This window comes from Ursus maritimus, unplaced genomic scaffold, assembly GCF_017311325.1.
Source record: "Ursus maritimus isolate PB19 unplaced genomic scaffold, ASM1731132v1 scaffold_9, whole genome shotgun sequence".
NCBI classification, from domain to species: Eukaryota; Metazoa; Chordata; class Mammalia; order Carnivora; family Ursidae; genus Ursus; species Ursus maritimus.
This window is the reverse complement of record NW_024427107.1, coordinates 58,534,441-58,596,238: the sequence shown is the minus strand read 5'-3', so window position 1 is coordinate 58,596,238 and position 61,798 is coordinate 58,534,441. Positions and strand designations below refer to the sequence as shown.

The 61,798-nt window shown below is 42.6% G+C and overlaps 2 long non-coding RNA genes across 4 annotated transcripts; both read left to right on the top strand.

The window, feature by feature from the left end:
* The first annotated feature begins 12,157 nt into the window (after window positions 1-12,157).
* Window positions 12,158-21,604, top strand: LOC121101740. 2 transcript variants are annotated; one of them, XR_005833773.1, is made up of 3 exons: window positions 12,158-12,295; window positions 13,102-13,621; window positions 19,651-21,604. It is a non-coding gene; the product is annotated as an uncharacterized LOC121101740 (long non-coding RNA). The 2 variants fall into 2 exon arrangements; XR_005833774.1 differs by lacking the exon at window positions 19,651-21,604 and adding an exon at window positions 14,019-16,017.
* A 1,112-nt stretch (window positions 21,605-22,716) lies between these two features.
* On the top strand, window positions 22,717-49,835 carry LOC103661572. Of its 2 annotated transcripts, none has more exons than XR_005833796.1 (4): window positions 22,717-23,201; window positions 24,009-24,083; window positions 25,345-25,520; window positions 49,030-49,835. It is a non-coding gene; the product is annotated as an uncharacterized LOC103661572 (long non-coding RNA). The 2 variants fall into 2 exon arrangements; XR_568179.2 differs by lacking the exon at window positions 49,030-49,835 and adding an exon at window positions 28,816-28,899.
* Window positions 49,836-61,798: the final 11,963 nt, after the last annotated feature.

The following is a 61,798-nucleotide window of genomic DNA, read 5'->3' as shown; positions in this document are numbered from 1 at the left end:
TTTGCTGAGAGTAACCTTGAAGAAGCTGCTTACTCTATCTTCTTTCTTTACAAAAGGAACATCATTAATAGTAGCAGGGAGGCCATCTCTAAGTTCTCAGCTCAGTGTCTGACACAGAGGAAACCCCCGTACCTGCCACTTATCCCTCCTTCCCCTCCCTGTTCTCCGTGATTTCTCTGCCTCTTCTTCTCCTTTCCCTCCTCCCCCATCTTTCTTCTCCTTCTCCTTGTGTTCCTCCTCCTCCTCTTCCTCCTCCTTCTCTTCTTCCTCCCTCCTCCCCTTCTTTTTCTCCTTAGTATTATTTATTTGTAGAGTTTGGTAGACATCAACCTATATCAAGTCTCTTTGTGGTTTCCTCTCTGCTCTAAACAGGACATGTATCAGTCAGGGTCTCAGCAAAAAACAGATGATATTATCATATTAGGTAAATTGAAGAGTCTTTAATAAAGGCTCTATTTATAAAGGGTTAGTAAACCAGAGGAATCAGGTGCCAGTAATGCCCCTAGATCTGAAGGGGCACTGAGAACATATCGGTTGATTTTTGCTGTGATAACAGACAACCGCAATATCTCAGTGGCTTATGGCAACAAACATGGGTTTCCTGTGCTTACCGTTACTGAGGGCTCTAGGCTGTGTTTCTGCTTGACTCTGCCAGGCTCAGCTGGGTTCGGTTGGGCTCAAGTAGGCTTAGCTAGGTGTGGCTGACGTAGCCAAGCTGCACATATCTTCTTATTTGAGAGCCCAGGCCCATGGTGGTTTCTTATTGAGACATGCTGTTCCCATTACAGAGGGCAGAAGGAGAGGGGCAGAACCCAACCGCGCAAAAGCACTCCAAATGCTTCTGCTTGGAAGAGAGCGGCCCGCCTGCTTATGTTCCATTGGCCAAAGCAAGTCAAATGGCCAAGTCTCAAATCAGTGGGGTGGGGTAATCTGCCTGGAGAGAGAAAGTGGGAATCTGTGAACAAATGATACAAAAGGAAGGGAGTGGTTACCGGAAACTGGAGACAGCACTGTGAGGCGAGGGCTGCCTGGTGGGAGATGCCACTTTGCGGCCAGGGTGCAGCCAGCCATGGAGCACAGAGGAGGGATTTGGGGGGATAAATGCCTCAAGCCCAAGTCCTCCCTTCTTTCCACATCTGGCCAGTTCTCCTGGGTTCTGCACCCGCCTGGAAGCCAAAGGCAAGAGAGCTGCTTCTGTGTCTTTGCCGGTTAGTTTCCTGGGACAGGGAGCAGGATGGAAAATGTCATAGAGTGAAACTGGAGGGGAAAAGGAGGATGGTTTGGTCCCCGCTCAAGTGCATTATAATCTGATTCATAAGAAGGATACTAACAGCGCAGAAAATGTACCACAAGCATTTCTTAAAAACCAGCAACTCCTCATTCTTAAATAACTTAGGAAGAATTCCAGGCTGACGGTTCACAAAGTTAAAATGGGGTAAAAAATTAAGATGGCAATAAATCTTCCTCGAGACCATGCTATAAATCTAGGGGAAAACCCTTTTGGGTGACATAAGGCATAACCTTTAACAGCTAATAGTCTAGAAACTGTTTGCGACTGACCGTTCTGAGGCCCTAAGTGGTTTCCATTCCAACATTGTCATTTATCTTGTGATATTTACTTTACTGTGGTAAGTTGTGATGTTTTTTTTTTTTCCCTCAGTGAGTCTGTGATAAAATAAACTCACAAGAGTAAGATGAATGCCAACTTGTTAACAAGTGTCGCTTCGAAGGGAATAAGCTAAGCTGGCCCCGCAAAAGGCGTAAGAGTTTTGCATCCCTTCCCATCAGTCTGGAGGAGATGCTCATCTCTGCATTACCGCCATGTTGATGGAAGGGCTCTACATTCTGAAATACTCTTGAGAAGATAGTAAGGAGAGCAAGGGATCTGTGCTGCATCTTTCTGTTAATCTTTTCTCCCCTCAAATTCTTTCCTGCTTCTTCCAGGACATGGTACGCTCATGTTTGCCCCTGCTGGTTAGATACCCTGGATTCTAGGACCTAGACCTCCCCATTAGTCCTACTTTTTTTGTGAGAGAACAAAATCGAGGGTGTTGAAGCTGCTGTTAATTTGGGCTTTCTTCTCACAGGTGGCCATACTGGTCCTAAATGATATCACCTCTCACTGGCACACCGATGATTTTACCTTACAGCTGGCCTACCCCAAGGTCTTCATGAGGTTCATGTGCTAAATGTTTGTAGAAGGGTCTGATGTGGGGTTCTAGGGGCTCAGAAGGGGGCACATCTCATCTCTCCCTGAGGTGGGAAGCATCTCTTAAAGCTGGGTACCATCTCTTCAAGCTGGGTAGCATACCAATGCCCTGGTATTGCACAACAACTTGAACTACAAAATGTAACTTGCACTCACTTGGTTCTCTAGGAGGGCCCAGCCCAACACTACCTGCTGAGGGCTTGGGCACCTCTTAGTTTTCTCTTGGTCAAGGGCGTAGATGGAAATGTGACTCCTCATCTGAGATGTCACCATGCTGGGAGATACTGTCTCCTAGGATGCCAGAAACACTGTAGTCATAAATGGCTGGACGGGAGCTATGGAATCCAGGCCGTTGAAGTCAGGAAAGGATTTAGAGATATCTAAACCAGCGAATTCATTTGGCAGGTGAGGAAATGACACAGCTAGGAAGAGACAGAACCGGGACAATGATCTGAGTCTCCTACTTGCCAGCTTGGTGTTCTTTCTTGAACATGGTACCTGATGTTGCCTGGTATGTTAGTCCAGATTCCCCAAGAAGCGGATGCCAAGACAGGATTAAATGTGCTAGAATTTTCTTAGGAGAAATGTTTGTTAGAGAAAATGGGGAGGGAGCTGGAAAAGCTTGGGAGAGTTGGCAGACCATGATGCAAGTCTGACTCCAAGTGAAGGAGAGAAGAAGGGAAGGTTGGGTCAAATGTCGTGGACTGCCATGCAGCCTAAGGAGTCCCTAGCAAGGCCGTTGGTGAGTCTTTGACAGTTGGCCCTCAGAAATATGTTGACTTTGATGTCCTTGACATGGGAGCAGCCCATGGGAAGCGTGGCCTTAGCACAGATGCAGCAATGGATTTCAGAGCTGTAGCCCTTGGTTAGTTATGATTTCTGTAGTTAGAGGTCTTAGTCTCTTGACTGCTATCCTGGCAACTCTTCATCTTCCAACACTTTCATGTCTGTAATATAATTTACATTCGTGTGCAGCCAATTCAGTGTTTTTATGGACAAGCACAAATAGGTACATTCTTTGTGTGGGGACATGGCTAAGTCTTCCACTTCTTATGACTAAACCGTGGATTTTCAGACATGCAGTTGAAGCGGTTGAGCTGCCTTTTGATGGGGAGAGGTCCAGTGGCTGAACCTTATAAACACAGCCCTAAATGTAAACCATGGGATCAAAGCGATATCTTTCTTTTCCACATTAGTCTGAGAGCATGTCAACAGGATTGCTGGTTAAGTTCACTGACATTTTCTAGAAAATTGTATCGAGACCTTATGCAAATTCCAACTATAGACATGTGGCTTATTTTTCATCATTGGATTTCCATATGTTTCTCTGCTTGCTCCTTTAAGCCAGGGCTGCAAGGCAGATGGGGGGACATAAATATGTGGTGTATACTGAAGACTCTTGACCCTCATATGTAATCCAGAGAGCACTACAGACACCTGGCAAGACCTGGAGGCTCAAGCTTCAAAGGGATTGCAAGCATTTCTTCTGCTTAGTGACTACTCAGCACTCTTCAGTACCAGAAATCCTAAAGGTTGAGCATATGTGCCCTACAGAGTGCTAAGGGTCTTTGGGACTGGTCCAGGTGGGAAAAAGCAAAGTCTGTAACAGCAGGTGCTGCCTACCTAACTCCCTGTTTTCTGTTCTCTCTTGCTGGTGCTCACATTGCCAGAAGGAGACATTCATTTACTTTACATTCAATAAACATTTATAGCATACCACTTATATGGGGCCACAGAGATGAATAGAACATGGTTTTCATCTTCAGGTAGCTCACGATGTGGTGGGTTGTTGGACTCCTAGACAGAATTAAATCCCGTGGGACGGGGCAATGTGAGCATAATTAGAACAAGAGCAAGTGAGAGGGAGAAAAAAAGTGCTCCCAGAAACCAGAGGAAGAGCATCTAACTCAGCCTGGAAGAAGCAATATCTAAATCTTATAAGAAAAGCCAAAGTTCACCAGGCAGGGATGGGGTGGGAAGGGAACTCCCAGCTGTCTGAAGAACAGCATTGTGTGTGCAGTAAATTATAGGCAGTTAGTGTTGCTAGAACAATAACTCTCAAAGTGTGGTCCTGAGATCTTTTCAAGGGGTTCAGGTCTCATTCTCTCATGGTTTTACAACAGAGTTTTCCAAATGCTATATTAAGTGTGATATTACAACAGATTAAATGCAGAAGCAGATATCAGAATCTAGCTTTCCTCTCTTTAGTCAGACAGGTAAGAGATTCATGAAAATGTAAAACAATGTCACTCTTTTCACTATTTTTGTTTTGAAAAACAGCCATTTTCCATAAAATATATGTTATTTATTTAACATGTCATGGGCTCATTACTGTTAGTTTAAATCAATTAATAAAATATTTCAAAGGTTTTTTAGTTTAAAGTTCTAATACATAGATATGAATAGATAGATATAATTTATATAAATAATAGATCTTTGGAATCCTTAACATTTTTTTTTAAGACTGTAGAGAGGTTGCATTACATTGCAAAAAGGACTTTGTGTGATTAAGGACTTTGAGATGGGGAGGTTATCCTCAATTATCTGGGAGGGCCCAAGGCAATCATAGGGTTCTTACTAGAGGGAAGCTAGAGAGTCAAAGTCAGAGAGAAGAAATGGGATGACAGAAACAGAGATCAGAGTGGTGTTCTTTGAAGAAGGAGGAATAGCCACAAGGCAAGGAAATGGATTCTCCCTGGAGACTCCAAAAAGAATGCAGCCCTGTTGCCATCTTGATTTTAGCCCATAAGACTCATCTCCAAACTTCTGACCTCCAGACTGTAAGGTAATAAATTTGTGTGGTTTAAAGGCACTAAATGTGTGGTCATTTGTTACAGCAATGGTAGGGAGCTAATACACCCATATCCTAACTCTGTCAACACCAACACCCTCAAATAGCCCTCTAGAGTCAGCTTAGATCTGAGCTGAGTTTCTCTAGAGGTTGCCTACTAGCCTGTCTCTGCTTATAAATAGTTACCTCTTTGTGAAATCAAGTAGGTGAGAGCTCTTTATGTTGCAAATGTGCATTTGGTGTGGTAACCAAAGACAGGCAGTTTGGAGCCCTGTGTACTCTCAGATTTTACTCTATAACCCAGAGTTGTTTACTTTTCTATTTTGGACTTAGTTCATTTTAATAATAAAGTGATAATTATTGAGAACATTTGTAGATTAATTTATGCATTTATTTAACAGTATTTATTGAGATTCTACTATACCCAAGACGATGAAGACAGGTATGGCTTCTGCCCTCCTGGGGTTTCATTCTACTGGGGAGGAGAGCCAATCAGTCATGAACTGAGATATAAACCACAACATGTCAGATTCTGATTATGTTCTGTGAAAGAAATTAATCTAATGATGTGATGGAGGGTGAACTGGGATGTCATTTTGACTAAGGTGGCCAGGGAAGGCCTCCCTAAGCAAGTAACATTTTGGTCAAGGCCTGATGGCTGAAAAAGAATCAATTACTTGAGCAGCTGAAAAGATTTGGTATCAGTATTCCAGGCAGAGGAGACAGCAAGTGCAAAAAGCCACAAGCGAGAAGGAGCCTGGGGTATTGGAGGGACAGAAAGCAGGCCAAGTAGCCACAGAGGCTAGGGCTACTGAGAAAGCAGAAGAGTGGCTGGAAGAGAGAAGCAGGCAGCAGGTCAGTGCAAGGGCTTAGATGACTCAGAGGCAGAATGAGGAGCTTGAACTGTATTTCAAGTGCAGTGGGAAGCCATTGGGATTTTTTACACGGGGGAGTGAGATGATCTGAGTTTTGTTTTAAAATATTACTCCGGCTGCTCTGTGGAGAGTGGATCATGGGAAGGCAAGAATGGGAGCAGGGAGACCCATTCTGCTAGTTTATCGTAGTCTAGGGAAAAGATAATGGTGGTCTGGATAGAAGAGTAACCAGAGAGGTAGATATAAATTATCCAACTCTTGACATATTTTGGAGAACGTGCCTATAGGTCTAGGTGACAAATTGGATGTGTGTATGGAAAGGGCAGGGAGGGGGAGAGAAAGGGAGTGATTGGGGATGTCTCTTAGGTTTTTGGATGGATGATACTTCCTTTTACTGGGATGGAGGAGGGGCATATTTTGGAAGCAGAGCAGGAAATCATGAGCTTTCTTTTGGAAATGCGGAGGTTGGGGTTGCCTACAAGAAATACAAGCCAAGATCTCGTCAGGTAGGCAATTCCATATATGACTATCTAGCTCAGAGGGGAGGTCAGGGCTAGACAGTAAATTTGGGAGGAATGAAGACATTGGGGTCATTTAGAGCCCAGACCTGGATGAGATCACCAATGAAGAGACAGTGTAGACAAAGAGGTGAGGCTGTAACGAGTTGGGTGTGCTGACATTTGGAGTTCAGACAAGCATGTTGAAAATGTGCCAGGCCATGTGCTGGTGCTTGGCCATGCATCATTTTATTCAACCACTTAGTCTCAATTTGTTCCATAGTATTATTGGTCATCTCTATGCTTTGCTTCTCAAATCTGACCAAAACTGGATAATCTAGTCCTCATGGCTCAAGGACTAATAACTATCAGCTGAATTCAACACAGGATGAATCTCTTATGACTGTGAGTTCTCACACAAGAGAACTGCTTCCTGGAACTTACTGTGAGAAGAAAGAAACAAGACAGGCAGCTGGGGGAGGGGAGCAAGGGAGGCATCCAACTAAGAAGTCTCCTCACCCTACCTGACAGAAATGCTTGCTAATGAACCCAACTCTTGTTAGAAACGAAAGCCAGGAATTGTTGCTGACAGGAATATTAGGGATAGGCTGCCTCGTTCTGAAATTTTGACCAATCCAGTCACTGATCTTATACCAGTGTAGAGACAAAAGATCACAACAGCATGGTATGACAGTTAAAAAGGTGGAGGATTTTTCTTTCCTCATCTCACCTCCACTTTCTGCTCCCCCAATCAATATGGCGCCTATAGATATAAATGGGTAACTTTGCCCTCAAGCTAATTCCATAGATCAGAAATCGTGGAACAAATCACCTTGGAGTCTAAGGGGTGTCTTAGTAGTGAGGTTGACAATTTACCCTGTAAGGAGAACTACATAGTAATCACTCCAGCACATGACATACAGGTGGCATCCTTTTGGTACAGCCAGGGTTGTCATGTGCCGACATCAGTAAAATGTTAGAGAATGGATATTGACACTCAGTTTCTGTCTCTTTTAAGAACACACTTAAATGTAGATGGAGAGCTGCCGGTAATAAATACTGACTTCCCTTCTACCATTCTTTCTTTTCTTATATAGACCCTTAAAATATTTATATTTGTATATATTTAGCCATATTAACAGAAAGATACATGTGTTCTATGTTTTAGATCAAGGGCTCAGTGAATCCTGCATTTTTCCCATTTTTAAATAGATCCCAACAAATTCTAGACTCATAAGTAGATGACTTGGGTTCTAGCCTTTTCTGTCTTGCTGTCTGATGATCTTGGGCAAATCATTTAGCCTTATTGAGTCTCGGTTTCTTAATGAGTAAAAATAGCAGGGGCTGATGAAGCTTGAGGTAAAGGTTAGTGAATAATCCAGAAGCAGAAACCCTGGGAGGGTTCTGTGAAATCTGTATACACAAATGAATAGACAGGAAATATTTATAAGGAATGTACATAAACACCTGGAACATTCAGATATCAGGCTGCTCTGCATCTCATCAGACAAAATATTCCATCAGCAAGTTGGCTTAGGTTGCAAGCTATAATTATCTTTATAAACAACAAATGAGATACCCCCCAAACCAATTATTTTAATTGAAATAACAGAAATAGCAAATTTTGCCAAAGGGCAGGAGTATGAGTTATTTCTGCAGTCAAATCTAGAGTTAGCTAATATTATGTTTCCATGTGTTCTCTGGGATGCCTTACAGAATGACACATTTGGAGCACATATTCAGCAAACATTTATTGAGCACTTACTATGTGCCACTGGGCTCAGCACTAGAGATAAGAGAGCAGACATAAGAAGCTGCACGGTGTCACTGCCCTCATAGAGAAAATAATCTAATGGGAGGTACAGACAAGGCAACAGAGTCCCAGTGCAGTGTGGGAAGTGCTTCCAGAGAAGAAATAGAAGAGAGAACTTAGTACAGATGTGGAGGTGAGCATGTCAAGGAAGGTATCTTAGTCTGCTTGGGCCGCCATAACTAAATACCAGAGCTGGGTGGCTTAAGCAATAGGGATGTATTTTCTCACAGTTCTGGAAGCTTGAATTCCCAGATGAAGGTGCTGGCCACTTAAGTTCTTGGTGAGAGTCTTCTTTCTGGCTTGTGGAAGGCTGTCTTCTCACTGTGTCCTCACATGGCAGAGACAGAGAGAGTGAGCAAGGTCTCTGGTGTCTCTTCTTAGAAGGGCACTAATCCCAATATGAGGGCCCCACCCTCATGATCTCATCTAAACCTTTCTTCTTTCAGAAGAAAGCCCTATCTCAAAAGACCATCACATTGCAGCTTAGGGCTTCAACATATGTCTTTGGGGGGTAGGATGCAATTCAGTCCATAGCAGAGGCTTCCTGGAAGAGGTGAGCTCTAAGCTCAGATCTCCTGAAGGAGTTTATTAGGGAAGGTAGATGGCTTAAGGAGAGATGGAGGCAGGAATGGAGAAATGTTCCAGCTGAGTATCCCAGATTACTTACTATTTTCCTACTTCCTGGGTTTTTAAGCAGGATTTTTTCACCACCTGGAGGCTCCATTACCCCTGCCCCTGCCTGATGACCTTGTACCTGTGTCTCTGCACCCTGAACTCAGGTGCTCCTCCCCGAGCACTTCCCTACTCCAGCCATAGTTAATCTCATCGTCCTCCACACCCTCAAAGCAGACATCAGTGCCTCTCTGCAGAGCTCATTTCTATCCGTCCGATCTCATATTTATATATATCTATATACTCCTATAAGGAAATAGACCTGTACATATGTAAATATGAGATAAGATGGACCCAAGTAAGCAAAGGCAAGGTCTTATTTTTTCTTGCCTCCCTGAAAGTGTCTCACACCGTACCTACATACAAACCATCCCCAAAACTTAGTGGCTTAAAACAATAAACCTCTTATTTAGTTCCTGTTTCTGTGGGTTGTCTGAGCGGTTCCTCTGGTTTAGCAAGGGCAGGTGATCTTTCCTGGGCTCTCTCAAATGTCCATGGACAGCAGGCAGGCAGACTGATGGCTGGTGATCTCAGATGGCATCACTCACACGTTGGCTATTGGCCATCTGTAAACAGGGACACCTTGATTTTCCTCAGTGTGGTCCTCATGATCTGGCCTCTTTACCTTTCAACATTTTGTCCATGAGCCCTATCGGCCAACCGTCCTCATTTGTCCACTCCCTTCAGAAGGCAGGGACCATGTGGGTTTTCCTCAGTGCCACGCAAGTCCTACTGGATGAATGAGTGAAGAAACTTTGTTCGCCTGCCCAGAATAAGCAACCCTTGCTGCTGAGGGTAAGATCAAGGATTCTACCAGGACATTTTACACCTCTGCAGTGAAGAGTCTCTGCAGGCCTACTCCTTCTTCAAAGCTCGTTCGGATGTCATCTCTTTGGAAGCTTTTCATTATTTCCTAGCCAAATTAATCAGACTGTCTTCTGTGTTTTCACGGCACTTTGGATAGACCTTTACTTTAGCATGAGTCATATGATTCTACTTACTACTTGTGGGTCTCTTTTGCAACTAAGCTGGGAGGTTCTTGAGGTGGTGTGATAAGAGGGATCTGCTCATAACATGTCTTCAGTGTGTCTGCATTTTGAATCCTGAGCTCAGTTATTTATTGTCATGTGACTGTATAAAATGGGGTCCATTCAATCACATTAGTTCTACAAATATTTTTAAAGCTTCTCCTGTCTGCCAGGCACTAAGCTGGCATGAGGGATAAAGCAGAGTTCCCATTCTAGAGGATGAATAAATAGGGAAGCACATAACAATGTTCCTATTTATGCAAATGTGATATGTGATGTGAGAGGGAATAACAGGGGGACCCACTTAATAAGGTGGCCTGGAAGGCCTCTCAGAGGAGGTGGTTTCTAACTTGAGACTAAAGACAAAGGGAGGCCAACCATGTCTAAGTTGGATGAAGTGTTCTAAGCAGCAGGAGTGATGAATTTGGAGCCCAAGTGAAGGAAAGAGCTGAAGGAAAACTAATATGGCTAAAAAAGCAGGGAGCCAGAGGGAGCATGGAGGGATGTATTTGGAGACATGGCCATCTTGTAAATAGCTAAACCCTCTTTGTCTGTGTGGGGCATATCATTGGTGCTTAATAAGTACTTGCTGAATGAAGGAATGAATGAATGTATAATTGGAAGATTGGAGTCAGTCCTTGTTCTCAACCAAGAGTTGGGCAATGACAGGGTGAGAATTCCCTGTGGTACTTTGCTTTGTCTTCTTACCTGTGTCCAACAGACTGTGGCACACAAACCTATTCTAATGGGCTGGGCAATGTGGAAAACACCCCACAAATGAGTTTTGTGGGCTCTCATTACTCTACTCCACCCCAGTTCCCTGTGCTGGGTGCTGGCTTCCCCAGGACAGGGCTGCTGTGTCATGGGGTGCCATCACTCTTGCTACCTTCTCTCAGTACCACTGTAACTGCTGGTCTGGGCTGTCTTTTTTGCCAATAACAGGACCAATAAACAGGAGTCTTCAGGGATCCAAATTGCCATCTTCCGCGGGTAGCAATTCAGCACTGTCTGGCCACCACTTAAATAAAGCTGTTCCTGATTTCTCTGTACAACCACTCCTCTGAGGAACAACGTGGAGACAAATCTGAGTGCAGAATCACTGGTACTTCACTCAGAACTGCATCTGTTTCCCAGTAACTAGTGCTTTGTCACTGGTCCAAGCTTCTCTGCTGACCCCCTTCCCAGTTAGGGTGATAGCCCTCCCAGAAGGCTTCTCATTCCCTTATGCAAATGTCCTGCTGGCAGCCCAGCCCCACCAGCTCATTAAATATGTTTAGATAAATGGGAATCCCAGAGGTGACATAGCTTAGCCTCAGGCTGGGATACCTGGTAGGTTTGAGGCTACCTTCTGTTCTCCTCCTCCCTCCTCAAAACCCTTAATCGTCTCTTCCCTCTCTGAGGAAAAGTCTGGTAAAGGCATTTGAGATACGGGTTATTGATGCAACATAATGTTTTACATCTGCCAGAGACGAAGCTGAAATCCGAGAGAGTGACTCCTTACATGGAGGGAGGTGTTCTCGAAGTCACATAACATGGGCATCTCTCCATCTCACCCTTGCTTAAAGCTGCTCTTTCAGGGTATCGTGCTTGGTCCTGCCAGGGTAGGCGGAGCTGAGGTGAACAGCAGCTGCTGTGCCAGCGAGCAAAACGCAGCTAATCACTCTGAAGCTGAAAGGAAGTTGGGTTGCTCTGTGAATTTGTCCATCACAACAAGACTAGGGCTTTGGAGCCAGGCATAGTTGGTGTGGAATCCCATTTGATCACTTACCAGGTTTATGAACGTAGGTCACATTGTCTCCCTGTCCCTTACTTTCCTCATCTGTGAAATGGGTACAGTAATAATTAAGAGCACTGACGTCAGAGTCAGGCTCCAACACTTACAATCTGTGTGAACTTAAGCAAGTTATTTTATCACTCTGCGCCTCAGTTTCCTAACAATTAGCACACCTGCCTTATCAGGTTGTCGTAAGTATTACACTAGAAGCACTTAGAACAGTGCCTGGCACAGAGCAAGCGCTGCGGGACTCCTGGCTATCATTGCGGATATTATTCCTGTTAGCGCTTACCGTGTAGGCTGTGTGAGGATGAGTGAGAGAAAACAGGTAAAGAGCTTGCCGGGCTCCGACCGCATTTCAGCCCGCGCCTTTATTAGGGTAACAACAACACGGCGCCCTGAGCATGCGCGGCGCCTGCGCTCAACTCTGTGAACTTCTTGAGGTGAGGTTTACAAGTTTAGGAGAGGCAGGGCTCTCAAACTTGTTTTTCACTTCCACACACTCACTCCAACGACCCGGTTTTCTCCAGCATCTTCTGTGAGGAATGTCGAAAGCTTTCATGCGTGTAGGAGCTGCCCTTAATCACTGATAAGGGGAATAACGAGAGGAATACAGCCGCGCGATATTAGAGCACGGTGGGTTTACGGTGTCACGTTAGGGGTGTTCTGATTTCTCTGCTCTATAAAACACCCCATATAAACTATAAAATAAAATATTTACATTTTTACATACCTACAAGTACTGGGTGGGTAGACTGAAGGGACTTGGTAGATTTCCAGATCCATGAGGCTTGGGGGATTCTGGTTTTGCTTCACCTGATGCAAACCGATACTCCATGGATTCTATGGAAAGCACATTTTTCTGCTTAAGTTATTCTTGGGGTGGGGGGAGCAGGAGACCATAGCCTGAATCAAGCCTGCTTGTGGCACTTTGAATGAACAGTCACTCAAGTTTTTGATAACTGGAGCAGGGGAAATGTTGATACATATATACACACACACACACACACACACACACACATATCAATCATATATATACACACATATATATAATTAATTTTTCTGTTTATATGCAAAGGAATTTTAAAGACATGCAATCTAAAAATTTCTTCTTGCAGCTGGTTAGTTTTCTGAGCCACCATGAAGACAGAGCTAACACCCTGCCAAAGTTTAATCATAAACTGATAGCTGTAGCTTGGGGTGGGGGTGAGGGAGGACCTGATTTAATAAGACGACAGATAAGACAAACACCCACAAATGGTAATTTATGGCTGCAAAGGGCAGTGTTTTAAAATCACCCTAGTGAATTATACGTTTCTGAAAAAGTAACTATGTATCTGAAAAATTATGTTCTTTGGTAATACTTTAGACAATATTTTTTTGGCCGTGTTGCCTCACTAAGGTTATAAATAACATACTCCTTTCTACTTTTATGTTCCTAGATTAGCTAGTTGCCACCAGCTCCGGTTTCCTGGCTGTAATTGAACTGCATTCCGTTCAGCTGCAAATGCTGTCATTCCTCCTCACTGTCACCTCAAGGAGATGTGTGGGGCACAGATTTCAGCTGCCTCTGTGGGAGCTGAGTGCCTTGGGGATCCTTCCTTCTGATCCAGTTGCCCTTGTTGCTTTTCCATGTCTACTCCAGAGGCCACTCTGTTGAAAAGAAAGCACAGGTATTTCTCGCTCCTTCATTCACTCAGTTATCTGCTTGCCCCTGAAAGTCTCCAGCGGCAGAGCGTTGTGCTAGGAGGAGGGCTGGAGCACCTGAAGATGTGTCCAGACGGGGTGGCCAGCTGTGGCAGCTTGCACCACATTCCCCAGCTGTGTATTGAGGGGGAGCAGAATACACCACCCCAAAATATGCCACTTTGGCATGTGGATTATTTTGAGCTGAAGACAATCAAGGCCCCACAGACTCAGGAGGAGCTGTTCACCTTCATTCCCCTCTAGGACCTGCACATAGTAAGTGCTGTGTGACTATTTGCTATTATTGTTGATATTACTATTGGGCGTGCCCACCTTGTAGGTCATGTGAGAATGAACGAGATAAAAATCGTGTAAAGGGCTCAACTGCTTTGAAAGAATTTAGCTACAGGGCCTGCACCCGGAGAGAGCTAATGCAAAAGTAACTTTTTATCGTAAAGAGTTATCTGCACGGCACAGCAAACATTTGTCTACCAAACATTTGCTCTTCTTATCTTCCTGTGAATGATCTTCCTCCCCTTTGAAGCCTCAAACCCCCAACCCCTTCTCCTTAGCTCAGGATGGCATCTGAGCCTCGATTGCCTGTCTTCGGGTCTCGTGTCTTTGGGGCTCCTGTACGTCTGAAGTTTGTTTTTCTCCTGTTCATCTGTCTTAGGTCAATTTAATTACTAGACCAAAGAAACTAAAAGGGAAAAAGAGAAAAGGTTTCCTCCCCTAGAGCATCCACCTGGAAGAAAGGGCACCTTTGTCACAGGTACGTAAAGGAGCTTCATCAGCTACTGAAGAGCCTGGTTAGGAGCACTGAGAGCCCACGGGAGAGGCTTTGTCTCAAGGAACATCTGCTTCTCGCTGCCATTTAGCCATGAAACCCTGTGCCAGTGGGACCTAGGGCCTGAGGAGTTTTCTGCATTTTCTCACCTTAGTTTGGCTAAGTAGGGATTCGTAAGAATGACGCTAGCAGCCTCAGTGAGGACAACAACAGACAGTGGCCGGTTGTATTTTCCAGACTTGACTGCAGGAATATCTCATTCTGCATGTTCTTCCAAAATGTGAACTTGCCACTCCTTCTCAGAAGATGGAGTCCATTTCTCTACCCCCTTGGGTCCCATGACTGCTTTGGCCAGTAGGATGGGGTGGAAGTGACACCGGCATTTCTGTAGCCCTTCCACGTCCTGGTAGCCCCCATTTTCAGCCTCTCAGAGGCCGGCATCCATGGAGACTGAGAGACTCCCCTGTGATGCCCGGGTTGTGAGAAACCCATGTGGGGAGGCAGGGGAGCAAGGCGCAGACACCCGTGTGAAGGAGACGTCTCAGAGATCCGGTGAGCCCTCAGATGACCCCCATCCCAGCTGTCCTCCGGCTGCAGCCACACGAAAGCCCCCAAACGAGACGTGCCCAGCCATGGCCAGTCAGCCCACAGAATCATGAAAGAGAAAACACTGCTATTTTAAACCACTAAGTTTTGGGGCACCTTGTTGTATAGCAGTGATACCCAAAATACCCTCCCTTGCTCCTGCCACTTCCTTTGAAAACAAAATTCCATGTTTTCAAACTGAATGCTCTTTTGCTTCTTGCAACTTCATTGCCAGGAACTAGAGCCATGGAGGGGATGAAGAACGTAGGATGTGATAGAAATCTCAGTGTAATAGATTCCTGGTCCATGGTGACCCCATTTCTCATGAGCTGGTTTTTGGTTTGTATTTTCTTACTTCTCGTTTTACCTTGTTTCTGCCTGTCCTGCTCTTTGACATAAGATGCATGAGAACCTATGAACTCCATTCGTTCATATATTTATTTTACTTGTTTGGTCATAGAGGAGACAGTTACTGAGAGCCCAGGACTCCTGGCTATGGGGTGTCAAAGAAAAGAAAGCACCTTCCCTGCCCCGTGTGACGCGCTGCTAGTCAGGGAGACGTGCGTAGAAACAATGAATGACACCACACGGTAATGCCACAGGAAAGGTACCTAGGAAGTACTTCAGAGGAAAGGAAACTTCCACCATCCCTCTCCTAAGGCCGCCCACAAGAGAAGACTTCAGGGGATTTAACTGGGCTGAGTCCACACTACCACACTCTGTCCTTGGGATGCTGTTGTCTGTGAGGATGGAGCCTGCTTTGCGGTCTGTGAAGATGGCGAGTGGAGCCATTGTTCACTCGCTTGCGATGCTGCGCTGGTGACTCACTTCCTCTTTGGCCATTTGAAGCCATTCTCTTTCCCACTCCACACAAACACTTCTAGGCTCAAGCTCCAGGGGCACTTAATGGTCTGACTTCCTTGATTTTCCTTGCCTTGTATCATTCACTGTTTCATATGTACCTGTTTGACTTCCTTAAACAGCTGGATGTTTCTTGAGGGTCTTATTCTTCCGTTTTATGCTGGTGTGGGTGGTATGGGGCACTTAGAACTCAATAAGCACGTCACAGTCGATTGGTGAATATGGAACTGGATTGGCCCTATCACAAAAACAAAATAAGGTGTTCAGATACTGAGAGAAAGTCTCAGGGGTATTAAGTCATTTGCAGAACTCTTAGCATGTGTTAGGTGTGGTGTTGAGCACTTTCTAGTCATTGACTTATCAGATTGTTACAACTCAATAAGGTAGGCAACATCATTTTTTTTTTTTAAAGATTTTATTTATTTATTTGACAGAGATTTTTTTTTTTTAAAGATTTTATTTATTTATTCGACAGAGATAGAGACAGCCAGCGAGAGAGGGAACACAAGCAGGGGGAGTGGGAGAGGAAGAAGCAGGCTCATAGCAGAGGAGCCTGATGTGGGGCTCGATCCCAGAACGCCGGGATCACGCCCTGAGCCGAAGGCAGACGCTTAACCGCTGTGCCACCCAGGCACCCCTAACATCATTCTTATTTTGTAGCTGGGGAAACAGTTTTGTTAGAGGGCAAATTACCCTGGTCAAGGTCATGTGGCGAGTGAAACCTGGGTTTCGAATCCATGGCACTTCAGCTCTGAAGTTTATGTCTCTACCCTGCTGCCCCCTTGCCTTACCTTTGGGGTCCAATGTGCCAATCCAGTGGGGCTGTCTGTCAAATAGAGTGCAGTTTTTATGTGTCTGGTTTCCCAATTTCCCCATACTTTCCAGTTCGAAAGCTAATACACTTGGGTTTAAATTTAGCAGTCTCTCGTTCCCAGCCCCTAACTTAGTTTGGATATCGTATCCAAAAATTTGGATCCAATGTGTATATTTCTTGTGGAAGCAAAAAAGTGCAAACCTTACAGCATCTGTTACTTATAATTGCTCTGCATTAAATTACAATTTTGGATTTAAATTTGAAAAAGTACATTTCAGTACCAATACTTTGATGTGGAAATGAACAAGGGTAGGAAGTAACTGATACCCTCCATATTTTTCTTTAATAGAGGAGGTGTGTAAAAAAAATTCAAAGTCAAGGGAAGGTGCCCTGGTCTTTGTCCTTAGTCTTTGGAGGAGACTGTGGAATGTCATACTCGTGCTGTTATTGAGGACCAAAGTTTACACAATACATCCTTAAATCTAGGCTGGTTAGCCTTAAAGTTTTACCCCAAACACTTCCTGATTCCCATTCTCAGTCTACAGTTGTCTTTCCCTGCTGGATCTCACTCAGCTCCAGGTTGGAATACCCACGTAGAAGCCAGTACACACATCCTCAGAGTCCTTTGGCCAGCACGTCTGTCCTTATAAATCCAGTGAATGTGACATGGTTGGTGGAACTCATAGAAACCAATTAGAAAAAGACTAATTGGATAGAAAGATGAAGAAAAGATGTAAATAGGGTATAATCATTTGCTAGGGCTGCCATCACAAAACACCACGAATTTGGTGGCTGAAACAACATAAATTTATTGCTCACAGTTCAGGAGGCTGGGAAGTCCAAGATCAAGGTGCCAGCAGGGCTGGTTTAACTCTTCTCTTGGCATGTAGATGGCTGCCACCACCCTGTGTGCTCGTATGACCTCTTCTTTGCATGAGTGCAAGGAGAGAGAGTGAGCCATCTTTCTAGTCTCTTATTAGGACACTAATCCTGGTGGATTAGGGCTCCACCTTTATGACCTCATTTTACCTTAATTATTTCCTTAGATGCCTCAGCTCAGATTCAGCCATGCTGAATTTGGGGGGGGGGTAGTGCTTCAACATATGAATTCTGGAGGGACACAAACATTCAGGGCATTCACAAAAACAGTAATGAAAATAATCAGAATACAGGCTAAAATGCTTTCAACAACATTAATGATAGCTAATGTTAACGTGGAGATTACTGTATCCTATATGTTGTTCTAAGCATTTGGCATTCCTTCACTCATGGTATTCTTGTAAGACCTCATTGATGAGGTAGGTTCCACTACTATCTTATTTGACACAAGAGGAGCCTAATGCACAGAGAGGTCAGGCAACTTGGCCAAGGTCACACAGCTAGGAAATGTCAATACCAGAACTCAAGCTCAAGATCTGGCCTCTGAACCTGTGTTGTTTTTTTAAGATTTTATGTATTTATTTGACACAGAGAGAGAGCCAGAGAGCAAAAGTGGGGGGAATGGCAGAGGGAGAGGGAGAAGCAGGCTCCCTGCTGAGCAAGGAGCCCCAAGTGGGGCATGATCCCAGGCCCCTGGGATCATGACCTGACCCCAAGGCAGACACTTAACTGACTGAGCCACCCAGGCGCCCCTGAGCCTGTGCTCTTGACAACTCTCTAAGATGCTCAGACTTATTCGTAGGTACAAACCAGAACAATACACTAATTTTTAACCATTGGATTAATAAAAATTTAAAACCTTGGTATATCTAATGCTGGCAAGAGGGTAGGGGAAATGACATCTTTACACACCTTGGGCGGAAGTGGAAACTTTTGAAAGGCAAGTTGACGATAACTATTGAAATTAAGTGTGTGTGCACATATACTTTGAGCCAGCAATTCAGCTTCTGGAAATTTACTTTATAGATATGCTTATAAAATTCTGCCAAGGTAGTTTAAGGATATTCTCTGCAGCTTTGGTGTGAATTAGTCAAAAACCTGGAGTCAATGTAAATGTCAGCCGATGGGTCGGGGTTTAAAGAAATCTACAGACTGGGTGGCATCAACAGAAATTAACTTTCTCACAATTGTGGAGCCTCGAGGTCCTGGAGGCTTCTCTCCTTGGCTTGTGGATGGCCCCCCTTTCACTGCCTCTTCGTGTGGTATTCATGTATGCGTACCCCTGGTGTCCCTTCGTGTGTCTTAATTTTCTTATAGAGACACCAGTCGCATTGGATTAGGGTCCACACTAAGGGCCCCTTTTTACCTTAATTACCTCTTTAAAGACCCTGTCTCCAAATACAGTCACATTAGTGGGACTTGGGGCTCCAACATAAGAATTTTAAGGGACACAATTCATCCCATGAGATAAGTGAAAAAGAAAGATGGATAATCTTGTGATTAGTATAATCTCTTACGTGTAATTTAGAAAGATGCATATAGGCTGGTATATGCATTGACAATTTTTTTGGTAAAGCTTTCCGAGGAACTTGGAAACAGCCTTACTTGGGAGGCAAAACACTAGAAGAGCCTGGAGTGTGGTTGAGAGTAAACGCCTATTTTACTTTTCTATCTTTCTGTATCTAATATTCTAATCATGTGGAAGCATTGCTCTATTTTATTGTTCAAATGTCAGGAAGAGCTGCCTATATGGAGGGATTGATGATGATGCATCATTTTCATTTTTGTTGAAAAACTTCATAGATATTAGTAAGATAAAAAGTATATGTTCTTAAAAAGGAAAAACAAGAAAACCGAGGGGAAATGGGCAGAATGTATGCAGAGAGATTACTGGCTTATGCTTAACTTTCATTGTTTTCAGTATGTTGTGATATATTGATAGAATTTTTTATTGTTTTTTTTAAGATTTTATTTATTTATTCATGAGAGACAGAGGGAAAGGCAGAGGGAGAAGCAGGCTCCCTGCGAAGCACGGAGCCCAATGTGGGACTCCATCCCAGGGCTTTGGGATCATGACCCGAACCACGGACAGGCACTTAACCGACTAAGCCACCCAGGCACCCCACTGATGGGCTTCGAAAAGAACTTCTATAAAGTTTCATAAGCCATGATCCTATCCCATTTTTCTAGTATTTCAATTTATAAAGTTTTCTTGAAGGTTAGCTTATATTAGGAACGTGTTGTGCCTTCTTTTCCCTGGAAACAGTCCAACAAGAAAAAAAGACATTACTATCAACTTTTGACTATCTCCAGTCTATCGATCTGCTTTAGGGATTAAGCATAGCGAATTATTAATCACTGCCGACCTTCTTTTACCAGCAGGCTCCTGGGTCACCTTCTCAGATCAACAGTGTGTTCATTAAACGTCAAAGAATTTTAACATTCGCTCAAAGGAAGTGCAGTCCGGAGGGAAGTCTGCCGCAAAGGGGAAGCTACACAACCTGTCTCCATAATTTTTCACTGCTCGCTGCTGGGTATTGACATACCACCACTTCCCTCTAATAGCTCAGAGCCTTTGAATTGAAATATTTTAACAGATTTGACCCACGGGGAAGGGAGAAGAGGAAATGACTTTTATCGAGGGCCCACCACATACCGAATACTTTACATATATTTTCTCATTTAACCCTCACAGCGACCCTATGAAATGAGTATTATTACTTCCCGTTTACAGATGAGGAAACAGAATCAGAAGGTTAAGGAAGAATTTCAAAGTCTAGCAGCTGGGGTATGGGTGGAACCGAAATCCATTACTGGGTCTTTGCATTCAGAAGCCTGTGTTCAGCCCTGCCTCTGCCCGCAGTTCACACCCAAGGGCTCCGTAGGGCCCTCTGGCTACGGGGCTTTGGGGATTGGTGAGACAGAGCAGGACAGCAGGTCCAAGGCCTGGGTTTCCCTTGGAAACAGGACAATGGAAGAATCTTCACTCCAGGGAGCGTCACCAAGGGAGACACTGGTTGGAAGGAAGAACAATGCAGCCGAAGGGGTTTCCACTAATTCCTTCCTTTTGGGGGGGGGGGGAATGAGGCCGAGAAAGGTTAAGCGAAATTTGCTTTTATTTCTTGTGTTCCCAATTTCTTCTTTCTTTTTGCTTTTTTGTGGATTTAAAGAACAAAGTAGCAGGTTCGGGAGTGCCGGGAGACAGTTTGCCAGGGGATTCTCTGTGGGTTGTGTGGCCTCATTCCTTTTTATCAGTCCGCTGCCTGGATATACTTGAGTTGCATCCTGGGTTTTCCTTTCAAGATTTCATTAAGAAATGAAACTTTGGAAATCCTTACTTATTTTATTATACATGTATTTTCATGGGAGAAAAGTAAACATATACAAAAATGTGAACCCGAAAATGAAATTCCACATCATTTCTCACTCCAGAAATCAAAATTTGGGGTGTAACCTTTCAAATGCTTTGCCATGAGATAAATGAATTCGCCTCATGCCAAGCCATACTGAAGTCTGAAGCAAAAAAAAAAACCAACAACAAAACAAAACCAAATGTCAACAATACTGATCTTTTCTTTATTTAAAATTTTGGTATTTTGTTCATCATGGGTTTTTTTTTTTTTTTTTGCATTACTTTGATTTTTTAACACCACATTGAAATATTATCTGTTACTTTATTTTTTAGTGCCCGTTATATTGTATACCTGAGGTGAATTCTGTTCTCCTGTGTCATTGTCTCATGCTCGTCCTGGCCTGGGGATACATACAGTACTATTAAAAAGGGTTTCATTTTCAGCTTATTTTACATTAAAAAAAATCATGCTATAATAAGAGTTTACACTTCTATAGCACTAACTGTTTATTTCTATAGAATCACTGTTCTTTGTACTGTATATGTGTTAACTCAATTTTTCTAACAGCCCGATGAGGTAGGTATGTTTATATTATTTCCACTTTGCAGATGGACAAACTGAGGCATTGAGAGTGACCGTGCCCAAGGCCCCATGGCTAGTGAGGGGCAGAGTGGGGATTTGAACTTATGCAGTGGGGCTCCTGTGGTGTGCTCTAACCTCCAGTGAACTCTCTGTCTCTCCTTGAGCACAGTGTCCTGTTGCCGACATAGTTTTCTTACTCTATCATGGGCGTCTTTCAGTTTTCATGTGAAGGACTGCACCCATCTTTAGATTCCTGATATGAATGGAAATAGCAAGGAAAAAACCCCAAACAACTCTCAAGAGCACCTTGACAATCCCCTCTCCTTTAGCCCATGGCACTCCCTCCACCCCTGCCCTTTGCCTAGCAGGACCATTTCTCTCGAGTGGACTTTTGACCATTGCAACTCTAGCGTCTCCTCTTTTGTGCAATGCTCTTATTGTGAACAGAATTGACTTGAGCCAGCAATCTGCCTGCTGTGTATGCAGAGCAAGCCACCTCTTCACAAGCCTAGGGGAAACATTTGGAGCACAGATTGCAAAGCACCTGAATTTGAAATGTTTATTTCTTGGCTGGCTTTTATTTTCTTCCAACTATCAAAGGAACTCTGGCTGAAGTTGACGCATTAATCACTTGTCTAATTTCATTTCTTAAAACCTAGTTATTTTTAAATGATAAGTAACATGATTTACTGCCCTTTTTGATTTCGAAACCTGTTCAAAATGCAGAGTGGTGTCTGCCTCTTTGTTAGCATAGTCTTGGGATGCTTTTTCTTTTGCTTTTTGGGATAATTAAATGCTTATGGTTCTTTCATCTAAAATGCATGTTCATTATTGATATAGTTCATGCACTCTGGACCATTTAATTTAGGTATTGGCTATTTCTAGTAAAATGCAATACGGTTGGCATCCCTAGATAAGTGAGCTAAGAGAAATACCCTGACCCGTTGTGCTTATTTTGCAATATGGTACCTTTCCGTTTGTGGGTAGTTAGCAAATCCTGCTAACAAGGCCACTCATTCAATCCCTAGATGGCTCACTTCCGTGGTCAAAAGTCTGTGCTAGGATTCTGTGATGTGGAACACTGATCACAAAGTGTGTGTGTGTGTGTGTGTGTGTGTGTGTGTGTGTGTCCCTTTAAATCTTACACCACTTCCTTTGGTCTGAGTAGAAAATAGGCCAGGCACGGTCAGTTCCCTTTAAGTGCCAAGAGGTGAGACATAGTCTGTGTGTATCACCATGTGAGGGTGGTGGGGTTGGAGATGGTGGGTAAGTTAGGTGGTGTTATGGGCTGAATTATGTACCTCAAAATTCATATGTTGAAGTCTTAACCGCTAGTGTCTCAGAATGTGACTATATTTGGAAATAAGGTCTTTAAAGCAGGCATTAAATTAAAATGAGGAGACCATGACTGGTGTCTTTACAAGAAGAAATCAGAGCACAGACACACACAGAGGAAAGATGATGTGAAGACACAAGGAGAAAATGACCATCAGGCTGGGGGCCTCAGAAGAAACTAACCCCGCCAACATCTTGATCTCAGACTTCCAGCCTTCAGAATTGTAAGGAAATCAGTTTCTGTTGTTTAAGCCAGCCAGTCGGCGGTACTTCGTTATCGCCGCCGTAGGAACCTAATTCAGGTGGAAAGTGGGTAAAACAAGGTGGACTTTTGAAATGAATTACATACATTTTTGGTAAGCTAGTCAAGTTAAAGATCTCATTAATTTTACCGTCCCTGGTAATTTATGTGCCTGGAAATAGATTTCCTATTCTTGAATTGTTGTGATTCTCCATGTTATAATGAAGCAGCTTTTGTAGCCAAAATGGACTGAGTGTACTAAGTGGTTGGAAGTTCCAGTGAATCACCTCTGAAGAATGGGCCATGGAGGACTAAGGAGCAGAGCTATCCTTCTAAGGCTGCTGCTGAAAGACAGGACGCCACTCCCCTTTGAATAGAGGAGAAGAAAACCATTGCTCTCATGCGACAAACATTGTACTGTGAGTTTTACATAATGGTGTCCTTTGATTTTTGCCACAACCTTACAATGTATTAGCCCTATTTTATAGTTAAGAAAATGGGGCATCTGTGCAGTCAGTTGATTAAGTGTCAAACTCTTGATTTCGGCTCAGGTCATGATCTCAGGGTTGTGAGACTGAGCTCCATGTTGGGCCCTGCTCTCACTGGGGAGTCTGCTTGAGATTCTCTCTCTCCCCCTCTACCTTTGCCTCTCTCCTTTCTCTCTTTCTCTAAAATAAATAAATAAATCTTTAAAAAAAGAAAGAAAACAAGACATGGTAATTATAAGAATTTGTGACCCAAATAGATCTGCCTGTATCCAAACTCCATGTTGTTTTTATGACACCATGATGCCTCTGATTTCTTTTTTTGAAACATTACTGCTTGGTCCCTATGATGGCTAATTTTATATGCCAACTTGGCTTGGTTATAGCACCTACTTGTTTAGTCAAACAAGAAATTATTTGCCTGGTTGTTTAGCCAGTCTAGAAGTTGCTGTGAAAGGCATTTTAGATATGATTATCATTTATAATCAATAGACTGAGTGAAACAAAGATTACCCTCTAATTGGATGGGCTTCATTCAATCAGTTGAAAGCCTTAGAGCAAAGATTGAGGTTTCCCTAAGAAGGATACATTCTGCCTTAAGACTGCAGTATCAACTTTTACCTGAATTTCCAGCTTGCTGGCCTGCCTATAGATTTTGGACTTGCCAGCACCCACAATTGTGTCAGCCAGTTCCTTAAATCTCATTCTTTCTACATACGTTCTATTGGTTTTGTTTCTCAGGAGAACCCTGGCTAGTTGAGTCTTTAAACTTGAGTCTTCAGCCTGGAAAGTGGGAAGTCTCTCCAGTGCATCAGAGTAAGTTACTTGATGCTACCAAACAAGATCTGAATCTCGCTGGGTTGACACAATAAAAATTTTATTTCCTGCATATCATGATCCAACAGAGTATTGGCAGGTTGGTCTTCTCCATGGTAATTAGGGAACTGGGCTTCTACCCAGTGGTTCTGCCAACTTCCAGGGTTTCTGATGTCCACCCCCAATCCTCTGCATCTGGCTGGGAGAGTAGGGAATTGAGTGTGTTAGAGGTCAGGCCTGCATGTGGGACACACTTTCTCCCATATTCCACTGCTCAGAACTCCAGCATATGCCTGCCCCTAGCTGCAAGGGCATGGAGTGTAGAGTCTTCTTGGAAGAGTCCAGAAAGGAGAGGAGAAACACATGTATTGGAGAGCCCTGGCTTTCTCTGTCACACTCTTACAACTGTCACCATGGCTTATCATGTCAACATGGTAAGGGGGAGTGGTAGGTAAAAAATGGGCAGCGTAAATGGTGGGTATTTTTGAATGGGAACACAGAAGGTTTCTATATGTCTATTTTTAAAGTTAATCCATGGATCTTAATTTTAATGTATGGATACACAATTCCAATAAGAATAATTATAGGATTCTTGCCCTGGAAATTACCAAAATTGTCTCAAAAACTCATTTGGAAAAATGATGGAGCAAACAACCAGAGACAGGTTTGAGCAAGAAGAGCAGTTAAGGTGGGGATTCTGTTCCCACTAGATATTAGACAAGAATATAAAATCATACCTTGCAACTGAGATACTGTATAACACCAACTGGTAATGGCCAGTGCTGGTGACCTTCTAGAAAAATGAATAAGCTCAGACAGAGTCAGTGGTACTATCATTTGATACAATTCTTTCAGAAAGCAGTGTGAGATCTCTTTTTACATATATGTATCAGGAGCCATAGAAACATTCCTACTCCTTGACCCAGAAATATTGACCCTAGGACTATTTCAAGGAATGGATTCAACTTAAAAGGAAAGCTATTTGTAAGGATATATTCATTGCATTATTAGTCTTAATAGGAAAAAAATTGGTGTTAAGTTTGCAAATACCTAGTAATTATCTTTAATGAGAGTCCTCCTCTTTTTATAAATACCCAATGTCTCACCAGCCACTGGTAGGGTAAGAATTGAAAAATAGAATTTTGCTTTAAATTGGCGAGGAAAAGCTGGGGCAGAGCATGGCTGTAATTGAATATCTGCTCACCACTGTGGAATCAGATCATCTTTGTAGATCTAACCATGTTTCTTTCTCTCTTCCTAGTCTTGAAGCACACTGTGGTCATTATTAAGGCAATTTTCCTAACTCTGAAAAGCCTCAATCTTGCTTGCCTTTGGAGATTCTCTTGGGGGAACAGAAAAAAGGAAAGATTAAAATAAAACCCAGCCTCACTAATGTTTGCTGCTGGCAAACGAAGAGCGCCCCAGCAAGGAGACCAGGTGAGGGTTTGATAAATTTACGCCCTGATTTGTGTATGTGCATGAGACTCTGTCAGGGAAAGGATAGTCTGGCTTCTTCTTGTAAGTCACGGACATCTTTGTTGGTTTACCCTTTTGTCCTAAGGTGTGTGAGGTGGAATGCTTGGGCCCTTTTGCCGGGGGGAGTAAGACTCTGGGCCCCATTCTATCCTCCTCATTCTTGACTGAGCAGAAGCTACTGTGCGGATGTTAGTGGGGGAGGATTCCGAGTGCGTTGGACACCTCTTCGCCTGCAGGATGTCATGGTAGTAATTTCCCTGGGTGGTACTAGTTGAGCGAAAAGGGGCAGAAGGTAGGGAGGGACAGCCCACCTGTTGTCTGTCTTTGTCTTGCTGATGAATGTGAGCCTTCCCTAGAGGCATCTGTCTTTTCTTCAGCCCTCTCCTGAGCCACTGCAAGAAGACAAACCCCTCATCGCTCCTAGGTCCTATGAGGAGTCCAGCCAGTAGCCTGGCTATCTAATCTTTTTTTTTCCAAAGGTCTCTGTGTAGAAGACACAAGTGGGAACAGATTTACCAAGAGAAATGGCAATAGAGACAGAAATCATAACAGCAAACAATAATTATAGGATTGCCAAAGACACAGTAACAACTCTTTCCCAATGCCTCCCACTGTCCTGGCCAGAATTCCCGATTCCTGGGCCCTGAGGCCTGTGCTCATGGCTACTGCGGTCCCTGCAACTAAGTGCCAGGCCCGCTCCCTGGTGGTTCCAAGGGCCCTGCCTGAAGTCCTGGGCTTGCACCCCCATGGTGGCGGTGGGAGCTTTAAATAAACACAGCTTAGGGAAAGAGGGAGGGGAATAAGAAGCCTGTGTTCTCCTACGGCACACAACAAGGCTCCTTGTGGCACTAGCACAGGGAGCTCCCCTTCCAGCTGTCCCAAACATTTTCTCTTCCAAGAAAGCACTTTACAAATGATACCTCGGACAACAGGAACAGTTTTGAGTCACCGACCACATAGCAAGCTAGAGGTTTGGGAAAGTCTCTCAGTGCTGGGTCAAGGCAGGCAGCAACTTGGAGGCTGGAACACAGTGTTCTTGTGGTCTCCAGGTGTGATCCAGATGCTGGCTTTCCTCCTCTTAGGAGAGTACTAGTGTGGGCAATGGGTCCTGGCTGCTCAGCCAGCCGGGGATCAGTGTGGATTTCTTAGCTTTGCAGGTCAGCTGGACATTCTTTGTTCTCTCTCATCCTCTCTCCCATTCTTGACATCTCTCTCTTTCTCCTTCCATCTTATTTTCATTAGTTGAGTATTTATTACATACAGAATATTGTGCTGGGCATTTAGGAGGCTGCAAAGAAGTAAAAAGGCATGCTTTCACTCTCTAAGCAGCTGAGAGCCTGGTTTTGGAGACTGTAACCTGAGCTGGGAGTAGAGTACTTGGTTCCAAAACTTCTCTGTCCTAGATCACTGATATGACCTTAGGCAAGTCGCTGACCACTTTTTGTTGTTGTTGCTGAATTCAGTTTCCCCATCTGTAAAATAAGGGGTCATACACGATTATCCCACCCTTTTCTAAACTCTGTTGCGTTTTTATGGTGAGTGGGTGAATGTCAAATAAGTCATTTGTTCACTTGGTGAAGGAAAGTGGTATTGCAGAGTTCTTAGAGAAGGCTTCATGGAAGAGATGGGACCTGAGTCCCAAAGGATGCATAGGGAATACTAGCAAGGAGAAAGCAACCTACAAATCCAAGAGACTAGAGGCATTTGGAGAGGAAGAAACGATGAGGAAGTTCTGAGCTAGGATGGAGGCGGGAGGAATTGAAAAGAAAGGGCAGATGAGACAGATATGAAAAATAGATCTTGGATATAGGAAAATGAGAGCGGAAAACCACCAAGTGGTTTCTTAATTTTAAACACAAACAATTTCCATGAAGGTGGTATCATTGAGGAACCAGAAGACAATAAATGGAATTCATCTAATGGGAGGGATGGCTCAGTTAGGTTTTAGATCTGTTGAATTGGAGATGGGACTAGGACATCCATTGGAAATGTCCAGGGTGCAGTCAGCAGTGTGTAAACAACCCTTAGTAAAAGGTCCTGAGTGACCTTTTGCTTGGTTAGAGGGAGTTGCTTGGTTAGAGGTTTGTGCTGAAGTGATGAGCCTGGACGAGAGCTCTGACAAGATGTGAGAAAAGGAATTGCAGCGGGTGAAGGGATGAGATGTGGGGACTCCTCGCCATTCAAAGAGGAGCCAGCAAAGGCGACAGGGGAACATTCAGAGCCAGAAGGGGAGCTAGGACAGTGAGGGGGGAGCTGGTTTCCAGTCAGGTGGGGAAATCTGTAGTAGCTACCAAAACATGAAGGACACCTGAGAAAATGCTGCTGGGATGGCAAACGGATGGCCACTGTAGAGCTTTCCTGATTTTGTTATTGGTTCTTCCCTTCTATGGAAATATCAGATGGGACATTTAGGGAAGTTTGATGGAATTAGTTTCTCTAAGGGTCTTTTGGCTTGTTCATTTATTTTTAAGAGAAAACCTGGAGGAAATTGAGTTGGAGTGTAAGAAATCCTTATTTAAAAATATTATTGCTAGATTTATAGTCAATTTGGTATAGTGACGACTTCATTCCTTAAACAGTAATTTCTAAGCTGAGATTGAAATGTGTAAAGTATCTTAACTTTTTGGGAGAAGGCATATCACAGTATGATCCTTCTCCCCAGGAAGATACACAAAATAAACTATGGTTCTTCTCCCCAGAAAAATAAGCAAAAAATTAACATACAAATTTATGTGCAATTTCTCTAAAGCCCCTATGGGGCCATGTACTCTACTCAACTGAAGAGTGTCCATATATGGTCCCCCTCCTGACACTGTAACTTGTCTGTGCCCATTTTTCTTATTTGTAAAATAAAGACAGCCCTTTGTACAATGAAGATTAAATGAGCAAACACAAGTGCTCAGAATAAAACATAACACATGGCAAGCGCTCGCTGATTGTTATCTCTTATGGTCATGATTGTTATGTTATTGGATGAAATTTCCTCAACTACGTGACTGTTCTCTGGACAAAGCTACAGTCATTTAGTCGAGGAAATTTCATCTACTTACTCACTCACCCATTCACTCATTCACTTAGTCATTCATTCATTCACTTACTCATTCACTCATTCATTCACTCCCTCATGAATTCATTCATTCACTCACTCTTCATTCACTCACTGACTTATTCACTCATTCATTCACTAATTCATCACTTATTTACTCACTCATTCACTTACTCATTTCTTTTCTTACTTTCTATTAATTTATTCTAGGGTCTAGGGAATAAAAGAAGACTAAAACTGCAAACCTCATCATCAAGAAGCTCTCAACCTTGTGACACATAAACAGACACATTTCCCCTGCCAAAGTTTCAGAGTTGAGGTTTCAAATAAGAAAAGGGCAAAGAAATAAGCTTGGAGCAAACACATTGTTTCTATTGATAAAATTTTAGAAGATGAGTATAATGTATTTGGAGTGTAATGTGTTTGGAATCCACTAATTAGGAGTCGACGAGGGTGGAATTAAATTTTTGTGAGACAGAAGAGTAGCATCACTTTCTGCCAGTCTTAAAAATGGGGTTGATTTAAAAAAGCAATAATGCAAAGAACCAAGGGGACTGTCCATTAGGTGCTCCAATAAGACTCTGGTTATACTTCAACAGTAGTGTCCTGAAGATTATTGTCATCATCTGCCTACATTAGACTGTGAGCCACCAGAAGGGAGTCTCTCTCATTCATTTTCGTGCCTAATACTGACTAATTGGATATATGATGATGTTTAAAAGGGAAAAGAACTTTCCCATTCCTTCTTTAAGCCATTTTAACAGAATGCATTTACGTAGAACTTATTAAGGCAAAATTACCAGTGATTGTCTGTTCATTAAGATGTCTACCTGGCAAACACCTTGTTAATCTATGATTCGTATTGTTCTAGAAAGTATTAAGATAACTTAAAACATATTGAATAATTCAGAAGTTTCACCAGCTCTGAATGACCTTACCAATTAGATTAAATTAGCGTAATGTGCATATTTACTTTTTTAGAAAAGCTTTTATCTTAGAGAGGAAGTAGGGAAAAGTCTAAGAATTCACTTACCTTTGGTGTCTTTAGGGTTAAAAAGGGGCTTCATTAAACTTCTTTTTTTTTAAATTAAAATTTCTTTGAAATAGTTTTCTGTACCACTTGAGTCCCATTATGTATTTTTTACATTAGGGCTGAACAAGCTTCTGAATATAAAATCAAACTGGGATTTGCTCTTGAACAGAATGAAGGGAAAAACAGATGTTTTTTTCATGACCATATCTGAGTTTATTAGGAAAATGTACTTTGAGTTAAAACATTTTTAGTAAGAACTAAAGACAAGGTGCCCCATTTTATTGAATAAGGTAGAATGTGGGACAAAACCCAGTCTTCTTGGTCTGACTTTTAAGGACACCCAGTGTCCAAGTTCAACTCACTTTTCTAGTCTATCTTTCTCTGTCTCCCTAAGCATACCCTCTGTTCTACCCAGACACATCTACTTACCTTTCCCCAAACTCATGTGCTTCCCAGCCTCTTACCCCTACCCCTCACAGCCCACTGAATTCCTCCCCCAGTGCCAGGATTTAACATTCGGAAAAAATCCTACCATCCTCTGGGAAGTATTCTCCTCTCTCTCTAGGTCCCATGTGGAAATGATTCCTCCACCCATACTTCTTTTTAAATTAATAGTTATTGAGTGATTACTCCAGGCCATTCACTGTGCTAAGAATTTTATAGGCATTATCATAAAAAACCTATGAGGTAGGTAATGTTATCAACCCCATTTTACAGTTAGAGAAACGAGTTTTGAATGGCTATTTAATTTTTTCAAGATCATTATAGCAAGGAAATGGCAGAGCCAAGATGTGAACCCATTTCCATGTGATTCCAGAACCTGATTTCTCACCCATCATATTATTCTGTTTCCCCTGACCCTCTCATAGCACACTTTTATTTCACAACTCTGTTACTGAAATAGACTTCCTTTAACTAAAAATATATTTTCATATTTTTCATGTTTATACTGCACATTTCTCTGATTTTCAATTGGACCATGGAGCTCTTTGAGAGCAAAGATCATGTCTTCTTAGTCTTCCCCTTTGGTTTCTAGCACCATGTCTTTTGCATAATTAGTAAGTGCTTCCTGAAGAAGTAAAAGTAAAATAGATCGAGTAGAACTAAATGGATTTCCCAAATCTTGAAGGTCAGAATTAGCTCCCAGTGTAGGCTATCTGCTCTCACAGAGTGTTATAGACTGAATTTTTGTGTCATATATTGAAGCCCTAACCCCCAATGTGATGCCAATTGGAGATGGGGCCTTTGAGAAGTACTTAGGGTTAGATGAGGTCATGAGGGTGGAACCCTTATGATGGGATTAGTGGCCTTATAAGAAGAGGAAGATGGAGGGGAGAGAGATATCTTTCTCATTACCATGTGAGGACACGGTGAGAAGGCCATCTGCAAGCCAGGAAGAGATCTCTCATTAGGAACCAATTGGAGGGCACCTTGATATTGGACTTCTAGCCTCCAGAACTGTGAAAATGAATGTCTGTTGTTTAACCCCCGCCCCCCCGCCCCTGCAGTCTATGGTGTTTTGTGATAGCAGCCCAAGCAGACTAAGGTACAAAAGTATATTAGAAATGAGAGGTCCTTTAAAAATGTGCGGAGTGTCGGGATGAAAGGAGAACACCAAAGGGGCACTTAGAGAGAGAGAGGCTTGCGGAAGCCTCACTGAATGTATGCCTAGCTCCTACAAAGTAGGTTTTCTCTGAGAGCAGTCCAAGCGTGGTGTTGCATCCAGAAAAAAAATAACAAATTTGGTATCTGATGTTGACAAACAATGAAAATCTTTACTTCAGTCTCCAATAATCAGAAAGGGAATCACAGTGCATTCTCTCCTCCCCACGTAGTTCTTTCAGAGTCCTCCTGATAGAGTGTGGCTGCCTTTCTAAACTTCCTGGTACGGGCTCACACATGGCCTCTGGTTCTTCTTGGTTCTGTCCCTTCTGTCTGTCCTCAGGTGGCACCTGATACCGCTGGCCTTGTGCATAAACACAACATCTCTCTTGGAAGGCAAGCATGTGTTGGAGGTGGGGGATGTGGTCATAGTTGTAGCAGAGTGAGATTATTCTAGAAATTCTGGTGAAAGCAGTTGGGGAAGATTTGGGACGCAGCTTGGCTTTCGGGTACTCTAAGGAGTTCAAGAATGCATGAGCACTTTACACTGGCTTTGAAAAAGGGTATGTGAGCCACATAATGGTCTGTGTGATATGCTGGGATGGCAAGGATGACAAGGGACAGGAAAATCATTTCCGGCTTCTTAACATTACTGTGCAAGTACCCAAAGCTATCCAGTGCTTAGTAGGCACTTTTCCTGGTTTACCTGCACCATTTCCTTTGATTCCTTCAATAAACTTAAGGAAGACAGAAGCACCACAGGGGAAGAAGTTGAGGCAGAGAAAGGATAAATTATGCATTCAAGGTTAAAGACAATAAATGGCAGAACCAGGAATGGAGCCCAAACAGATTTTTTTCTAGAATGTGTGCTTTTAATCACTCTTGTCTATAGCTTCAGGTGGAGTGGTCCTGCTTCACGATCCATACTCTTCTCTCTGGTGAAGGTCCGAAGGAGAGGATATGTCAGTCACTGCAGGTTCACTATTTTCTAGGAGGAGCTCTTTTGGAAGCCCTAATTTTTGAGTCACAACAAATATACATTTGGTACTTTCTTGACTTCCAGATGCATTAGGAGGTAGACTAATTATTTTGACTGAGAGAGCAGCACAAGGGAAGGTGGCAAGGCAAACATGAAAAAGGGATCCTAACATCAGACCCTGTGAACCTAGGATGGGTGAGGGTAGAGTAAGTTACGTACCACCCCTTGATCTCAGTGGCTCAATGGAGTATGCTCTATTTCTCACACGACCTGTGCAGTGTGGGCCAGCAGGGTGCTCTGTAGTCACTCAGGATTTCAGAATGACAGCTCCTTCTTGAGAAATACCCACAAGGTTGCTGTAATAGGTGAAGACAAAGGGGTAAAGAGTGTCCACTTGAAAATGACTGGCATCACTTCTGTTAACATTTCACTGGACAAAGCAAGTCATGTGGCCAAGCCTCATTCCAAGGAGGGTGGAGAAGTGGAATCACACCATCTTTCTGGAAGGAGAAGAACCAGGAAGAGTTGATGAACAGCATCCAAACTAACCCCATGCCCAGAGCGCCTCAAGCGGAGTGTAGATCCTGATTCAGTCCTGGGAAGGGACATGCTGAGCAGAATGCAGTTTGCAGACTCAAGGAAGAGACACAAGTGGAACCTCCACATTCTTTTCCCCTCAACAGTTGCTCACTCCAGTGCGAGAAGACAGAAAAATGCACTGAGATGCCCAGAGAAAACATCATCATTTAAAATTATTATCATAAAAAAAGTGTTTCCTATCATCTGCTTATGTGAACCAAGAGCAATTTTGTGGCTGCATGGTATCACGGAGAGCGAGCTCTGTCTAGGCTTGGTAAGAACGAGCTTTATGGCCATTTTCATCTCCAGAATTGTCTACATGCAAGAACTCTTGTTCATAATCCACAGTTCATAAAATTTTATCAAGTGCCAACATTAAACCCTAATTTACTTGTTTCCCTTTAAGTATCATTTTATGTTTCTTTTTTTTTCTCTTCAAAGTTGAGTTAAGAATCCTCTTCAGGCTGATAAGAAAGCTTTATTTTCCAATTTGATTAATGAGTGCTTTTTCAATTATGTTTCTTTGGAGTTGGAAACAAAGTTACTTTAGATACTTTCCGATGCTTCCTCACTTGTCATAAAAGTTTGGAGGTTACAGATTTGAATTCATCTTCCCTTCCTTTCTCTTCTCCTCCCTGTCCTTTGTCCCCTTGTCTCCTTGCCTCCCCTCACCTGCCCCTTCTCTCCGTCTCTCCGTCCCGCCCTCCCTTCCATTCCTATTTTTCTATGCAATTGTCATTTTACCAGCTCCACACCTACCTTCTATCTGATCAAACCTACTCATCCCTAAGGTCAGTGCCTAACATTGTTCCCTTGGGGAAACCCTCCTTGTCCTTCAATGCCAGTTTGTCCTTGGAATGAATATTTATAGTGTCAAGTACTTCCTCTTCAGAGCGCTAATGAAAATGTATTTGTGGAGTTGTTTGTTTAATCTCTCTCCCCCAATAAAAGTGCAAGCTCTCTGAAAGCAGGCATCAGGATTCTCACATTGATTACTAAGGCTGGAAGTTCTAACACAGCCCCTGAGCCATGCCGGGTTCTCAGTAGCTATTGGGCTATCTCCTGAGTCAGCAATGTTATTACTTTCCCCCATCCTTATATTTGGGTGGCCTGATGGCTTTTTGGGGGTTGAGAGGTGCAGGCCAACTCAGAAGCGATTGAACTGACCGTGGAGAACCCCTGTAAAAATGAGAACAATGAGACCCGTAGGAACAAACATACCTGCTCAGCACCAACCTGCTTTCTCTAAGTGCTGAGATTTTGTGGATCATGGTCAAGTGACAGTTTAGAACAAGACAAACGTGTTGCTTCGAAACTCTGCAGTTTAAAAGTGCTATTGAAGGAATAGTACATGGGGGGAAAAGAGGGAGAAAACTCCCTTTTTTTCTACCGGTTACGTAAGGTCCTTTTCTGCCTGCCAACATGTCTGATATGATGGACTGAAAGCACCATTTTCTTGGTAAAACAAACACAGACTTCTCTTTAAAAACACCTTTTGATACTTTATGAGTAGGGCTGGTATATGTAACCGATCAAGACCCACATATGGCTTATTATGACATTTAGCTGATTAAAATAGTCTAGACATAAACTTGAGATTTCAGAAATGTTTAAGTTAAGTAAGAAATACATTTTAATGTACAGTAGATGTGTACTTAGTCCTGGGCCACCTGTATCCCTACAGGAATTGCAGAGCAGGAAGTACTTTTGACTCAAGAAGTGTGTCTGAAAATTAAGGTTGTAAATTAACAACAGCTTGTCTATTAGATTATTTCAGCCATAAAGGACTCAGTATGTTTCAAAATGCTCATGATTTTCAATACATTTCTGTGGCTCGATTTAATAAAGAGTGATGCTGGGAATGGCTTTGGCTTGAAGGTCTGCAAAAGCACATTTTTAGAAAATCCCAGAGAATAAATAGTAGCTGCTAGTTAGGCTGTGGTAAAACACACCTGTGGCTAATGGAAAAGGAAAAGTTGGAGCCGCCCCTTGGCACCGGCGTCTGGGCCCACACCAGGGGAGTGCTGTGGCTTACTGGTCTGTGCCCAGCCTCCGCCCCAGGGCCAGGAGCGCCAGGCTTCGCCTCCTGCCTCCGAGGCTGTGGGTCCAGCCACCGCTCGCTCTGGTTTTGTTTTCTGGGTCTGTAACTGATGAATAATGAGGCCTCATTAGCACGCGAGGTGGCTGCAAGGATTAATTGGCTAATGTTTGGGGAGAAGCACCTTGAAGTGGACCATCTTATGACTCATGGTAGGGCGATGCTGAGGTTTGGTTTAGGTTGTGATTTCGATGCGTTTTTCTGTCATCGTGATCCCTCTGGGCATGGAGGAGGTGGGCGCAGTCAGGGAAAGACATGGGGGTACATCAGGGGGCATGCTTCGTTAGCTCTCTGAGAGAGAGAGAGCTTGAGGAAGAAAAAAGATGGGAAGAGAGAGGAGGAGGAGTGAAGGAGGGAGAGAAGGGAAAGGAAGTGAAGAGAGAGAGAGTGGACACTTCTGAGGTCTCCGAGGGCCTAGTTCCCAGGTGGTCTCTGAGTGTTTGGAATTGACTGGGATGAGACCGGGGGAGAGCACAACCTGGTGTTTTTGCCTTTTCTCCTGCAGCCAAACTATTGACCTGGCAGGAAGACATGGAGCACATGGTGACCTGAAGCCCATTCACTGTACTTGCTTTGCCAAGATTTTAATTCTGTCTGTATATGTGCACTCTGTTAACCTTTTCCTTTCTGAGCGTTCAGGACACAGGCCTGGCGGCCAAGAGAATGGAGTCCTTCTCCAGGTTTGTGATTTACAGTGTGACCCTAAGTGGGGTACTTGGTTCCCTGGTTTCCTCATTTGAAAAATGAGGAGGATTAGATGAGCCAAGATGTATCAGTTAGCTTTTGCTGCATGACAAACCACCCCAAAGCTTTAGGGCTTACAACGGCAAACATTTATTTAGCTCACAGTTCGGTGGGTTGGCATTTGGGATTGAACTCCTCGGGGTGGTTTTGATGGTTGGGGCGGGGCTTTGCTGACCTCAGCTGGGCTTGCTCATGTGTCTGCGGTCAGCTGGTAGGGCAGCTGGGGCCAACTGGTTTATGACGGCCACGCTTGGACGATGGGATGACTGGAGCCTTTCTTCACGAGCTCACGCATCCTCCAGCGGGCCAGCCCAGGCTGACTCATGTGGTGGTCAAAGGTTCTAAAAGAGTGGAAACGGCAAGGTCTTTGGAGGCAGAGGGATGAAACTGGCAGGATCAATTCACACACCCACTCAGATCGGAGGGTGGAGAAATACACTATGCTTCTTAATGGGAGCAGCAGCAGAATGTTGTGGCCAGTATTTTCTTTAAACTGCTATACCGAGGTGCCTTTCAGCCCCCAATAAACAATGAGCAGAAGTCAGGACTAGTAGAATAGAATCTATGTTTTTGGAGTTCAGGTTTAAGAATCTGAGGTTATGAGTCCTGGCTGGCTGTTTTGAATTCATTATGTGACTTTCAATAAGTTTTTCAACCTTTTTGTTGATTTTAAATTGCTATACTAGGCTCCTTTTGCTTATATATTACTAAGAAAACAATCCATGAAGAATTTTAGAGAGAAATTCAGGTATCCACAAGGCCCGGTGAATAAGGGGCATTCGGTAAATAATATTGAACACAAAAATCAATACACGTATTAATACATACTTAGGTCCTTTAAACTTTTTGTTGCAATACAAACTTTTACTCATGGCAGAAATTTAGAAAAGAGGTATAAAGAGAGGAAAATAGAAGTCCTATTTTCTCCATCATCAGAGGTAATAATGTATAAAATTATTTATTTTTTGGTGTAGTTCCTTCAGGAATTTGTTCAGTCTGTATATGGTCTACTGCAAACAAATGTAAGATTATACTGTCATACTGTTTTTATAATCTGCTCTTTCACTTTGATAAATACACTATCCCACCTCACTTTTAGTGATTGCATGGTCTCTAGTGCACACATGGGCCACAGTTGACTCAACCCATCCCCCAGTGCTAGGCACTTAAATATTTTCTTGCTTTTAAAAATTATTTTAGAAAACATCATAGAAACATTTTACCTAAGTTCTTTGAATATATCTGTGACATATTAAGGAATATGTTTGGTCTTCATCCCTGGTTCCTGGCATAGGGCTCCTAAAACCCATGCAATTTCCTGAGTATCAGAGTATCTTTCACCATTCATAAGGAGCCCCATGGGGGCACACCTGAGTTTAGGCTAATTAAGTGACATGGGGTGGGGATCCTACATAGCTTCATAATGGGGCTGTTCACCAGAAAGTCCAAGTAATCAGAAGGTTGGAACTTTCAGCTCTGCCCATCAACCCCCGGAAATGGTAAGGGGGGAGAGTCCTTTTGAGAGGACTACAGATTTTCTTTTTTTTATTATTATTATGTTCAGTGAGCCACTGTGTAGTACATCATTAGTTTTTGATGTAGTGTTCAGTTATTCATTAGTTGCGGATAACACCTAGTGCTCATCACAACATGTGCCCTCCTTAATGCCCAGCACCCTGTTATCCTGTCTCCCCATCCCCTCTGAAACCCCCAGTTTATTTCCCTGGGGTCCACAGTCTCTCATGGTTCATATGGTTTCACTCATATGTGGAACATAAGCAATAGCACAGAGGAGCATAGGGGAAGGGAGGGAAATCCGAAGGGGGAGAAATCAGAGAGGGAGATGAACCATGAGAGACTATGGACCCCGGGACTACAGATTAAACTCTATAAAACTCTTAAACAAAGATATTTGATGAACATCTTGGTTCGTGAGGGCATCCATGTGCCAGGAGGGTAGTACACCCTAGTTCCTAGGAATAGAGACTTTTGTGCCCCAGACCCTTTGGGACCTTGCCCCTATGTACCTTTTCATCTGGCTGTTCATCTGTATCCTTTATTATATCTTTTGTATTATAAACTGGTAATCCATTAAGTAAACTGTTTTTCCTGAGTTGTGTGAGCTGCTTTGGCAAATTAATTGAATCAGCGGAGTAAGTTGTGGGAACCTCTGATTTACAGCCAGTTGGTCAGAAACACAGGTAAAAACCTGGACTCTTGATTGGCATCTGAAGTGGGGGGTGGAGACAGTCTTGTGGGACTGAGCCCTTAACCTGTGAGGGCTGATGCTAACTCCAGGCAGATAGTGTTAGAATTCAGTTCAATTTGTAGGATATCTAGTCAGTATCTGCTGAGAATTGGACAATCGCTTGGTGGTATTGGAAAACACATTTCTAGAAGTGGTGTTGCTACGTCAAAGGCATATTTTAAAGACATCATTGATTCTTAAAAACTCAAGCAAAGTTCAACTATTTGCTCCCACATTACCGATAAGAATGCCTACATTCTTTGGTCTACCATTTTCACCACAAATTTGTAAATGGTTTTGAATCCTTCTGTGATGACTCTATATCTCATTGGAGGTTATACAACTCTCAAGATAAACAAACTGCAGAAATGGGAGGAATCTCAAAGGTCATTAAGTCTAACCCCATAGGCAAAGCTCAAATGCTAGCACCTTCTCTCTGTATTCAATTAAAGGTATTGGGTTTAAAGAAACATAACAGACGTAACGTTAAGGTGTATCTGACAAACATCAGCCCCACTTAGAGCTCTTGAGCGTAACAGAGTTTCTGTTCTTTCTAGGACAAGGGAAGGGGGCGGGGAGAACAGACCTCCAAATGACCCTGGTTTCTAAAAAAGAGCAGAACAACTCCTATAACTCAGTTGTTCATGTCCCTCAGCGTAGCACATTAAAACAATTAGCAGAATCTCTGCTCAGTGATGGGCTTTTGAGAAAACTACAGATGTAAAGCTAGAGCATTCTTCTATCAGAAGACAAATGATGAAAAATAAATGAAACACATCTAGAACAAGCATAAGAAATAGAATAATTCCCCTGGAATTTACTTGCCATTCTTTACAAATTTAGAAGCTAGAACAATTAGCCCTTCTTAATCCCCTCCAATGTTCAGAGTTCCAATCCTTATCTTTTGGCTAGCATGCTGTTCAAGATCAGAAAGTGGATTTATAAAAACAAGACAAAACATAGAGCCATCTCTCAGTCCTACTCTTCCTCTGGATCCTGCTCCTTCTTCCAAAGGGAAGATAGATTCCAAACTGGTAGGAGCACCTGCTCAAACTTCACAAATATATGAGATTGCCAGTTTCCTGACAAGTCTAAGTGACATGTTCACATTGACATTTGTTCATTCCCCCCAATAATCAGAGCATTTTGATGGGGCCAAACCTGTCAGTCCGACTCCTTCTTCCCTTACGCTGAGTTCCTTTCTAGAAGGCTCTTGTTCAGTATACCTTCCTGATAGGTCCACCTCACTAGACACACTGAAGTAGATCGGAATTGTGCTGAGCAGACATGGCTTTGGCTGAACATTGCAATGCTCAGTTTTTGAAAAAGACAACATTTACCAAATTTCTGATGATTTGGCTTTACTCCCATTTTTTCTCAAAATTCCCAGTATCATTCACTCAAGGGTTCTCTTGGTTTCCTCATGAAATTCATCAGAGCATGGAGACTTGAGTCACTCAGGACAGTGATTTGTTTGTTAATAATCTCCCCCTCCCCTTTTTAAACAGAGAAGATAAAAGCAACACCATAACCATGGAGTTTCATGTTTCTTACTGTCCCATGACACTGTCTCTCCTCTTGGGCAGGTTTGAGCCTTCATTGCTTCTCTATCGTCCTTGAATGTGATGGAAAAAAACCCTTTTTTATTTTCCTGAACATTTGTTTCTAGGTTTAGTTCATTCTGACTATGTTCTCTGGCAGTGTTATTATAACATCATTAATCACAACAACAACAGTAATAGCAGCACAATAATGACATTTCTTTGTTCTCAGGGCCCTTACAGCTTATGTACATGGATCTGTCAAAGTTGGCAGAAATGTCTTCCAGGACTTCAACATAGTTCGAAGACACAGGAAAGAAACTCAGCCATACTGTGGTGGAAAACTCCCTGAAATAAGGGGCACTTTTACTAGTAAAGAATGGCAGGCAAATACCTTGTTTTAAGGGGGAAATTTAGAGAATGCACATGTGCTTTCGAAATGCTTCCCCTCATGGCCTCGTTCAAGCATCCTTTCCTTTGGATAGTGTTCCCTGGTGCTGGAGTCTGGTGCTTTTTCTCTTCTCTGACCTCTCAAAGCACTTTGTTGCATCTCTGACATGGTAACAACCCCCCTCTACTGTGTTTCAAGTTTTTTTTTTCTTCCCAACATGCCTTAGAAACTTTGCTACGTTGTCAGTTCTTCGGCTCATCCATCTTTCTGTCTGTAGTTCTAACACAGTGTCTGGCACACAATAGGCACTGACTCAATGCTCGATTGAAGGAGCAGAACTGGGAAGGAAAGACTACTTGCAAGGACAAATTATTCAGAGGGAAGCTCTCCAGAATACAAATAGGAGACAAGCACTAGAACCAAAGAAATGAGAAGGAAGCTAGAAGGAGCTTAAGTCTTGAAAATCTCAAGTTTACACATTCTCAGTTGTTTTGTAATCAGTTCAGTTTGATTTAATCTAATGTCACGTGTTAAACATCATTCGTGATCTGGCACTGTGTGGGGATGCTGTGTTGGTCTCAGCCTATCAATAGTGATTCCATTGGCTGGGAGCACCTTGGGGGCACTCACCTGGCTGGTATTAGTTGTGACAAGCCCCGTAGACATTTTCCCCAATGTCTGGAGACAATGTTGTGGCTGGATCAGCCTTTATGATTCTTATTATATGATTGTAGGACACACCTCAGCAACAACCTTCAGGGAACTTTGAAGAACAAGATTTATTACTCACATGTTCTGGAGGGTACATGGCATGCCCAAGGGCCACACGGCAAGGTCATGAGTAGAGAGAAAACCTGTAGACCTAGGGCTCTGCCTTTATTAGTGTCTGAGTGTGGCATGTCTAGGGTTTAGCAGGTTCATTCTTTTTTTTTTTTTTTTAAGATTTTATTTATTTATTTGAGAGAGGGCGGGGGGAGAGGGAGAGCAAGTGAGGGAAGGGTCAGAGGGAGAGGGAGAAGCAGATTCCCTACTGAGCAGGGAGCCTGACACAGGACTTCATCTCAGGACCCCAAGATCATGCCTGAGCCGAAGGCAAACACTTAACCAAATGAGCCACCCATGTGTCCCCTAGCAGGTTCATTCTTTATTGGATAATTTAAAGGAGTGAGAAAGGAGAAGCCAGGTCACTCAAACGGTCAGTTATCCAGGTTTCGCCAGGGTGTTCTAAAAGGGGAATTCATGGATGGCGGTGGCCTGCTTCTTGTACCTATTTGATTTGCCGGTAGCTGTGTCATATGGCTGGCAGTAAGCTTCTTTAAGATGGGTAGCTTTGAAATGGACGCCTCAGCAATCAAAAAGCTTAAGTCAGGCACTTACACTACAGGGGGATATTTAAAAAAAGTAAATTCTGCATCTGTCCTCATAGAACCCAGTAGAGTGGACAAGTGTGTGACAAATAATTATAGGACACCATAATTAGCTCTACACAAGCTATTCAAGGCTTGGAGGTAGTACAGAGGATAGCATGACTGCAATGGAGGGAGTGGAGGGTCTGGAAAGTTCCAGACACATCTCCTTGGGTTTTCTGGAAGTTTTCCAGGTGGACAAGGGAATATAGGTTGTGTGGTGTGCGGAAAACTTGTTCCAGGCAGAGTTAACAGAGTAAAGAAATGCATTAAATCATAAATTAGCATGGAGTGTTTGGGAAAATACAAATAGTTGTTGGAACACAGAGTACAAATCGGAGAATATCAAAAGATGAGGGTTAGGAGGAAGGGAGGGGCAAAAAGGAGAAGTTTGACAAAGAGTTTCCAATTTGTGCTTTTTCTAAGCAGGAATTTAACTTCTACAAGCTGATCGAATCTACTATCTTTACCCCATATTGTGCTATCAGAAAATATCCAAAAATCAATTTGTGTATCTTTTTCCAAGATAAAAATTCCCTGAGAGTAGGAACTTCATGTGTTGCCCACTGCCATGTGAATTATCATCTTTTTTAGTGGCCTTTTTGATGCAGAATCATCTTTGACTTTCTTTGTGAAGGACTGAACTTTATATGAATTCCATAGACAAAAGTGGTGATTGAGACAAAGGAAAAATTTGGTGTTAAAATAGAATGTACACTGTTGGTGGGAATATAAAATGGTGCAGTCACTTTGGAAAAATAGTATGGAGGTTCCTCAAAAATTAAAAAAAAGATATAACTACCAGGTGATCTAGCAGTCCTGGAATTGGAATCAGGATCTCAAAACAATATCTGCCTTTCCATGTTCACTGCAGCATTATTCACAATAGCTAAGAAGTGAGTAAAACCCAAATGTCCATCAATAGATGACTAGATAAAGAAAATGTGGTAAATTCATACAGTGGAGTATTATTCAGTCGTAAAAAAAAAAGAAGGAAACCTTGTCATAACCAACAACATGGATTAACATGGAGGACATTATGCTAAGTGAAATAAGCCAGTCACAGAAGGACAAATACAGCATGGTCCCACTTATATGAAGTATCTGAAATAACCAAACTCATAGAAGCCCGGAGTAGGTTGGTGGTTACCAGAAGTTGAGGGGAGAAAACAACAGGGAGTGGTTCAATGGGTATAACGTGTCAGTTTTGCCAGTTGAGTAAGTTCTGGAGATCTGTGCAACATCGTGCCTATGGTAAATGATACTGTGCAGTGCACTGACAAATTTGTTACGCGAGTAGATCTCAAGTTAACGGTTTCTTACCACACGTACAAAAAAGAAAGAACAGAACAGAAAAAAGAAAGAGAAAGAAAGAAAGAAAAGAAGAAAAAAAGAAAAGAAGGAAGGAAGGGAGGGTGGGTGGGTGGATATGGGCTCTACAGACAGGCATAACCAGTTTAAATCCTGCCTTTGTCAAATATTAGATAGCCAATCTAGGGTAGGTGTTTATTCTGAGTCTCAGCTTTCTTGTTTGAAACAGAGGGGATAAGAGTATCTGGGGATAACAGGGTCTGTGTGGCAGTGCTCGATGGCAGGTTGAAACGGGAAAACACATACGAGCACATTTGGTGCTATGTGCTAATGTATATGATATGTTAGGAAATGCTAGTTTTCTTTGAAAATGCTTTGTTCTGTACTGTAATTGCCAACCTTCTGAAGCATTTTTTTAAAAGTACTTGGGCTGCTAAGAAGTTCCCAGTTCTTAGAAGTCTCTGCATTTTTGTAGTTTTAAGTCAAAGAGATAATTCAAGACATTTGTTACTGGATTAGGTGTCTTAGAGAGAAAACTAGAAAGTAACCTGGCAGAGGAGTTTGTTTGCTTTCTCATCCATCCGTCCATCCATCCATCCATCCATCCAATAGGGAGATACACACACACACACACACACACACACACTTCTTTTTCTCTTTTTTCTTTACTGGAAGTTTCTTCTTCGTGTTAGATGAGATTTTTGAAAGGCTGAGGAAAAGACTTTAGGAAAGAGGACGAGCTAGAGGACTCTGGAAGGGCCACAGAGCTGACCCCGTGCAGTGGGAGAGGAAGGGTTTCTGACAACAGCTGTGATGAGGCTTGTCCTGACTTCCCACTCTCTGGTTTTAAAACCCTGGGCAAGTCACTTAAACTCTCTGAGCCTCAGTTTCCTCATACCTCTGAAACTGGGTGACAAAGCTACCTGTAGTGTTGTGGGGAGGACTGAATTGATGTGTAGATGAGGTCCCAGGAGAGAGCTGGACACAAGGTAGACGTTCAACGAATGGTATGTGTTCGTCTGAATGTCTGTCTGTCTTCCTATCTATCTAACTAACTGCTATGAGATTTGAATACAAATTTAAGTTTAGCCTCTTTAGACAATTATTTATCACCAAAAAATCCTAAGTGCCAGCAGGAGATTGGTGGCAGTATTTGCTATGAAGATGGCCATCTAATTTCTCCAGAATATGCTTATACTAGTTTCAGCATCATTCTTGAAAGGAAAGCAACAAAAATTCAAAATTTCTCATAGTTCTCAAAAGCCCCTGAAAATACATTCTACAGCCTATGAAGAGTCAGTGGTTTGTACATGAGAACATTGAACTGAATTATTTAAAATTCCTCTTTTAGTCCTAAAATGCTACTTTTTCCCCTCAAAAGGCAGAGGTTCTGTGGAAGCCAGAAACAGAACAAAGTTAGTAGGGAAAGAGTGTTGTAAGGATGTGCGTTCACTGTCATATTTGTTATCTTGTTTAACTCTTATGACAATCCTCTGAGAGAGGTATTAGTATTTTTGTATCTTAAAAACAGAGAAAATGGGATTTATACTGACTAAATGACTTGCCTTAGGCCACAGGATTTTCACAGAGGTGTACGACTGATCTATCTATAATTGCACTGTTACATCTGGGAAAGAAAATTACATTTTGATCATTCATTCATACGTTCAAGCAGCAAGCATTTACTGAGTATCTACCGTTGACAAGGCACTGAGAAATCTCCAGGGGATGCTACTGACCTGATACTCCAATTTGTAGAATGTAAAGTGAATGGAGGGTTTTGGAATTGTGTGAGGTAGTATCCCCACACTATGCATTTTGCCTTTATGAAATAAAAAAGACAGGATTGATTTATCATGAAAGGTGAGAGATGAAGAATCTATGAAGGCAGGTAACAATATATTTTGCCCAGTGGTGCCAAATCTCATCTGTAAAAGTCCTGGCTGCACGATGCTGTTCTTTACGTTGGAGAGGCCCATGCGTTTGTCTTCTGGGCACCCGTGTGTAGAGAACAGCACTCCATTGTGTTGGGGAAGAGCTTCCACCTCCCCTAACCCCAGCGTGTCTGAATGAGATGAAGCTGGCATATTCTTCTTGGACTCCATGTACCTGGCCACAGAAATTGTTCTAGAGAAGACAGGGGGCCCAACCACAGTATCTCAACCCCACTTCCTGCCACAGGGATTAGCAGGGGTGGCTGTGCAATCCAAGCCCAACCAGAGTCATTCTCTGGGATTCTTTCAGCTCAGAACTCAGAGAATAAGGCCCTTTTCTCTCTCAGGACAAAACAGGAAGATGTGAGCCAGAAGCTACTGGTGGCCCTGGTTCCTGCCTCCTGAGCAAGCCAGACTGAAGGAACAAAGTCAGCAAGCAGAGACGAGTAGAAAGCTGAAGTTAAGAAAATCCTGACAGCTTGAGGCTTAGAGGCACCCGGAGAAGGCCCTGTTCCCACCTTCCTAAGCTTCACGTCTGGGGGCCGCTCACCATCCTCCAGAAACTCCCTTCTTCAAAAGCTGGTTTGAGTTTGAGTTTGGTCCAAAAGAATCTGGACCCAGTATAATGCTTGGAAACTGGGGAGCAGTGAAGCGAGGGTGTTTGGGAAGCCTCATTGCCCTCTGCTTGCAGGTCTGAATGGAGGAGAGCGAGACAGAGGGAGGAGAGCAAGGCTTGTTCCCCCCGCCCACTTCCTTGCCGTAGGTGCCTGATAAGAACTACAGATGTGAGGCAGGGCTCACGCCGCGCTCTTTGAGGCGTGGTGGGAACGGGGGTAATTAAAGACTCAAGGAGAAATAAAGAGCGTAGCAGTTCAGCCACTGCGCCTTTCACCTCTGGTTCCTTCTTTTCAGGTTTCTCTAATATCAAGCGCTCCCTTATAATAATATATCAGTTTACACATTCAGCACTTCCTGTGTGCCAGCCACTGCTCCAAGTTTTTTCTGAGCCCACTGAGGCCAGGATTATATTTATTTTATTTTATTTTATTTTTTTAAAGATTTTATTTATTCACAAGAGAGAGGGAGAGAAAGAGAACAAGCAGGTGAGGGGCAGAGGGAGAGGGAGGAGCAGGCTCCCCATAGAGTGGGGTGCCCAACCTGGGGTTCCATCCCAGGGCCTTGAGATCACCCCAGCCCCAGCAAAAGTACCCGAGGTAGGGGCGGTGAGTGATTGTGATAGCAAATGCTGTGCTCTTAGACAGCAGACCACTCTAGTCATGAAGACAATAATAACTTACAGAAGTTTTAGGGAAGGAAGAATGAAGAAGAAGCTGGGTTTTCTCCATCTTTCAGGTTTCTTCTTTTTTTTTTTCTGCTTTTTAAAGATTTTATTTATTAGAGAGAGAGAGCACAAACAGGGCAAGCAGCAGAAGGAGAGGGAGAAGCAGGCTCCCCGCTCAGCAGGGAGCCCGACACAGGGCTCCATCCCAGGACCCCAGGACACGGGGCTCGATTCCAGGACCAAGGACACGGGGCTCGATTCCAGGCCCCCAGGATCATGACCCGAACTGAAGGCAGATATTTAACCGACAGAACCACCCAGGTGCCCCTTTTAGGTTTCTTCTTGAAACTGTAAGAAATGTTCATAACTTCATAACAATTCCCCTTTCCCCACCCTGCCCTCCAGCCTCCCTTCTCTCCTTGGCGAATGTTCCCCTACAAAGGATGTCCCATGTAAAAAGTAGCATTGTTCTACGTACCGCCTTCCCGGGGTTCCATTAGTGGGGGCCTGCCAGTTATGGGGCCTTCAGTGGGTAATTTCTGTGTATGGCCTTCTGTTAATTTGCACTTTGGGATCAGAAAATAAGTTAAAAATGTGCCCTTAAAAACACGTTAGAGAATTAACTGCTGGTTTGAGATGTCATCCGCCAAGTTAGGGCCCCAAACACATTTTATACCTGAGTTAAGCGTCTGAAAACGGAGTCCATAATTGAAGCACTGAGCTGACGTTGTCTCTGATGCTACACGGGCACGGCTCCCTGAGCAAGACAAACTCACAACGCGCAGAGAGAGCCAGGGGCAGGGGACTAGTGGAAAATTTGAAGAAACATTCCTTCAGGCACATCTGTCCACGCCCTCAGCTGCATGAAGTAGTTGTAAGGAGCAGTTTCCTTTTTTTTCCCCCCCCTTTCCCTTTGAGCCTGTACTTCTTTTAAAATCTTAATCTGAAAATTATACTCTTCAAAATAAAATTCAGAAATCTGAATCACCAAATCACCAAAACAGCAACACAGAGCTGTGATTGATGAGGGACCCGGAGGCCTATGGTTCGGTTGCAAAATTTAATTCTGGGACTTTATTTTTGTTGTTGCTGCTTTTTTTTTTTATAACTGTGTTTTTACTTCTTTTTCTTTCTTGTAGCTTTCCCCCCTCAAAAGTAAATTACACCTTAGACTTTTGAAATAGCTTCAAAGCAAAAGCCTGCATTTTTAAAAATAACCCCACCTTCTCTGAAGGTGGGGTGTTGGAGTTTATTTCAGGTTTTGCAGTAGGACGCACCTCCAGGCCACAGCGAGGGACGATGGCCAACTGCCTTGGCAAGTTTATTCCCCCCCCCTTTTGTCCTTTCACAGATGTCCACTAGGACCCCAGACCCCCCTTCCCCCTCCCTGCCAAAAGAACATGTGTTTCTGTTATTGAGAAGGGTGGCCTGCCGGCCAGCCAGAGCGTGGTGTCCCCTCCTCTGCGTATTTGCACCAGCCTTAGTATTTTTACTCTCAATGGAGGTTTCTATGACAGACACTTGCCTCCCTCCCTGGGACTGCTTAACAGGTTGGTCGACTCCCCCTTGCTCCCTGCCCTGAAGTCCTCCCCTCCTTGCTTTCCTGGTGCCCACTGGAATGTGTTTCATGAGCCAGGCCAGCAGAAGCGCCGGCCGGCACCTCCAGCCTGGCAGCCGGCCAGAGGGGCTGAAGCAGCAACAGACACTAGGTTTCTTGTCAGCCACTGTACGCTGAGGGAAGGACAGCAGCCACCAGCCTCCCCACGAGACTGGCCACACAAACAAACAACGCCAAAGACAAATGCAAACGAACGAAACCATGCACACTCTGAGAGACACAAAGCAAATCTCAAGAATGCTATTTTCTGGGGCTCTCACCAGCCGTGCGCCTGGTGTCCCAGAGAGCTGATGGGGCGGCTGGGTGGTTTGGAGATTCCTGTGGTCTGAACACACACCCTCCTCATCACCAAGATGTGCCTGGAAAAAAGTGGTCATGGTACAGGCCTCTGATTTATTTCCTGATAAAATAACCTTGACTCTCCGAGGCTGTACTTCCCATCCCAGCCTTAGAGAACCGGTCTTTATTCCTGTCCACCAAAGCCTTCTGCAAATTAGGTCATTCTGTCTGTGGTCCTGGAGTCCCAGCTCCCGCCCACCCAGCCAGCGCTACAGTGATTCCCCGGGCTCTGCCAAATGTCGACGTGGAGGACGGTCACAGGCAAATTATAGAATTTCTTTAAGTGGAAGGAATTACTTGACATTTGGAGCCAGTAACGAAACCCTGTTTGGCACTGGAAAATGATAGATTCTGATACGGCGTCTCCCTCCTGCCCAGCGCCCCACCCATTCTCTTTCCTGCTACGCAACATTTCACATCTAATTGGAAGTCTGTCCCAAATTATCTTGAAGCCTCAAAAGATGGCTTGAGTTGCCTGGACCTCATGGTGCATTCCTGATCTCTCTGTCATGTCAACACTCTCCTTTAAATTAGTGCTACTTACTATCTCATTTTAGGCATATTCCACATCTCACAGAGGGGTGGAGCTCGAAATCCTGCTTGGGCAATGAGAACATGAATAATCTTTTTCCTTCGTTGTGTCCATTTTCACCAAATTTAAGAATCTTGAGAGTTGCTATCAGGCAAGCCACATGTCAAAAACTCCAGCACATTGCTGGTACATAAGCAGTGCTTAAAAATGCCAGTTTCTGTTTCCCTTCCCTATTGCTTATGCTATTGTCTATCAGTTATTGGGGAGGAGGGGTGCTATTTATAACCTCTTCTGACCTTCTAGGGAGGGTGGATCTTGGTGCTGGAGGCTCTTTGCTGAGTGTTTGTGTCCTATGGTGTGTACCATACTGGTAAAGCCACATTGCTCTAGAAGGGAGGAAAGATATCTAGGTATGCGGTGGTGGAGGTTCTGGGACCAGAAAAGACATCTGTGGTGTGGTATAGCACAGAGACTTGGGAGAGGCGGCATGTGGAGTGTATGAGGCTGTGGGCTTTGGGGTGCATGCTGTAAACTTTTCCACCCCACCTTGCTCCCCACCCCTCCCCAGGAATTCCGCCATATAATTTGTGTAATGCACGCACGTTCTTGGTATGAGTGGGTTATGTGGCGGGCTATGAAGTCCTGTGTATTTGTGCATCAGGATGAAGTCAGGGTCAGCCTCCGCTGAAGTGATTTCTTCCTATCTGCTGTCTCTTCCCTGGCTGTCTCTGCCACCTCGGTCCCAGTTCAACTCCGTCTCTCACCCCCTCTCGCTTTCTCTTTGCAGATTTAGTGGTTCTGGGTCATTAAGCTGTGTGTTCTTTGTGCCACACGCCTTCCAAAGAGAATATAAAGTAGGGTCCCATGGAATGTGAACTCGTGTCTCGTGGACAACTGCAATTGTATTTCTTAACTGGAGGGTGGATAATTGAGAAGAAAGAAGCGGCTGGAAAGAAATGCAGTAAGAGTTTCATTTGTTTCTTTTAAATTCTTTTGGAAGGGAATTATCTATTGGAGAAGATGGTCAAGGAAACAGTGATGGGGTGATTTGTACTATAATGGAGTTATTCTTAGGAAGAGGTCAAAGCCCAGAAAAGTATTACTACATTGGAGAAGAAGAAGGTACAGACTTCAAACAAGTGGGAGGAAGGGCAACTGAATCTCTACTCTGTGGTGGCCCCATTGTGTGTCCCTGGCTCTATCTTGTACTCCCCGTATCCCAGAGAAACCCCCTCCAACCCAGCCGAGTGAGGTTTTGGCTTCCATAAGATCTCCCCTATGGCTTTGGATGGTACCAGACAGAACCTGCTGTGGTACCTGGAAGCATGGAGGAAGGGAGCCCAGAGGAGGGAGGAGACAAAAGAGGACCTTTGTGGCTTATAATTTTGTCTCAGGCATTGTTAACTAATATTAGTCCTAAGCTCACTGGCCTTGCCACTGATAACCTCTGGGAGCTGTTTTTGGAGTGGGGCCAGGAAGGAATGAGAGTCAGGCCAGCATTGGGAATCTGCGGTCAAAATCCAAGGTCTCTTTTTAAGATTTTATGTATGTATGTATGTATGTATTTATTTTGAGAGAGAGAGAGCATGAGCGGGGAGGGGCAGAGGGAGGAGAGAATCTCAAGCAGACTCTGTGCTGAGCATGGAGCCCAACATGGGGCTCGATCTCTTGAGCCTGAGATCATGACCTGAGCCAAAACCAAGAGTCAGATACTTAACTGACTAAGCCACCCATGCACCCCTCCAAAGTCTTTTTTTAAATAGCTGTCTGATCTTGGGTCAGGACTTAAACTCTCAGAGCTTTAGCTTCATGTCATGTATTTTTTCAGAGAACAGTTTCCATGACATATTTCATGTAAAAGTGTCTGTTTCATAAATGAACATAATTTGTGCCACAGTAATATTGCACATTTTAACTATGTTGGTATGAAAGGGACTATATGATAACAAATCACTATTATAACTTTGTTACCAAAGATATCAGTAAATAATTTTCAGAGCTTATTATTAAAGCTGGAAATCCATATTTTTTCTATGAAGAAAGAGTTATTGGCCAATGTTAGAAAATTGCTACCTCTGAAATTTTTTTAATTAAACATGTATTAAAGAACATGCTAATTACTACGTGCGGAAACTCTGGATACAGTGTACTTTGAATAAGAGAAATTGCTCAAAATGCACTGTAGTAGCAAAGTGTTAGCAAAGTCTTTTCTTCTCAATGTAAACAACTCCAGTATTTGGGCTGAATCACTAAAAGCATCTTTGTTCATTTTTCTCTATGGAGACATAATTAATGAGAGGGCTTCGACTGGATCTGATGTTAACCCCATGAGGCTAATTTTGTATTTAATGGGTCATTTCTTTTGGTCCAGAGCCTTGGGTATTTGTTGGAGTCAAAGATACCACTCTCAGAGCCAAACTCAATGCTCCCCGCACACTGGCTTAAGGACGGGCTTAGCACTTGCCATGGAAGGACGGGATGGGTAGGTAGATCGTGCCTCCTTCAGGTCAGACTTCTGGGTCCTGTTTGAGTTCAGAGATGGCAGACATTTTTGGTTTGAACTAGCTGGTTTAAAGCTAAATCAGGTACCTCCTTTCCCAGACTTGTCTACATGTATTCCCTGTCTTCACTCCATACTCTGTCTGTAAAACAACTCCTAGCTGCATGCTCCGAGTCCCAAATACCTAACCACAGCATTCGAGACCCATCATGTCTGTCCCTAATCAATGTTTTCTCCTTCCCTCATCTCTCTGATTAGCCTCACAATCTACACTGCTATAACAACAAATCACATTTCTTTCCCTTGGAGGAAGCCATTTATATTTTCATCTCCACATCTTTACTTACGTTGTGTTCACTGTTTGGAACGTCCCCCACCCATCCTTGCCTTCTCTGCTGGTTAGTTCTATGCATTATTCAGGACCCAGCTGCAATGTCTTCTCCTCTGAAGCCTTTCCTGTGTTCACAGTGAGGATTAATTACTCTCTTCTGTAGCCCTTTGTGTACATATCATAGTCCTGTGTAGTCCAACAGTGAACTAACTCATTCCTTCCCCACCATCATTAGATAGTGAGATCTTTGAGGACAGTGGTGTGAGATCCACCTGGACCAAGAAAACCCAGCCAGGGAAGCACTTTGTTAAGGGTGCTCTCATCTGGTTTTTTCCATCTTACATACTGAAAAGTACATGGATCTTAAATGTATAGCTTGATTAATTTTTACATATATAGGCATCTCTCTCTTTCTCTATCACTCTCTCCCACTATCCAAATAAAGATATTCAGAACATTGTAAGAATCCAAAAAGTCTCCCTTGGACCCCTTCCAGTCAGGTAGTAACCTCAGGCATCCACTATCCTGACTTCTATCACTATATATTAGTTTTGCCTATTTTGAACTTCATGTAATAGGATTATATAGTATGCACTCATGTGTGTCTGACATTTTTCACTCAACATTGTGTCTGTGACATTTATCTATGTTGCTCCATTTATCAGTGGTGCTTGTTACTTTTTATTCCCGAGCAATATTCCACTATATAAATATACCACAATTTATTTACATTTTCTTTTTATGGACATTTGGATTGTTTCTAAGCTTTAGTTCTTAGAAACAAAGCAGCTATGAACATCCTTACACGTGTATGTATGTGCTTCAGTGGTCACGAGCACTATATCCAGGAGAGAGTTGCTGGGTTAAGAGTCATTGTGTATATTTAGTTCTAGTAGGTTCTATGAACCTTGTTCCCAAGCAGATGTACCGATTCCCACTCCCATCAGCAATGTAATAGCTCTGGTTGCTCCATGTTCTTGCTGAGCCTTTGTATAATCAGTCTATTACAGGTTAGCCATTTGGGGAGGGTGTTGTGGTATTTCACTATGGTCTTAGTCAGCTTTTTTCCCCTGGTGACTGATAAAGTTGAGCACCTTTTCTTATGTTTATTGGCTATTTTGACATTCTCTTTTGTGAAGTGTCCATTTATGTTTTTTTTTTTTTTTTTTTTTTTTTTTTTTTTTTTTTAGGTCTTAGAACTATGGTAGCCAGGTAATATTCACTGAGTCCAGGATTGTGTCAATAACGTTGCTTGAAAAACTTCTTTAATACAAGGCCTTATAAAGGCATCTAAGGAGAAAACTGAGATAAATTGAACTATATCACGTAATAGAAAATATAAACAGTTCATTGTATTTTAACTCAAACATCATTAGATACAATTGATAGAAATTTCTAATCCTTTGTCCTGTGACTCTGGTGAAAGTCCTTGAAACCTTAGACAATTCTTTTAAGAGATGGGTCTGTCCTGTTCCAAGTCTTGATCTCTTTTCTTTGGGGTCTGTCCTGTTCCAAGTCTTGATCTCTTTATATCACAGACCATCTTCTACCTATATTATTGCATTTAGATCAGGTTCACTTTTTGTATTGGGATCTTTATAACAACCATCAGTTAATGGCTCCACCATTGCTCAAAGTTGGTGTTTTAAGTACAGGAGCTTTAGCAAGTCAATTCTCTTGAAAGGAGGCTTCTTTCCTCTGGTATTCTCTGCTTAATGCTGTCTCTACTTCTTTCTTTTCTAGCAGTGGCCTCTCCCTTGAGGCCGGTAGTTTCTCATCTCTCTTTGTGGGCTCCCCAGTAGCTGATCAAGGATATTTTCTTCAGCTACTTGACTTTCAATATCATGTGGGCCATTGCCTATAAGCAGTTGGTGCTCAATAATTGTTGACTTACATTCAACTGGGATTTGAGTGGTATGGAATGTTATCTGTACTGGTGTTTTCTTGGTAGGTCTGCCTTCATGAGACAACTTTAGGGCAAGCCATGTATCTTTATGACTATGACTCAAACAGTAGTAGGAGCTATCTTGATCTAAAATATGCAAAGCATTTCTAGCATCTAACTGGCTTGATAGTTCACCACCATTAGAATATAGTCTTTGAGTTAAGTCACCGCCTTCAGACGTCTCTTATTGGAGTATTTCTATGCTATCTAGCAGGAGAAAACAAACTCAGTGGCATCCATTCACATTTTAGTAAAGGCTCACTTATTAGTTATCTGGTCTCAGAAAGAAGATTCCTAAGTAATGGGACAAAGAAGAGGTGAGTCTGGGTGTAGAGGCAGGGTTTCACACCCAGGAGAAAGGCCAGGGGAGATAGATGAGCGCACTAGTCAGGCACGGGCACCATAACCATGGGACCTTATTCATTCATTCTTGGAGTCAGGAAACCTGGGTACAAGTCACAGGTTGCTGTTTTTTGCTAAGCAACTTTGGATACGTTACTTCACTTCTCTGCAACTTAGTTTTCCTTTCTGTAACATGGAGATAATATCTCCTCTGCTTAACTCACAGGCTGGTTGTGGGGACCAAATGAAATGATGTATGTGGAAGTGCCTTGTATAAACTAAAGGACTGTCACACATGTTATATTTATTTAATAATAATAATAGTTACTGTTGGAGTGTGGTGAAAAACAGAGGCGTTGGAGACTAATTGCTTACTTTATAATTTTACTCTGGGCTGTGGCCTGTGAACGCAAAGACTGGCTGATGAACACTTACCTATATGGAGAGTTTTATATTATCATGCAAGCAATAGCAGAAAGGTTCAAATGCATGTGCATAATGGCACAAATAAACCCATTAGTGAAAAATTATTTTTTTAATTAAAAATAAATGTAATGTATGAGGTGGCTTGCTTTATTTCCAGGATGTCGACGGTTAGGGTCATTATTCTTCCTCCATGAATTTGATAAAGTTCCTTTGTTTTGGCATGGGGCAGACTGAGAACAAACTGCATCTGCCTTCAGCTCACGAATTAGATCGGTCTTGGGTTGTTTTACTTTTCCACTTTATTCTTCTTCTACTTGGTTGACATATGGTTGATCTCTGGAGAACAGGGCCCTATTGAAATCGGCCAGACCTACATCACTAGCCTCGTTCACTTTGTATCAACCAGATGAAATGTAATTCAGTGAGTGAAGGAAGACTACAGATTTCAACTGAAGATATCTATCTATTTTGATTATTTGAAAATGCATCCTGCTTTTGTTAAGAAGAAAGACCTATGCTGATTTCCCAGGTGTAGGCAGAATCATACAATGTTTGATCTGGAACGGACTATACAAATCATCTAGTCCACCCCCCTCACTTTGTATTTAGAGAAGCGGAGATATAAAAAGATTTAATAACTTGCTTCAGGTCATATTGTTGGTTAGTGGCAGAGCTGAGGCTGAAAGTCGGGGCATTTTCTCCCACCTGCCATCTAAGGGTGTGCAAGTGAAAAACATTTTTGCTAAACAATTGCTTCTTTACAGCCTTTTGTACCAAAGATGATGTACTGGTGTTTCATAAGAATGGCTTGTACTTTTTAAAAAGTCAAGTATCTAGAAAACTTAATTCTTTGAGACTAGTCCCAATCTGCACCTTTGAAGAGGAAGGAATGCATTCTTTTTTTTGGCACAGTGCCCAGTCCTTAGCGCTTGTCTAGTGCTTGGGCTGTGACAGTACAGGCTGGGGTGACGCCCGGAACAAACACTTGTATCAGAATCTCCGGGGTGAGGGTTAAAAACGCTGATCCCTGGGTTGTAGCCCAGTTCCGTGGAGTCATGGTTTCAGTGGCTTTTACCTAGAAATATACATTTTTAACACCTTTTAAAAAATTTTTTTAAATATTTATTTATTTGAGAGAGAGAGAGCAGGGGGAGGGGCAGAGGGAGAGGAAGAAGCAGACTCCCTGCTGAGCAGGGAGCCACACACAGGGCTGGATCCCAGGACCCTGGGATCATGACCTGAGCTGAAGGCAGATGCTTAACCGACTGAGCCACTCAGGCGCCTCTACTAACACTTTTTTAGGTGATTTTTTAAGTGTTTTAATGTTTGAAGTCATTGCTCAGAGACCTTCTTCCTCCTAGTTTCCTAATGCTTTAGACCGATGGATTCCAGATGGACGTGTGCTCAGAAAATATTTCAATTTTTGTTTACATTTTTTAATATAAAAAATTAAATAGGAAAGTAAACGTTACTTACATGTAGTACATGGGTTACCACTGTAGGCATGGCACCCCGAGTGAGACTGGGAATTCCTCAGTGAGGACAGTAGACAATGCTGGCTTTAGTTGCTTCCAGTGTATTGCCACAGAATGTACTTTAATGCTAAGGATTGCATCAAAGTATTTAATTTTATAAAACTCTATGTACACATACATGCATTTATTTAAAAAAAAAGACCTCTACACATTCTGATGATTAATTTTCTGGGTCAAGTTGGCTAGGCTCTGGTGCCCAATTGTTTGGTCAAACACCAGTCTAGATGTTGCTGTGTGGGTAATTTTGTAGACGTGATTCAAATTTAAATCAGTAGACTTTGAATAAAGCTGATTACCCTCCATAATGTGTGTGGGCCTTATCTGATCAGTAGATGGCCTTAAGATAGAACGAAGACTGAGTTTTCCACAAGACTCCAACATAGAAACCTGCATGGGTTTTTCCAACCTGATGGCCTGGAGAATTCTGACTCCACACTGCAACACGAACCCTTATCTGAATTTCCAGACTGCTGGCCTGTTCTATGAATTTTGAACTTGCCAGCCCCCACAATTGTGTGAGCCAATTCATTAAAATAAATCGCTCTTTAAATATACTATATTGGTTCTGTTTCTCTGGAAAACCTTGATGAATACCACACACTAGAAATTTATCACTTTGTATTGAGGTGGTGAGTGGCCATATTTTGCACTGCACAGGGTTTCAACAGCGATCTTATTACAAATTTTTGAGTTATCAAACTGAAAGATAAGTTGCTAATTTTAATTTATTTTTTTTATACAAAATCACAAGTATTTCAAGTTGATATCAAGTAGTCCTCCTTGAAATGCTACCTAAAGATATTTTTGAAAATATATTTAATCTGTCCCTTCACATACATACACATACATACATTTTGTTTTGAAAATATATAAGAAATAGGACTTTTTTCGCAAATAAAATCTTGCTATGGAGAAAGAATTTTAAAGATGCAATTTTGAAACTAGATTGTGCTTTGTGTGCTTTTGTCTCCCAAAATGATTAAAGTTTTGTCTACAAAAACTTTTATATCTGTGTATTAAAAAAACACAGAAGCAGACTTTCCTAACCTGTTTGAATGTCTAGAATTCCAGTGGGTTTTTTTTTTTTAAAGATTTTATTTATTTGACAGAGAGAGACAGCCAGCGAGAGAGGAAACACAAGCAGGGGGAGTGGGAGAGGAAGAAGCAGGCTCATAGTGGAGGAGCCTGATATGGGGCTCGATCCAGTAACTCTGGGATCACGCCCTGAGCCAAAGGCAGACGCTTAATGACTGCGCCACCCAGGCGCCCCTCCAGTGGGTTTTTAACCCATTTGTGAAACATAAAAATATAGCATCTTCCAATTAGTTTACAAACAAAAATGAGTGACATAAGGAAAGACAGAAACGTACTAGCTGAATTTCCACCAAAACTTTTGCATAATTAACATTTAACAAATAAGCATGGCTATGTACATATAGCCAATGACATGGCTTTTTTCCCACTGGGGTATGTGTATCTGTGGTAGGCATCCATTTCAGCTCTGAATGCCCATAAAATTAAGCATTCAAATACAGAGATCTGTATTTGAGATGAGAACATCCTTGAGTTCTGGTATCCCCAAGATTTCCAAAAGTCATGCTGGACACTCAGTCTTTCCGTTTGTCGTAAAATATTATTAAAGATAATTCAATTATTTTGTTTCATTATTAAAATATATGCTATTAAGATACTTATTGAATTCTTATTTTTGTTATTTTTTAGAAATTATGCAGTGTATTTGTATAGTAGTAGAAGAACGTAGTTTATAAATAAATATATGCATGTTGAACTTGAGTGCTCAAAATCTACTTAAGTTTGGGGTAAGTAATTAAAGGGCGTTTGGAGTACAATGCTTGGATTCTTGAAGAGTAAATGAAGCGTGCCCCCATGTGGTGAGGGGACTGGTCATAGCTGTAAGCCACAGGCTTTAGGGCAGGCCTTCCGCTACTTCAGGACAGGAAGTAAGGAAACAATCTATGCCCAATGGAAAATCCCAAGGGGGTAAAGTGAGGCTGAGGCCAATTATGCCAACTGGAGTCTGTCCAGGAGGCTAATACCTCTCTTCTTGTAGAAATACCATGGGACTCGGAGAGGAGGAGGGAAAAAGAAGAACTTGGAAGCCCATCAGGAAATACAGGAAATTTAATTTTAAAATTAGAGAAAGTTTTCATTTAATGGGATTTAGGAGAACATTGGGTAAGTACTGTTTAAAAATGTAAAAATGTGTACAGCATGGCAGCCTGCCAACAACCTATAGTCAGTACTGTCTCCTCCCCCCTTATCTAGAATGGCTCTTTGTCTTTTTTTTTTTTTTCCCCCTGAAATATTAAACTGTTTGGCTGGTTGATCCGTTTTAGAAGACACTTTCATATGAAAAAGATACCACGTGATGGTGTAATTTTTTCCTCTTCTTCAGGATCTAACTTTGGTTTAAACTACTGAGGTCTGGTTAGGGTTTGGAGTAAAAGATTCCGTTCCTCAGCTAAGCAGGGTGTTTACTACTGACAAAGAAACTATGAGGCACAAACCAGATAGGAATGGAACCAGGTTGTTATTGTTTTTTTAAATTTAATTTATAATGCCAAAGTAATTGCCCATGAATAGACGCAGTAAGGCAGATGTGTGCAATGGCTTCCTTCAGAGGCAAACAGGGAGGGATAAAGTTTTCAAAGAGTATATTGTATTTTGTTGCATAATTCTCTCCTTCCTCTTGGCAAATATTTGATTATCATGCAGGGAGAGGAGGCGGGGAGAGAAAGGGATTTTGCAGGGCACTTCAGATAGCAGTTTCCCATCAGAACCACTGTGGGTTTCAGTAAAGCAATAGAAGAAACAGGGACGACTCCTAATGCTTGTCCTTACATTCGGCAGATGGCGTTCCACCAGTCAAAATGTGGACCTCTTCAAGGCTCCCCCCCAAGTCTGTCTTTGGCTCTCTCCTCAGTCAGGACTAGAAGAGGGGCAGCCAGACTTGGAATCCTGGAGGTCCATAGATGGAGCTGCCCTTGCCTAGAGTGTGGTCTGTGAAGAAGGCAAGTGTCTGTGAACACTAGTCATGTCCTGGAGCCACCACCACTTGTGCCTGGATTATTGCAAACTCCTTCATCTGGTCTCTCTGCTTCCACTATGCCTGGAAGAGTCTATTCTAGGCATACGGAGTGATACTCTAGGTCAGATCATGTCCTTCCTCAATGGCTCCCCACTTCACTCAGAGTAAAAGCCGAAATCCTTTAAAGATCTTGAGAACCCTACAAGATTTGGCCCTATCTTCTTTCTCATCCCATCTCCCTTGAGCACATCATTCCAGCCACCGAGGGGTCCTGGCTCTGTTTCAAATATGCCAAGCAGAGACTTTCCTCTTAAGGCTCCCTCTGCTTGGAATATTCTTTCCATGGCATATCCATATAAATTGCCCTGTGTCCCTCACCCTCTTTGGGCGTCTGCTGACCAGACCTTCAGATATAACATTGAAATACTCTGCTTTATTGTCCGTTAAAGAACTATCACTATTTGACATACATAAGTATTTGTTTTTGTGTTGTACAGACTCGCTTACCAGGGAAGATCCCATTGTGTTCGTACTTATTAGGACTAGCAGTACAACCCCTTGACAAGTTCGTTATTTGCTGGTTTAGGTTAGAAATGTACTTGAATGTCATAAAACTGCATTTTATTTATTTTAAAAAGAAGGCTGCAACATTCCTTCAATCCAGGGTGGATTTGGGGGCAGTTGTTTTGAATAAGTGAGGGCTTTCCGTGTAGGTTCTTAGAAAGGTATTAGATGGTTGGGGTTTGGCAAATCTCCAGGATATCAGTTGCTATGGACTGGAATTGTGTCCCTTTATAATTCATTTTTTGAGGCCCTAACCCCCAATGTGATTGTATTTGGAGATGGAGATTTTAGGAGGTCGTAAGGATGCGGTTTAAGTCTGATAGGATTGGTGCCCTTTAAGAAGAAAGCTCTCTGCCCGTGTGCATGCACCAAGGAAAGGATATGTGAGGACATAGGAGAAGGAGGCGGTCTGCAACCAGAACGAGAGGTCCTACTAGAAACCATATCATCTGGCTCCTTGATTTTGGACTTCCCAGGCTCCAGACTGTGAAAAATAAATTTCTTTTGTTTAAGCCCCCCAGTCTAAGGTATTTTGTTATGACAGCCTGAGCCAACTGAGATACTGGTCCACCAAACAATGCAAAATGGTCAGATTATTTTGAGAAAGTTCTGGATGCCATTTGACTTCCCAGAACTAGTATTGCCAATACTGTCATCTCTACCTTAAAGGAATGAGCATCCTTTAAGGACAAGGGGAAGACAAAAGAGGTGATGTGAAGTGATTTTATAGAGGGGGCTAAATTTTCTCTTCATGAAAGGACAATATATTTGTTTTAGAAAATTCAATACAGAAGTGAATAAGAAGAAAAGAAAAAAGACTTTATTATTTTCAGAGACAGCCATTGTTAACATTGTATTTCTTTTCAGTCTTTTTCCCCTGTATAGTTAATGATTCTAAGTTTCTTTGGTATTTCTGCTCTCTTCTCAGTGTCCTAGCACGGTGTAACTACTCACGAACATCCCACCTTCCTGCTATGGTTGCTTGGAGTTGTATTTTTACCCCCTTTTAATTTAAACCAATTGTTGTTATTGTTTTGTTATTGTTTATAGTCAATAGTAATTATTATTACAGCCAATAGTTAATTTCATTTACGGATATTAACACATCTTTGTGTGTGTGTTATTCACTGTTGGGTTTTTCTTTGTTTCTTTTTTTACTTTTATTTCATGTTCTTCCTGTGGGTTCATCTTTCTCTTTGTTAAAGTGCATTCTTTAATAGTTGTTTTAGAGAGTGTCTGTGGGGGAGATATATACTCTTGTTGTTTTGTGGTTGGAAAAATATTTACTTTGCCCTCACATTAGAACAAGTGATTAACTGAGTATAAAATTCTAGATTGATACTTCTTTTCCCTTGGCACTTGGCAGGCCCCACTGCACTGTCTTTTGCCATCTATGGCTGTGGCTTAGAAATGCTCTCAGGGGCTACTTCCTGGTTATTTGTGTGTAATCTGTGACTTCTCTCTGGCCCTTTTTGAGATTATTTCTTTATCCTCCATGTCCTGCTAATATAGGCTTATTTTTATTTATTGGAAGGCATTATTGCTCTGAGAACTCATATCTCTCTTTCACTTTGAAATGCTCAGCAAATATCATTTTGGGTGTTGTTTCTTTGTCATTTCCTCCATTCTGTACTTTGTAGATTCCTGTTTGTTAAATATCAGGGACTCTCATTCTCTTTTCCATATTTCTTAGCTGTCCTATTTTTTAAAGTAATTTTGTCTTTCTGTGTCATATTCAGGGCGACTTCCTCAGGACTATCTCTGACATAATGAATTCTCTCCTCTGCTGGGAACAGTCCAGAATTTATCCTGTCATGACATTTTTATTTCAATAACCGTAATGTATCTTTCAGGTTTAATTGATCATTTTTCATAGCCTCTTGTTCTTGTTTGATTTCTGCTTGCTTATTAATTCCTTGTACTTTTTAATGGACGTGACAGCTTCATTTATCCTCTTTAATGTACTTAATTTAAAAGTCTTCATCTGATATTTTTATAAAATAAGTTTCATATGGGGGAAAGTTGTGTTCAAGTTGTTTATTTTTTTTGGCTGTCTTTTTTGGCTTGTTTCCCCATGCATTTGCAATTTTTATTTCTATACTCATTTTGAGTGGAGGGGGGCTTTAATTTTGTTTGTTTTTCTCTAGTGGTTTTCCAGTTTCCTTCATCGAGCTCTCTGGGTCCCTGAGTCAGAACCAGGGCCAGTAAAGGCAATTGTAGGGATTCCTGCCTCAGTGTGTATTGTGGGTAGAACTGAGTCCCCTGACAAGATATGGTGAAATCCTAACCTTGGTACCTATGAATGTGACCTTGTTTGGAAATAGGGTTTTTACAGATGTAATCAAGGTGAGATGAGATCATCCTGGGTTAGGATGGGCCCTAATCCAGTGGCTGATATCTTTATTAGAGAACAGAATGGGACATTTGGACACAGAGACACATTCTCAAGAGAAGACAATTATATGAAGAAGGAGGTAGAAATAGGAGTTATGCAGCATAAGCCAAGGAACACCTGCAGACAACAGAAGCTGGATGAGGCAAGGACATATTCTTCCCTAGAGCCTTCACAGGGAGCATGACCCTGTTGACATCTTGAGTTGGGATGTCTAACCTCCAGAGAGAATAAATTTCTATTGTTTTAAGCCAACTGATTTGTGATATTTAAAAATAAAAATTATTATTGAAGTATAGTTGGCATACAATGTTACATTAGTTGCAGGTGTACAACATAGTGATTTCACAATTCTACATGTTATGCAATGCTCACCATGATAAGTATAGTCACTATATTAAGTTATTACAACATTACTGACTATATTCCTTATGCTGTAATTTTCATCCCTGTGACTTATTTATTTTATAAC